General features: G+C 43.1%; 7 protein-coding genes across 14 annotated transcripts; 3 read left to right on the top strand and 4 right to left on the bottom strand.

The window, feature by feature from the left end:
- Positions 1-5385: 5385 nt before the first annotated feature.
- Positions 5386-10479, bottom strand: LOC124011703. Of its 4 annotated transcripts, XM_046325216.1 has the most exons (12): positions 10229-10479; positions 10036-10138; positions 9709-9770; positions 9563-9637; positions 9384-9422; positions 9197-9271; positions 8777-8881; positions 8553-8693; positions 6620-7120; positions 6120-6404; positions 5851-5987; positions 5386-5686 (listed from the first exon to the last, which is right to left on the bottom strand). In XM_046325216.1, exons 3-12 carry the CDS (start codon positions 9760-9762, stop codon positions 5641-5643), a joined length of 1458 nt encoding a protein of 485 aa, XP_046181172.1. In that variant the 5' UTR covers positions 9763-9770; positions 10036-10138; positions 10229-10479; the 3' UTR covers positions 5386-5640. The 4 variants fall into 4 exon arrangements, with proteins under 4 accessions (XP_046181172.1, XP_046181162.1, XP_046181152.1 ...); XM_046325206.1 differs by having other exon boundaries at positions 10036-10479; XM_046325196.1 differs by lacking the exons at positions 10036-10138; positions 10229-10479 and having other exon boundaries at positions 9709-9883.
- Positions 10480-14176: 3697 nt separating this feature from the next.
- LOC124011675 lies at positions 14177-22386 on the bottom strand. Of its 2 annotated transcripts, XM_046325158.1 has the most exons (11): positions 22260-22386; positions 18063-18124; positions 17917-17991; positions 17738-17776; positions 17551-17625; positions 17131-17235; positions 16907-17047; positions 15450-15950; positions 14951-15235; positions 14682-14818; positions 14177-14517 (listed from the first exon to the last, which is right to left on the bottom strand). In XM_046325158.1, the coding sequence occupies exons 1-11, from the start codon at positions 22276-22278 to the stop codon at positions 14472-14474; spliced, it is 1485 nt and encodes a 494-aa protein (XP_046181114.1). In that variant the 5' UTR covers positions 22279-22386; the 3' UTR covers positions 14177-14471. The 2 variants fall into 2 exon arrangements, with proteins under 2 accessions (XP_046181114.1, XP_046181122.1); XM_046325166.1 differs by lacking the exon at positions 16907-17047 and having other exon boundaries at positions 22260-22378.
- Positions 18627-21536, top strand: rhbdd2 (rhomboid domain containing 2). Of its 2 annotated transcripts, none has more exons than XM_046325185.1 (4): positions 18627-19281; positions 19498-19671; positions 20114-20261; positions 20510-21536. In XM_046325185.1, the coding sequence occupies exons 1-4, from the start codon at positions 19095-19097 to the stop codon at positions 21000-21002; spliced, it is 1002 nt and encodes a 333-aa protein (XP_046181141.1). In that variant the 5' UTR covers positions 18627-19094; the 3' UTR covers positions 21003-21536. The 2 variants fall into 2 exon arrangements, with proteins under 2 accessions (XP_046181141.1, XP_046181132.1); XM_046325176.1 differs by having other exon boundaries at positions 19498-19902.
- Positions 22387-23021: 635 nt separating the features above from the next.
- On the bottom strand, positions 23022-30188 carry LOC123990741 (NADPH--cytochrome P450 reductase-like). Its single transcript, XM_046291566.1, has 6 exons — positions 30154-30188; positions 27734-27936; positions 27279-27457; positions 24708-24852; positions 24202-24472; positions 23022-23827 (listed from the first exon to the last, which is right to left on the bottom strand). The coding sequence occupies exons 1-6, from the start codon at positions 30186-30188 to the stop codon at positions 23740-23742; spliced, it is 921 nt and encodes a 306-aa protein (XP_046147522.1). The 3' UTR covers positions 23022-23739.
- On the bottom strand, positions 27731-43647 carry tmem120aa (transmembrane protein 120Aa). 2 transcript variants are annotated; one of them, XM_046325140.1, is made up of 12 exons: positions 42965-43641; positions 40859-40977; positions 40579-40695; positions 40280-40339; positions 40037-40132; positions 39531-39620; positions 38966-39031; positions 38602-38663; positions 38273-38365; positions 36888-36952; positions 36694-36762; positions 36049-36549 (listed from the first exon to the last, which is right to left on the bottom strand). In XM_046325140.1, the coding sequence occupies exons 1-12, from the start codon at positions 43040-43042 to the stop codon at positions 36436-36438; spliced, it is 1029 nt and encodes a 342-aa protein (XP_046181096.1). In that variant the 5' UTR covers positions 43043-43641; the 3' UTR covers positions 36049-36435. The 2 variants fall into 2 exon arrangements, 1 of the variants encoding a protein (XP_046181096.1); XR_006834609.1 differs by lacking the exons at positions 36049-36549; positions 36694-36762; positions 36888-36952 and adding exons at positions 27731-27852; positions 30154-30252 and having other exon boundaries at positions 42965-43647.
- A 2559-nt stretch (positions 43648-46206) lies between these two features.
- Positions 46207-51210, top strand: prr11 (proline rich 11). Of its 2 annotated transcripts, none has more exons than XM_046297530.1 (10): positions 46207-46362; positions 47197-47315; positions 47536-47650; positions 48751-48873; positions 48956-49195; positions 49294-49392; positions 49570-49688; positions 49965-50024; positions 50142-50238; positions 50352-51210. In XM_046297530.1, the coding sequence occupies exons 1-10, from the start codon at positions 46348-46350 to the stop codon at positions 50418-50420; spliced, it is 1056 nt and encodes a 351-aa protein (XP_046153486.1). In that variant the 5' UTR covers positions 46207-46347; the 3' UTR covers positions 50421-51210. The 2 variants fall into 2 exon arrangements, with proteins under 2 accessions (XP_046153486.1, XP_046153493.1); XM_046297537.1 differs by lacking the exon at positions 46207-46362 and adding an exon at positions 46969-47116.
- Positions 51211-51422: 212 nt separating this feature from the next.
- LOC124011662 (protein SMG8-like) lies at positions 51423-60150 on the top strand. The gene is given in 5 exon segments (XM_046325128.1): positions 51423-52979; positions 53156-53301; positions 58442-59050; positions 59053-59340; positions 59650-60150. Coding segments are annotated over 5 exon segments (2778 nt in total). The 5' UTR covers positions 51423-51460; the 3' UTR covers positions 59866-60150.
- The last annotated feature ends 8960 nt before the right edge of the window (positions 60151-69110 follow it).

Genomic DNA, 69110 nt, shown 5'->3' with positions numbered 1-69110 from the left:
CAGAAACTTTCTGTCCAAAAATTATGCAGAAAAATGAATCCATGCTTTTGTCACTTCTAGATTAGACTACTGCAATGCACTACTTTCCGGCTACCCGGATAAAGCACTACATAAACTTCAGTTAGTGCTAAACACTGCTGCTAGAATCTTGACAAGAACCAAAACATTTGATCATATTACTCCAGTGCTAGCCTCTCTACACTGGCTTCCCGTTAAGGCTATGGCTGATTTCAAGGTTTGACTGCTAACCTTCAAAGCTTCACATGGGCTTGCTCCTATCTATATTTCCGATTTGGTCCTGCCTTACATACCTACACGTACGCTACGGTCACAATACGCAGGCCTCCTTATTGTCCCCAGAATTTCTAAGCAAACAGCTGGAGGCAGGGCTTTCTCCTATAGAGCTCAATTGTTATGGAATGGTCTGATTATCCATGTGAGAAGCAGACTCGGTCTCGACCTTTAAGTCTTTATTGAAGACTCATCTCTTCAGTAGATCCTATGATTGAATGTAGTCTGGCCCCGGGGTGTGATTGGCTTACTGGTGCTCTTCCATGCCGTCCCTAGGAGGGGTTGCGTCACTTGAGTGGGCCGAGTCTCTGACGTGATCTTCCTGTACGGGTTGGTGCCCCCCTCGGGGTTGTGCCGAGGGGGTGATCTTCATGGGCTATACACGGCCTTGTCCCAGGATAGTAAGTTGGTGGGGGCTGTACTTTGTCAAAGTGGGTGGGGTTATATCCTGCCTGGTTGGCCCTGTCTCAGCCTCCAGTAATTATGCTGAAATAATTTATGTGTCAGGGGGCTAGGTTCAGTCTGTTATATCTGGAGTATTTCTCCTGTCTTATCCGGTGTTCTGTGTAAATGTAAGTATGCTCCCTTTAATTCTCTCTCTCTTTCTCGTTCTCTTCTCTCAGAGGACCTGAGTCCTAGGACCAAGCCTCAGGACTACCTGGCCTGATGACTCCTTGCTGTCCCCAGTCCACCTGGTCATGCTGCTGCTCCAGTTTCAACTGGCCTGGGCCCTAGGACCAAGCCTCAGGACTACCTGGCCTGATGACTCCTTGCTGTCCCCAGTCCACCTGGTCATGCTGCTGCTCCAGTTTCAACTGGCCTGGGCCCTAGGACCAAGCCTCAGGACTACCTGGCCTGATGACTCCTTGCTGTCCCCAGTCCACCTGGTCATGCTGCTGCTCCAGTTTCAACTGTTTTGCCTGCGGCTATGGAACCCTGACCTGTTCACTGGACGTGCTACCTGTCCCAGACATGATGTGAATGTTTGAACATCTTGGCCATGTACTGTTATATCTTTACCCAGTCCAGACAAAAGAGGACTGGCCACCCCTCAGAGCCTGGTTCCACTCTAGGTTCCTTTCTATGGAGTTTTTCCTAGCAACCGCTTCCACATCTGCATTGTTTGCCGTTTGGGGTTTTAGGCTGGGTTTCTGTATAGCACTTTGTGACATCGGCTGTTGTAAAAAGGGCTTTATAAAAACATTTGATTGAAATCTCTCTAACACTTTAAATGTTAGGAGTGGACCTCATCGAACCCTTCACAAAATCCATGAGTGGCAACAGCTGGTGTCTGACGGCGACTGATCATACCCATGAAGGTCAGTAAAGGAAGTGTACGTGCTTAACTCTAAATTCCCTTCTGTAACCCATTAAAAAGGGTGGTTGGAACCAAAAATAGATGTTTGTTTTGTATGATAACCATCAAGGACGAGACTAGCGAGGCCAAGGCTAAGAACCTTGGTGTGATCCTGGACAACACCCTGTCGTTCTCAACCAACATCAAGGCGGTGGCCCGTTCCTGTAGGTTCATGCTCTACAACATCCGCAGAGTACGACCCTGCCTCACACAGGAAGCGGCGCAGGTCCTAATCCAGGCACTTGTCATCTCCCGTCTGGATTACTGCAACTCGCTGTTGGCTGGGCTCCCTGCCTGTGCCATTAAACCCCTTCAACTCATCCAGAACGTCATGTTTGCAGCCCGTCTGGTGTTCAACCTTCCCAAGTTCTCTCACGTCACCCCATCTCCTCCGTTCTCTCCACTGGCTTCCAGTTGAAGCGGTTCGCATCCATGCTACAAGACCATGGTGCTTGCCTCAGACGGAGCTGTGAGGGGAACGGCACCTCTGGGAGCTGATTGCTCGTAACAAGTTCCAGAACTTAACGAGATGATTCGGGTTTTTGGTCAGGTTTTCCGTAGGTCTCCCTTCTAGACCCTGGCTTCCTATGCCAAGGTGAACGGTCCATAACGGATTATCGCGTCTCCCGGGAGGTCAGATGTGGACTCTTTGATTGCTCCTCCAGGCTCTGATCAGGCCCTACACCCAAACAAGGGCACTGCGTTCATCCACCTCTGGCCTGCTCGCCTCCCTACCACTGAGGAAGTACAGCTCCCGCTCAGCCCAGTCAAAACTGTTGGCTTTGAGCTCTGGCCCCCCAATGGTGGAACAAACTCCCTCACGACGCCAGGACAGCCTTAGAGTCAATCACCACCTTCCGGAGACACCTGTTTAAACCCCACCTCTTTAAGGAATACCTAGGATAGGATAAGTATTCCCTCTCCCCCCCTTTAATATTTAGATGCACTATTGTAAAGTGACTGTTCCACTGGATGTCATAAGGTGAATGCACCAATTTGTAAGTCGCTCTGGATAAGAGCGTCTGCTAAATGACTTAAATGTAAATGTAAATGTAATGCAATAGTGGACATCTTCAACACCCATGGTTCTCCTGAGGTCATTTTGAATGACCGAGGTCATGAATGCTGGAACAAGGTATGTATGTTATAGGTTATATTCTGTTACCAATGGTTTGTTATATTTATTTTTTACAATTTGTTTTTGTGTTTCCATGGTACACAATCAGATATATTTCAATATCTTAAAGTACATTGTCAATAGATATTGCTTTCCTACCCCCTCCTCCAGGTTTGGTGAATGACCAACCAGACACTCAAGACTGCCATGGGCAAGTCTCTTTATTGTAAACAGGAAGGGTGGGAGAACAACCTGAAGGTAATTCTCTTTGCACACAACAGCAGCATCCAGGCTGAGTATGGACGGGAAGCATCGTTACCCATCGCTCCACAAAAGCAGTATAACTTTAGACCGTCCCCTCACCCGGGTATGGGCGAGGGGACGGTCTAAAGTTAGGTAACGATGCTTCGTGGGTGACTTGTTGATGTGTGCAGAGGGTCTGAGCAAGGGGAACTACTACTTCAAGGTCTCAGAGCAAGTGACGTCACGGATTGAAACGCTATTTAGCGCGCACCGCTAACTAAGCTAGCCGTTTCACATCCGTTACACACTACAGTATAATGAGGTGCAGTTATAATAGATGATCCTCAGCTGTAATTGGAAACTTTACAATAGGCACCTAGTGGTCCCCCATGATTAGATAGAGAATCACTGGTATAGAGAAGCTCTCTGAAATCTGTCTACGTTCTCATTGATTGCAGAATCATTCCAACACCAGGCTCCTGCCCAGATCAAGCCTACGCTCCAGTGTCCTCTACCTCCAACCTACAGGCTACCGAGACCACACCAAAGACATTTGAAGGCTGGGCCCACTCCTACTATAAACAGGGGAGCCTTGTTCAGCTCTCAGGTTATTACGGACACAACCATGGGGGGGCTTGAGGCCAAGTCACGGACATGGTCACAAGCATGGACACAGCTGCAGCCACGGTCATGGACATAGTCACAAACACAGCTTTGGCCATGGACTAGTCATGGGCATGCATCTGCCTCTCAAACCAGCAGTCACTGGGCTCCAGTGGCTCAACATCCACATTTTCAACATTCCCACCCTAGTCCACTGTCTGTCTGTCAGTGTCCCCCAGAGTTTCACAGTAAACATGCCGGATTCACTAACAGAATCTGTGACGGTTCATCCAGGAGCACCTGTGTCTTCACTGACAGATTGATGACTTCAGTAACACCAAAACTTGCTATAGCTCGATTGAAATTCAAAGGCAATGTTCTCAAAGATTGGAAATGACTTTTACATTTCAAGTGCGCTATTTTCAGCAATCACAATCCTTGTAAAAACGTCAACTTATGGTATAACTAATAAAACATTTTTTAAATGATGTCAGTGTGGTTATAAGCCGCTATAGCTCTGAACATCGGCAATACAGATTTAATCGAGCCCATAGTTTTCATTCAATGTGTTTTCTGTCTCATGTTATACATTGATATGTAATATGTTTGGACAAGTGGTTTGAGGCAGTACTTGAAGGTCCACTTTTTCTTCACATGTTTTTGGTTTGAATACACAAGCAGGCTCTGAATGTTCAAGGTCAAATCAATGCAAGAAAGCTTTGATTATCAGTTGATTGGAAGACCTCCTTTTGGCTTGTGTGTTTTGTACTTTGTGTTTTTTTTTACCCATACAGTAGACAAATCTCTTGGTACTCTTGATTTATACAACCTAGATTAAAACAAAGTTTTTCAAAACCCTTAGTAAATGGACCAACCAGAACCTCAAGACTGCCATGGGCAAGTCCCTTGATTGGTATCAGGAAGGGTGGGAGAACAACCTGAAGGTAATTCTCTTTGCACACAACAGCAGCATCCAGGCTGAGTATGGACGGGAGCCGCAGCTGTTGACTGAGGTAAACAATGCAATTGTATATACAATTATTGCATATACTGTAGTCTTTCAAAATTGGGATTGACTTAGTGTTTGTCTATTGCTATTTTTGCATAACGTACTTTCAGATCACTGAAACCACACCTGATGTGGTGGAAGTTGTCGAACCAGATCAGAACGCCTTTGAGTACTACCTCCAGGCACAGACTGAGAAGGACGTGGAGGTTTTTGACCAGGTAAAAATGATTGTCCTCTGTTAATTTATTTTCTGTCCCTCCAAGAGATATGTAAGAAATGTATTTGTAATATGAAATATAATTGCATGTATTCCTCTCATCAATCAAGGTGAGACAGAACATGGACAAGGCGCAGGAGAAACAGAAGGAGAGCTACCGGAGTGTTTACGTCTCTGTCTCCTACCCTGTTCCCTTTAACTCTGCTCCTGTTCTGCAGGAGCTAGGGGTCCTGCCCAACACCCAGACGTGGATCCACCTGATGTTCTCCATTACCAACCACCCTACAACTTTTCATTACATCATCTACAGCTACTGTTGTCATGTTATCATTATCTGCTAAGAAAGTTCTTGCTCTCTCATACTGGCCCTCTTCACTTCCCTTTGGCCAAAGAAGACCTAAGACCCCAATGCCAGACACTGCCCTGCGGCCGGTGCTGTCCTTCGGATGAGACTGTGCACACAGAAGTCCTATCTCTCTGTGGTCAATAAACATCTCATGGCACTTATGACATGAGTAAATCCAACATATCATCATACGCTACCCAAGTAGGCTGTATGGGAACCAATATAATTATTGGGTCTTTTTTTATTTAAAAAAAATGGTGCATGTCTCAAAATATAACAATGAGACCAATATCAATAGTGTGTGTGTGTGTGTGTGTGTGTGTGTGTGTGTGTGTGTGTGTGTGTGTGTGTGTGTGTGTGTGTGTGTGTGTGTGTGTGTGTGTGTGTGTGTGTGTGCGTGCGTGCGTGCGTGCGTGCGTGCGTGCGTGCGTGCGTGTGTTGTAGTAGTAGTTGGCCATTATTTTTTCGAACATCTCAGTTTGGGCAGCAGCCACTGGAGAAACCTGTCAATCAAACACAACAGGAGAATAAATAATAGTTTGCCATTAAACATCAGATAGCTGCTCTTTCTCTGCTACCTCATTCAATTTCTATATTTCTCTACCTCATTCTATTTCTATAAATCTCTAAAACGCCCTTGTTATGTTCCCCTCTTCTATTTCCTCACCTCTTCCTCAGACTCTTCTTTTCCTCTTTCTTGTCCTCCTTACGTTCTCCAACATTTTCCACCTGCTGCATCTTACTGGCCTTCTCTTTCTTCACTTGCTTTTTTCCCTTGGTCTTTTTCCTTTTGACCTTCCTTTCCTGAATATTTTGGACAAGGAGATAAAATAATATAAGCTTATGGCTATTTTCTACTCTTGAGCTATGGTATCTAGAGGTATGATATACTGTAGAAGGAAATATGGCTAATATTCCCTTCCTGTTTCCTCTCACCTGTGGCGTCACTCCTGACATTTTCTGGAGCAGCTTCCTGCCGTTCTCACTCAGGTTGGTGATTGGGGCCAGGCGAGGGCTGCGGTGGTATGGTAAGTACTCCACAGCAGGCGAAGCAACAATAACAGAGACAGGGCTTGGAGGTGTCGGAGGCTTTGGGACATCCTTTTGGGAGGGACGGGCCACAGCAGAGGGCAGGGCTTGTAGGGCTTCAGCCAGGGTCCGGGGTGCTGAGGTCACAAGAGGAGAGAGGCCAGACACAGGACCAGAGACTTTCCCTGGGCTCTGTATGACCAGAAACAACAAACAAACTGTTAGGACAGTGCTATGTTATACAAAATCTGTAGATATACTGTATGACTAATCTATAAATACATTAGATACATGACTACACTCAATAAGTAAGATTCATTTACAAAGCTCTGGACATAGTTATTTTTTTCAGGCTTGAGGAGCCTGCTCTCAGCTATTCTGGTCTGCATTTCTGCCATGCTCTCTACCATTTCGGCCATCTCTCCAGTGCATTTCTTGAAGGCCACTTTCAACCTTTCCAAGTCATTCAGCCAACTGTCCAGGTTTACTGCCTCAAGATCACTTTCACTGCAGTTTCTCTTCATCACTTGGATCAGTGCCCTCACTTCCTCGCCCATCCTCCCTTTGTCTTGCCTATTCACATCTTCATCCCTCAGTCTTTCCTCCTTCCTCCTCCCCATCCACTTCTCAATCCAGGCTCTGAAGCATCCCTCATTCTTCTGCCTCTCTTGGTTGATGTCCTGACCGTCGTTGACCTTGTTCAGGCCTTCCTCCAGGTCGAGCTCTATGGAGGCCAGTTTTTTTTTGATCCTCCTCAGGCTCTCCTCGTTGGTGTTGGTCCACTGTGTCTTCTTGTCCAGCTGCTCCCTGCAGGGCTGGACAGTAGGGACCAACTCGATCAGGTGCGATGCCTTCTTCAGGGCACTCACAGAGGCAGGGAGAAGGATGTTGGGCTTGGCCACAATATTCTGTACAGACATAGGGTCAAATCATTGAGATGTAACACACATTAGTGATGCATTGACTCATAAGCAGCAGTCCCGCGGTTATATCCACAGGGCGGCGCGTTTAGGGTCATGAAATATTATGTGGGAGGCGGTCGGGTTGAATAAAGAGAAAACAATACATGAAAAAATTCCATAAATGTATCATTCTTGTGTCATTTATATCTATAGGCTATTTAGCATTTGTACGTAAACCTAAGCTTTAGGGCCTAATTTGGCGCGTGCCAAATAGACTAGACACCAATCACCAAACACTTTTGGGAAAGGGCAGAAAAAGTTACTGTTGATCCACTGACGCAAAAAGGACAATGTCAGAGTTTAATTCAATAAGAGGAAATCTACGAAATGGAGAGTTGAAAATAAAGAAGGGATGGCCAGAAAAGGAATGTTTGGAAAAGATTTGATGAAGTATTCAAAGAGGATGATGGCAGTGTCTCTATTATGTGTGACGATTGTGAGGCACTATACAAATTCGACAGTCACAAGAGGGGGATTCAAATAGGTCTATGGCACATCAAGGGAACAAACTGTTCAGATGAGTTAAATGGAAACTGAAATCTGGACACTTCGTGTAGATCTTATTAACTGTGAGAGGTTAATTAATCTTTAATTAACCTCTTCAAAGTCTTAATATTAACTCCTGCAGAATTAAGCATTTATTGCAGTACAACAAATGTAGACTATATTTTGACTCGGGAACAGGAGTGGAGAAATATGATTTCTTTCGGCATCTTGAGAGAATGCGATTGTGCAGTTAGGGACTGCTTTATCAGCCTCCTAAAAGCTGATAGTAGTTTCCCTTTTTTATCTTGAGTTTTTGCATTTTCTTCTTGCTCCGCGAAAGAATCAAAGATGACGGAGAACTTTACCGATGTCAACTACATTGAAGCATTCATTCTACCATTTATAACATTATTCCGGTGAGCAAGGGTTTATTTAGTCTTCTATCTAATTATAGACAAGTTGACTAACAAATAGCCTGCCAAAATGTTGGAAATGATAAGCAGAAGCATATCCATATTAGCCACAACAAAATCCTGCACCCCCTGACAAAAAAATCGTTCTGCCTTCTCTGATGTTCTATATTTGTGGACTAGGGTCAGGTTTTCACTTTTTCACATATAGTCGGGCGGTTGCGGATGGGTTATTAGCAATTGCGGGTGGGCTTGGTTGAACAAACAGCTGACCTGCGCACCACTAACACACAAATGTAAGAGAATACCAGTCGAGGGTCCTTCAGTGAAGCCCCTTTTCTCTGTGGTTCCTTTGAAGACCCTGGACTGTCCTCAGCAGAGGCATCATTGCCATTATCACACTGTGTCAGAGAGCTAGTTGGTCATAGTCCATTTTCCACATTCAGTCAAAGAGTTACTCAAATACATGGTGCAGAACATACCAGAAAGTCTGAATCATCCAAGGAGTGGAGAGACAGATTGTCGTCCTCTACCATTTCCCTCACTTCAAACTTTGTCACCTTTCCATCCTCCTTATCCTTCACTATCAGCGGTGGTGTCCTCCTTTCATGATCCTCATCAGACTGTGTATCAGAGTCAATTAGTCTGAGACTATTCTCTTCACAGTCATATCACTCAACACATCTATGGTGTACAACTCTCTTACCTCAGATTCACAGTCAGTGAAGGAGTATATAGAGATGTCATCAGAGTTGGAGGATGAGATCACCCCATCATAATTTCTCTCCATCAGCCGAGTCACCCTTCCAGACTGAGGAGACAGACAAAGGCATGTACTTAGGGCAGTCATGGAATTCACTGGCATTGACTGTCAAGAAAATGTTGAATATTTAGGCAATCCAACATACTTGTACAAATAGTGAGTAATTCATGGGTAATTGAAAATGCAAGTGGATTGAAATGCAAGAAATGCAACTCCCATAACATTAGGGATGGGACTAAAGACCTTCCATACTGTAGGATTCTTTAGCATTTCCAATGAAGGATTGTCAATTCAACCAAGCCAACCAAAATTGCCATTTGAATCAACAGATTGATCTCTATGGGAACAGCAGAGATGTCTGACCTGGCTGAGAGGCTCTGAATTCATGTCCCGTCCATCCCCAGATGTCTGTTCCTGCCCACAGTTCTCAATGATTGGCTGTGAACAGTAAAACATATTTTGCTCATTTTGGCCTTGGAAATAAATGATGTAGCTATCAATAAATCATTTAAGTAGCTACTGTTATGTGGTTGATTTGAATGTGACTTACAGGCCTTTTGTGGATCTGAGGGGTCTGCGCTGAAGTAGACTGTCAAGAGAGCATTCAATTTCAAATGAGTTTAGATGGGGAGGGATATCTGCAGTTGTTTTTATTGTGATAACTGTAGTTTGTACATGGAGCATAAGTAATGTTTATGTGTAATTGTTTTCAGGTCGGATTTGACTTACAGGCCTTGGTCTTCTGTGCACCTTACCGGTTGGCCACATCACAGAATCAGGGGAGTTCACCCTCACTGGATTCAACTGTCAACACAACACTCAATTTAAAATGTGATAACAAAGACAGAGCACAAAATAAATAAATAGGTATTTACCACATAAGGGCGGCGCCTTAAAGCTCTTCTGATTCTCTCATCACTACGATCCATTTTGTTTTCTGAGGGATACATTTTCATCAATTGATTGGCACAAAACATATCCTAACACACACACACAGACAAATGGCACGCCATTCCCTATATAGCGCACCTACTTTGACTTGTGCACTTATTTTGATCTGAACCTACTGGGACACACCAAAAGTACACTACTTATTTTGATCTGACACTGGGCACAGGTCAAAAGTACTACACTACAGGGTGCCATTTGGGACCTCCGCAAAGAATGTAAGAGCCTACCAGACATTCTAAACTCCAAATCACCTTGTGCAGTGCGAACGGGTCTAACCAACCGTTTCCAATCTTAGTATTCTCTGCACAGCGTCAGCTAGGGCAGACTATGCGGCAAAAGATTAGCTGAAACAACCTGATTGAAGAAAGAGATTGTACTGTTGATATCAAAGCTGAACACAGTTCATGTAGCGAATTGATGCTTGGTTACGTCACAATAGGTCACCGTTTTATGGCCGCGCATAATACGTCACAAGAAAGGCGTGTAAGGGACCGGACTGGTGGTATCTTCCCCCTGGATGTAATTTATAACTGTCAAATCAAATCTATGTAGCTGTCTAACTCAAATGGCTGTTGAGGACTCTTTGATAATCACATTTGAGGCACATGTCAGCAGGTGGCAGTGTCTTCAAATGCAGTAGTTGATCCCCTGTGCAACAGTTGAGCAACTTTGAAGTTGTACACATTTTGGGGCTAGCAAGCTTGCCCCATATTTCTACAATTCATCTTCTTATAAACTGATTTTAAACCGAACCACTGCTGATCTAATGGCCCAACATTAGACCATTAGATCATAAAAGCATTAGACCATAACAACATTAGACCATTAGATCATTTGTTACCAAAACGCGTATTTTGGTTTCATACAACGAGTTAGAGCCAATTTGGTACTTTGTGGCTGTGTTATCTATGGGAATCTCTTGCAAGCTAGTTATCAACATCTGGCGTTCCGTAACATTGAAGAAAAAGTTGATTGATAACCAAGTACTCGTTTGAAAAATATGTACTGGGCATAAAATGATCTCCCGAATAGTTTTAAAAGGTATGGTTCAGAGGTTCAAGAGTTTTACTCCTGAGTTCAGGCTGGGATTGTTTCTGTCATTATAGAGCCAATTTGTTTAATGTCACTAACGTTACATATTTCGGTTATCAGAGGATGTCTTCAGTCTTGGAACGACTGAAGTACTAAACCACTTGAGCGTCTCTCTTGATCCTAGTCCTGGCAGAGTTTGCAGACTCATAACAACTGAGCTTTGGAGGAATACGCAGATTTAAAGAGGAGTCCGTAATTGGCTTTCTAATGATCATGATCTTTTCCTCAAAGAAGTTCATTAATTTATTACTGCTGAAGTGAAAGCCATCCTCACTTGAGGAATGCTGCTTTTTAGTTAGCTTTGCGACAGTATCAAAAATAAATTTCGGATTGTTCTTATTTTCCTCAATTTAGTTGAAAAAATAGGATGATCGAGCAGCAGTGAAGGCTGGGTCACTGTCTTCCACCACAAGACAGTGACCCAGCTACTCCTCAGTATTGGGACTCCTCAGTATCGGGGTTCTGGGAACTCTCTGGTGGCATTGAGAAGAGTGTGAGCACTGTTTGGTTTCTGCTGCTCTCTATCAGCACAGGGGTGTTGTACAGCATACTGGGTCTGCTACTGTTTGGTGGAGGGGTTCATGCCAGTATCCTTCTCCTGTATGTGTATGGCCACAGTGCACTCATCGCAGGGGAGATCTGTATCCTTATTCCAACCTCATTGCGGTTCAAAATAAATGTGATACGCTCCTCTGCAGTATGTCACAGCTTTAGAAGTGTGCTTAGTAGTGTAGTTAAGTGTTATTAGGTTATAGGTCTTGTATATGAGTCAGACGGAAAGGGCTTGCTCTGACTTCTGAACATGTTCGATGCCAGGGCACCAGTGCTGGATAAGAAGATGCCTTTCAGGCTGCTGAGGAACATTGGTGTCCTGTATGTCCCTGCATCAATAGAGACGAGAAGGAAGACGGTCCACCCACCGTGAGTACTGAGAAAGCACCAGAACCATCATTTATCAGACAAGACAAGAGGTCATTAAATAACATTTGCTGTGTGCAAGCCAGAGCACATGATGTACTTGTAACAGTATAACTTTAGACCGTCCCCTCGCCCATACCCGGGCACGAACCAAGGACCCTCTGCAGACCCTCTGCACACATCAACAAGTCACCCACGAAGCATCGTTACCCATCGCTCCACAAAAGCCGCGGTTACAGGGGAACTACTACTTCAAGGTCTCAGAGCAAGTGACGTCACCGTTTGAAACGCTATTTAGCGCGCACCGCTAACTAAGCTAGCCGTTTCACATCCGTTACACACTACAGTATAATGAGGTGCAGTTATAATAGATGATCCTCAGCTGTAATTGAATACTTTACAATAGGCACCTAGTGGTCCCCCATGATTAGATAGAGAATCACTGGTATAGAGAAGCTCTCTGAAATCTGTCTACGTTCTCATTGATTGCAGAATCATTCCAACACCAGGCTCCTGCCCAGATCAAGCCTACGCTCCAGTGTCCTCTACCTCCAACCTACAGGCTACCGAGACCACACCAAAGACATTTGAATGCTGGGCCCACTCCTACTATAAACAGGGGAGCCTTGTTCAGCTCTCAGGTTATTACGGACACAACCATGGGGGGCTTGAGGCCAAGTCACGGACATGGTCACAAGCATGGACACAGCTGCAGCCACGGTCATGGACATAGTCACAAACACAGCTTTGGCCATGGACTCAGTCATGGGCATGCATCTGCCTCTCAAACCAGCAGTCACTGGGCTCCAGTGGCTCAACATCCACATTTTCAACATTCCCACCCTAGTCCACTGTCTGTCTGTCAGTGTCCCCCAGAGTTTCACAGTAAACATGCCGGATTCACTAACAGAATCTGTGAAGGTTCATCCAGGAGCACCTGTGTCTTCACTGACAGATTGATGACTTCAGTAACACCAAAACTTGCTATAGCTCGATTGAAATTCAAAGGCAATGTTCTCAAAGATTGGAAATGACCTTTACATTTCAAGTGCGCTATTTTCAGCAATCACAATCCTTGGAAAAACGTCAACTTATGGTATAACTAATAACGTTTTTTTAAATGATGTCAGTGTGGTTATAAGCCGCTATAGCTCTGAACATCGGCGATACAGATTTAATCGAGCCCATAGTTTTCATTCAATGTGTTTTCTGTCTCATGTTATACATTGAGATGTAATATGCTTGGACAAGTGGTTTGAGGCAGTACTTGAAGGTCCACTTTTTCTTCACAGATGTTTTTGGTTTGAATACACAAGCAGGCTCTGAATGTTCAAGGTCAAATCAATGCAAGAAAGCTTTGATTATCAGTTGATTGTAAGACCTCCTTTTGGCTTGTGTGTTTTGTACTTTGTGTTTTTTTTTACCCATACAGTAGACAAATCTCTTGGTACTCTTGATTTATACAACCTAGATTAAAACAAAGTTTTTGCAAAACCCTTAGTAAATGGACCAACCAGAACCTCAAGACTGCCATGGGCAAGTCCCTTGATTGGTATCAGGAAGGGTGGGAGAACAACCTGAAGGTAATTCTCTTTGCACACAACAGCAGCATCCAGGCTGAGTATGGACGGGAGCCGCAGCTGTTGACTGAGGTAAACAATGCAATTGTATATACAATTATTGCATATACTGTAGTCTTTCAAAATTGGGATTGACTTAGTGTTTGTCTATTGCTATTTTTGCATAACGTACTTTCAGATCACTGAAACCCCACCTGATGTGGTGGAAGTTGTCGAACCAGATCAGAACGCCTTTGAGTACTACCTCCAGGCACAGACTGAGAAGGACGTGGAGGTTTTTGACCAGGTAAAAATGATTGTCCTCTGTTAATTTATTTTCTGTCCCTCCAAGAGATATGTAAGAAATGTATTTGTAATATGAAATATAATTGCATGTATTCCTCTCATCAATCAAGGTGAGACAGAACATGGACAAGGCGCAGGAGAAACAGAAGGAGAGCTACCGGAGTGTTTACGTCTCTGTCTCCTACCCTGTTCCCTTTAACTGCCCAACACCCAGACGTGGATCCACCTGATGTTCTCCATTACCAACCACCCTACAACTTTTCATTACATCATCTACAGCTACTGTTGTCATGTTATCATTATCTGCTAAGAAAGTTCTTGCTCTCTCATACTGGCCCTCTTCACTTCCCTTTGGCCAAAGAAGACCTAAGACCCCAATGCCAGACACTGCCCTGCGGCCGGTGCTGTCCTTCGGATGAGACTGTGCACACAGAAGTCCTATCTCTCTGTGGTCAATAAACATCTCATGGCACTTATGACATGAGTAAATCCAACATATCATCATACGCTACCCAAGTAGGCTGTATGGGAACCAATATAATTATTGGGTCTTTTTTTATTTAAAAAAAATGGTGCATGTCTCAAAATATAACAATGAGACCAATATCAATAGTGTGTGTGTGTGTGTGTGTGTGTGTGTGTGTGTGTGTGTGTGTGTGTGTGTGTGTGTGTGTGTGTGTGTGTGTGTGTGTGTGTGTGTGTGTGTGTGTGTGTGTGTGTGTGTGTGCGTGCGTGCGTGCGTGCGTGCGTGCGTGCGTGCGTGCGTGCGTGCGTGCGTGCGTGCGTGTGTGTGTTGTAGTAGTAGTTGGCCATTATTTTTTCGAACATCTCAGTTTGGGCAGCAGCCACTGGAGAAACCTGTCAATCAAACACAACAGGAGAATAAATAATAGTTTGCCATTAAACATCAGATAGCTGCTCTTTCTCTGCTACCTCATTCAATTTCTATATTTCTCTACCTCATTCTATTTCTATAAATCTCTAAAACGCCCTTGTTATGTTCCCCTCTTCTATTTCCTCACCTCTTCCTCAGACTTTTCTTTTCCTCTTTCTTGTCCTCCTTACGTTCTCCAACATTTTCCACCTGCTGCATCTTACTGGCCTTCTCTTTCTTCACTTGCTTTTTTCCCTTGGTCTTTTTCCTTTTGACCTTCCTTTCCTGAATATTTTGGACAAGGAGATAAAATAATATAAGCTTATGGCTATTTTCTACTCTTGAGCTATGGTATCTAGAGGTATGATATACTGTAGAAGGAAATATGGCTAATATTCCCTTCCTGTTTCCTCTCACCTGTGGCGTCACTCCTGACATTTTCTGGAGCAGCTTCCTGCCGTTCTCACTCAGGTTGGTGATTGGGGCCAGGCGAGGGCTGCGGTGGTATGGTAAGTACTCCACAGCAGGCGAAGCAACAATAACAGAGACAGGGCTTGGAGGTGTCGGAGGCTTTGGGACATCCTTTTGGGAGGGACGGGCCACAGCAGAGGGCAGGGCTTGTAGGGCTTCAGCCAGGGTCCGGGGTGCTGAGGTCACAAGAGGAGAGAGGCCAGACACAGGACCAGAGACTTTCCCTGGGCTCTGTATGACCAGAAACAACAAACAAACTGTTAGGACAGTGCTATGTTATACAAAATCTGTAGATATACTGTATGACTAATCTATAAATACATTAGATACATGACTACACTCAATAAGTAAGATTCATTTACAAAGCTCTGGACATAGTTATTTTTTCAGGCTTGAGGAGCCTGCTCTCAGCTATTCTGGTCTGCATTTCTGCCATGCTCTCTACCATTTCGGCCATCTCTCCAGTGCATTTCTTGAAGGCCACTTTCAACCTTTCCAAGTCATTCAGCCAACTGTCCAGGTTTACTGCCTCAAGATCACTTTCACTGCAGTTTCTTTTCATCACTTGGATCAGTGCCCTCACTTCCTCGCCCATCCTCCCTTTGTCTTGCCTATTCACATCTTCATCCCTCAGTCTTTCCTCCTTCCTCCTCCCCATCCACTTCTCAATCCAGGCTCTGAAGCATCCCTCATTCTTCTGCCTCTCTTGGTTGATGTCCTGACCGTCGTTGACCTTGTTCAGGACTTCCTCCAGGTCGAGCTCTATGGAGGCCAGTTTTTTTTTGATCCTCCTCAGGCTCTCCTCGTTGGTGTTGGTCCACTGTGTCTTCTTGTCCAGCTGCTCCCTGCAGGGCTGGACAGTAGGGACCAACTCGATCAGGTGCGATGCCTTCTTCAGGGCACTCACAGAGGCAGGGAGAAGGATGTTGGGCTTGGCCACAATATTCTGTACAGACATAGGGTCAAATCATTGAGATGTAACACACATTAGTGATGCATTGACTCATAAGCAGCAGTCCCGCGGTTATATCCACAGGGCGGCGCGTTTAGGGTCATGAAATATTATGTGGGAGGCGGTCGGGTTGAATAAAGAGAAAACAATACATGAAAAGATTCCATAAATGTATCATTCTTGTGTCATTTATATCTATAGGCTATTTAGCATTTGTACGTAAACCTAAGCTTTAGGGCCTAATTTGGCGCGTGCCAAATAGACTAGACACCAATCACCAAACACTTTTGGGAAAGGGCAGAAAAAGTTACTGTTGATCCACTGACGCAAAAAGGACAATGTCAGAGTTTAATTCAATAAGAGGAAATCTACGAAATGGAGAGTTGAAAATAAAGAAGGGATGGCCAGAAAAGGAATGTTTGGAAAAGATTTGATGAAGTATTCAAAGAGGATGATGGCAGTGTCTCTATTATGTGTGACGATTGTGAGGCACTATACAAATTCGACAGTCACAAGAGGGGGATTCAAATAGGTCTATGGCACATCAAGGGAACAAACTGTTCAGATGAGTTAAATGGAAACTGAAATCTGGACACTTCGTGTAGATCTTATTAACTGTGAGAGGTTAATTAATCTTTAATTAACCTCTTCAAAGTCGTAATATTAACTCCTGCAGAATTAAGCATTTATTGCAGTACAACAAATGTAGACTATATTTTGACTCGGGAACAGGAGTGGAGAAATATGATTTATTTCGGCATCTTGAGAGAATGCGATTGTGCAGTTAGGGACTGCTTTATCAGCCTCCTAAAAGCTGATAGTAGTTTCCCTTTTTTATCTTGAGTTTTTGCATTTTCTTCATTATCACACTGTGTCAGAGAGCTAGTTGGTCATAGTCCATTTTTCACATTCAGTCAAAGAGTTACTCAAATACATGGTGCAGAACATACCAGGAAGTCTGAATCATCCAAGGAGTGGAGAGACAGATTGTCGTCCTCTACCATTTCCCTCACTTCAAACTTTGTCACCTTTCCATCCTCCTTATCCTTCACTATCAGCGGTGGTGTCCTCCTTTCATGATCCTCATCAGACTGTGTATCAGAGTCAATTAGTCTGAGACTATTCTCTTCACAGTCATATCACTCAACACATCTATGGTGTACAACTCTCTTACCTCAGATTCACAGTCAGTGAAGGAGTATATAGAGATGTCATCAGAGTTGGAGGATGAGATCACCCCATCATAATTTCTCTCCATCAGCCGAGTCACCCTTCCAGACTGAGGAGACAGACAAAGGCATGTACTTAGGGCAGCCATGGAATTCACTGGCATTGACTGTCAAGAAAATGTTGAATATTTAGGCAATCCAACATACTTGTACAAATAGTGAGTAATTCATGGGTAATTGAAAATGCAAGTGGATTGAAATGCAAGAAATGCAACTCCCATAACATTAGGGATGGGACTAAAGACCTTCCATACTGTAGGATTCTTTAGCATTTCCAATGAATGATTGTCAATTCAACCAAGCCAACCAAAATTGCCATTTGAATCAACAGATTGATCTCTATGGGAACAGCAGAGATGTCTGACCTGGCTGAGAGGCTCTGAATTCATGTCCCGTCCATCCCCAGATGTCTGTTCCTGCCCACAGTTCTCAATGATTGGCTGTGAACAGTAAAACATATTTTTCTCATTTTGGCCTTGGAAATAAATGATGTAGCTATCAATAAATCATTTAAGTAGCTACTGTTATGTGGTTGATTTGAATGTGACTTACAGGCCTTTTGTGGATCTGAGGGGTCTGCGCTGAAGTAGACTGTCAAGAGAGCATTCAATTTCAAATGAGTTTAGATGGGGAGGGATATCTGCAGTTGTTTTTATTGTGATAACTGTAGTTTGTACATGGAGCATAAGTAATGTTTATGTGTAATTGTTTTCAGGTCGGATTTGACTTACAGGCCTTGGTCTTCTGTGCACCTTACCGGTTGGCCACATCACAGAATCAGGAGAGTTCACCCTCACTGGATTCAACTGTCAACACAACACTCAATTTAAAATGTGATAACAAAGACAGAACAGAAAATAAATAAATAGTTATTTACCACATAAGGGCGGCGCCTTAAAGCTCTTCTGATTCTCTCATCACTTCGATCCATCTTGTTTTCTGAGGGATACATTTTCATCAATTGATTGGCACAAAACATATCCTAACACACACACACACACACACACAGACAAATGGCACGCCATTCCCTATATAGTGCACTTACTTTGACTTGTGCACTTATTTTGATCTGAGCCCACTGGGCACAGGTCAAAAGTACTACACTACAGGGTGCCATTTGGGACCTCTGCAAAGAATGTAAGAGCCTACCAGACATTCTAAACTCCAAATCACCTTGTGCAGTGCGAACGGGTCTAACCAACCGTTTCCAATCTTAGTATTCTCTGCACAGCGTCAGCTAGGGCAGACTATGCGGCAAAAGATTAGCTGAAACAACCTGATTGAAGAAAGAGATTGTACTGTTGATATCAAAGCTGAACACAGTTCATGTAGCGAATTGATGCTTGGTTACGTCACAATAGGTCACCGTTTTATGGCCGCGCATAATACGTCACAAGAAAGGCGTGTAAGGGACCGGACTGGTGGTATCTTCCCCCTGGATGTAATTTATAACTGTCAAATCAAATCTATGTAGCTGTCTAACTCAAATGGCTGTTGAGGACTCTTTAATAATCACATTTGAGGCACATGTCAGTAGGTGGCAGTGTCTTCAAATGCAGTGGGTGATGATATGTGCAACTTTGAGGTTGTGATCATTTAAATGCGGAAGTCCAGTACATTTGTTTTGGCTGAGCAAGCCTGTTCGCATATTTCTACATTTCATCTTCTTAAAATCGGATTTTAAACTTATTCATACTGATAACCTAATGCCACAACCTTAAAATAAGACCAAAAAGCTTATTTTGTTCATTAAGTTTTTACGACATAGCCATTATTACTTTGTGGCTGTGTTATCTATTGGGAACCGCTAGCAAGCAAGCAATACTCTGGCTAAAGGGTACTGCAATTTTGTATAAAAGTGGATTGATTATACAAGTACTAGTTTGAAAAATATGCACTGGGCATCAAAATGATCTCCCGAATAGTTTTAAAAGATATGGTTCAGAGGTTAAAGAGTTTTACTCCTGAGTTCATGCTCACGAGTGGGATTGTTTCTGTCATTATAGTATCATTTGTTTTGTTTACTGTCACTACATTTTTCGGTTTGTCAGATGATGTCTTCAGTCTTGGAACGACAGTTTTTGGCAATGGTCATGGTAAGTTATCTAGGAGGGGCTGAGTGAATCAACAATCATATGCTCGGTAGCTACTTTGAATGGGAGTGTTGTAACGTTAGCGAGCGTCCTAAAACGTATAGCTAACGTAAACGACGGTGCCAGTAGACTACAGCAGCAAGCTACAACACATCACGGCATGTTTATATCTGTCAACTCTATTATGTATGTTTTAAACCTTTTCCTCTTCCTTTCCAGTGCACAAGCTCATCACATACTCCTTCCACCACAAGTCAGTGACCCAGCTACTCCTCAGTATTGGGGTTCTGGGGCCCCTTTGTGGTGGCATTGAGAAGAGTGTGGGCACTGTTCGGTTCCTCTTCATGTTTCTCCTGCTCTCTATCAGCACAGGGGTGTTGTACAGCATACTGGGTATGCTACTGTTTGGTGCATCTGCCCAGAACCAGGTGGAGGGGTTCATTCCAGTATCCCTCTCCCTTATGGGTATGGCCACAGTGCACTCCCGTATGGTTAAGGGCTTTCTTTTCGGGGTCACTGTACCCATGTTAGCCCTGCCCTGGCTGTTTCTGTTCATCATAACACTTTTGGTCCCACACACTGTCTTCCTTTGCAATGTCATCGCCATCATCGTAGGGGGGATCTGTATCCTAACTTCAACCTCATTGCGGTTCAAAATAAATGTGACACGCTCCTCTACAGTATCTCACAGCTTTATAAGTGTTCTTAGTAGTGTAGTTAAGTGATATTAGGTTATAGGTGTTGTATATGAGTCCTGCTGTTAAACATTATGGCATGTTTGTTTACAAAAAAATCTTGCTTCACACATTCTCCTTAACTTGCACTGATGAAACAGATGGAAAGGGCTGGCTCTCACTTCTGGACATGTCCGATGCCAGGGCATCAGTGCTGGACAAGAAGATGCCTTTCAGGCTGCTGAGGAACATTGGTGTCCTGTATGTCCCTGCATCAATAGAGGCGAGAAGGAAGACAGTCCACCCACCGTGAGTACTGAGAAAGCACCAGAACCATCATTTATCAGACAAGACAAGAGGTCATTAAATAACATTTGCTGTGTGCAAGCCAGAGCACATGATGTACTACAATATAATGAGGTGCAGTTATAATAGATGATCCTCAGCTGTAATTGAATACTTTTACAATAGGCACCTAGTGGTCCCCCATGATTAGATAGAGAATCACTGGTATAGAGAAGCTCTCTGAAATCTGCCTACGTTCTCATTGATTGCAGAATCATTCCAACCCCAGGCTCCTACCCAGTCCAAGCCTACGCTCCAGTGTCCTCTACATCCAACCTACAGGCTACTGAGACCACACCAAAGACATTTGAAGGCTGGGCCCACTCCTACTATACACAGGGGAGCCCTGTTCAGCTCTCAGGTTATTACGGACACAACCATGGATATGGCATCAAGGATAGCTTTGGACCAAGTCACGGACATGGTCACAAGCATGGACACAGCTGCAGCCACAGCCAAGGTCATGGACATAGTCATGAACACAGCTTTGGCCATGGACTCAGTCATGGGCATGCATCTGCCTCTCAAACCAGCAGTCACTGGGCTCCAGTGGCTCAACATCCACATTCTCAACATTCCCACCTCAGTCCAATGTCTGTGTCTGTCAGTGTCCCCCAGAGTTTCACAGCAAACATGCCGGAGTCACTAACAGAATCTGTGACGGTTCATCCAGGAGCACCTGTGTCTTCACTGACAGATTTATGACTTCAATCAGTAACACCAAAACTTGCTATAGCTCGATTGAAATTCAAAGGCAATGTTCTCAAAGATTGGAAATTACCTTTACATTTCAAGTGCGCTATTTTCAGCAATCACAATCCTTGTAAAAATGTCAACTTATGGTATAACTAATTTTTAAAAAATTAAATGATGTCTGTGTGGTTATAAGCCGCTATAGCTCTGAACTTCGGCGATACAGATTTAATCGAGCCCATAGTTTTCATTCAATGTGTTTTCTGTCTCATGTTATACATTGAGATGTAATATGCTTGGACAAGTGGTTTGAGGCAGTACTGGAAGGTCCACTTTTTCTTCACGGATGTTTTTGGTTTGAATATACAAGCAGGCTCTGAATGTTCAAGGTCAAATCAATGCAAGAAAGCTTTGATTGTCAGTTGATTGTATAAGACCTCCTTTTGGCTTGTATGTTTTGTACTATATGTTTTTTACCCATACAGTAGACAAATCTCTTGGTATTCTTGATTTATACAACCTAGATTAAAACAAACATTTTCAAAACCCTTAGTAAATAACTGTTTTTACTTCAAACGGGTAGGATATTTTAATCACCCTTAACTACACTGAACAACAATATAAACGCAACATGTAAAGTGTTGGTCCCATGTTTCATGAGCTGAAATCAATCATTTCAGAAATTTTCCAAACGTACAAAAAGCTTATTTCACAAATTTGATTAAATCCCTGTTATTGGGCATTTCTCCTTTGCCAAGATAATCCACCCACCTGACAGGTGTGGCATATCAAGAAGATGATTCAACAGGATGCTCATTACACTGGTGCACCTTGTGCTGGGGACACTAAAAGGTCACTAAAATGTGCAGTTTTGTCACACAACACAATGCTACATTTTGAGGGAGCTTGCAATTGGCATGCTGACTGCAGGAATGTCCACCAGAGCTGTTACCAAAGATTTTAAAGTAAATTTCTCTACCGTAAGCCAAATCCGACGTCGTTTTAGAGAATTTGGCAGTACGTCCAACCGGCCTCACATCCGCAGACCACGTGTAACCATGCCAGCCCAGGACCTCCACAGTTAGCTTCTTCACCTGCGGGATTGTCTGACAGCCACCTTATGAAACTGAGTTTGCACAACCAAATAATTTCTGCACAAACTGCCAGAAACCATCCCAGGGAAGGTCATCTGGTTGCTCGTCATCCTCACCAGGGTCTTGACCTGACTGCATTCAGCGTTGTAACTGACCTCAGTGGACAAATGCTCACCTTCTATGGCCACTGGCATGCTGGAGAAGTGTGCTCTTCATGGTTGAATCCCGGTTTCGGCTGTACCTGGCAGATTTATGACTGCAAAATGAATTGCCTCTGAGGACAAAGTTTAACTGTGTGGGTGAGCGGTTTGCTGATGTGAAGGTTGTGAGCAGAGTGCCTAATGGTGGCAGTGGGGTTCTGGTATGGGCAGGCATAAGCTACGGACAACGAACAACACATTTGCACAGCTGTTGAAGAGGAGTGGGACAACATTCCACAGGCCACAATCAACAGCCTGATCAACTCTATGCGAAGGAGATGCGTCGCGCTGCCTGAGGCAAATGGTGATCACACCAGATACTGACCGGTTTTCTGATCCACGCACCTACCTTTCTTTTTAGGTATCTATGACCAACAGATGCATATCTGTTTTCCCAATCATGTGAAATCCATAGATTAGGGCCAAATGAATTTATTTCAATTTACTGATTTCCTGATATGAACTGTAACTCCAGTAAAATCTTTGAAATTGTTGCATTTATACTTTTGTTCATTGTACTTAAATTAAAATAGCATCCACTCAGCACTAAATTAGATCCATTACATACAGTTTGTTTTGCAATGGATCGTTCAAAATGACTGTCGATTGAAAGGCAGGGGACAAGTGGGTGAGATGATCCAGAGAGTGGGCTACAAGGGCAGATTATGAAGTCATCTTTGAAAAATGAACTAGTTGTGCACAGGAAAGAGAAGCCATAAATGACAACCAAGACTAAATAAAGCAAATCAATGATCTCCATTTATTATTTATTTACAAATGCATTCTTTAAACTTATACTGTTCATATATAACTCAGTTGCTGGCTGTGACAGGAGAAAACTGAGGATGGATCAACAACATTTTAATTACTCCACAATACTAACCTAAATGACAGTAAAGAAGGAAGCCTGCACAGAATACAAATTTCCCAAAACACGCATTCTGTTTGCAACAAGGCACTAAAGTAAAACTGCAAAAAATGAGGAAAGGAAATGAACTGTCCTGAAAAGAAAGCGTTACATGTTATGTTGGATTTTTCCCAAACATCACTGAGTACCCCTCTTCATATCTTCAAGAATGGTGGTGGTTGCATCATGTTATGGGTATGCTTATCTTCGGCAAGGACTAGGGAATTTTGGGAGATAAAAATAAATGGAATAGAGCTATGCATAGGCAAATCCGAGAGGAAAACCTGGTTCAGTCTGCTTTTCAACAGACACTGGGAGACAAATTCACCTTTCAGTACGACATTAACCTTAAACACAAGGCCAAATATACACTGGAGTTGCTATCAACAATTGTATCTTATCTAAGTCAATGATAGATAAGAGTGTATTGAATCTTATCCCATAGTTAACGCCTCAGAGCTGACAGAGAAGTTAAGGTGTGCTGTGTTACCTTCTCCTCTTGGTCTCTGGAGAAGGCCACGATGAGCTGAGTCAGCACGCCCACCTTCTCAAACTCTTCCAGTTCCTGCTGGTACATGAAGTCCTGATATCTGTGGCGACAGCCGAAGTACAGTATCGTCCCGCCGACATCCTTCCCTGATAGAAAAACAACACTCTTTTATTTACTTATTTTATTTTACCCTTATTTTACCAGGTAAGTACACACTCTTGATGTGAAACTGTGTCACACTGGCACTCTTTTCCCTTATGCTAACATATTAAAAGATACTTGTTGAAAACAAATTCAGGTCAACCTAATTTACAGTAGAACATGGAGACTTGCTTGCTGTGGACTCCATCTATTCTATGCACAAGCCAAACACTTCTGTTTTAACAGATGTTCTTCAAAATCACAAAATACCACACAATTCCAGAAAGTCCACACACTGGACACATTTCAATTTCCCAATTCAATAAGTAGACTTAGATGCCAGTCGAGGCCCAGGCTTTCTTCCTCCCTAGCTGGTTACCTTTCTCCTTCATCCCCTCTCCTGGAGGAAGCCCATGAAGGGGGGGGATGCCTGTGCCGGGCCCAATCATCACCACCGGGTTGCTGGCCTTGAAGGGCAGCCGCAACTGGGACTTGCAGACGTACATGGGCACCGTGGCCTTGTGGCCGTTGTCCGTCACCACCAACTTGTTCTTCAGCCAGTTGGTGGCCACTCCCTTGAAGCTCCGCCCTGTGCTGGTCTGGAACTCCACCACCACCACCGCACAGATGCTCACCATGTCGGAGTACACCTGACATCAACACAATACACATTAAGTAAACATAAAGAAACGAAATAAAGAAACAAATAACTGAAAAAGTGGGAACTGAATTGGCAATAACAGGTCTGCTGTTCTCTGATGCCTGGTATCATATCCTGAACTCCTATATTGCTCTGCCATCATGGGCTCTGCTGTACAAATATATATTTCTCCCTAAAATGGACAACGTATTATTCTTTTTTTCTAATAGTGGGTCTCAACTCGCCAGAGGAGGCGATGGAGTAGTAGCGAGCCTGTAGGCGGGGCAGCGGCTCACACAGGTGGTCTATGGTAGGGTGGAGGGACGGCATGTCCTCCAACACAGCAAGGATGTTCCTCTGAGAATCCAGCACCAAACTCTGGTACAGACCCTGACAGAGAGACACAGACAGACAACAGTTACTCTCCATTGAGTATGTTTACATACACACTAATAATTTGATATTAAACTGATTATGGCAGAAGGCAGAGTACGGCATTCGTCATGTAAACACCTAACTCTGTTTATCTTAATTGGCGTAAGGTCATAATGGAAGTAAGGATACGCCGATTAAAACACCTGGTTTTCTGAGCAATCTTTTCTAAATATTAGGACATGTAAACAGCTAAGTTGGCATTCCAGTGGTGTATTTGATCTGCACATGTGCCAGCAGCAGGTAGTGTCAGCAGCGGGTAGTGCCAGCAGCGGGTAGTGCCAGCAGCGGGTAGTGTCAGCAGCGGGTAGTGCCAGCAGCGGGTAGTGTCAGCAGCGGGTAGTGCCAGCAGCGGGTAGTGTCAGCAGCAGGTAGTGCCAGCAGCGGGTAGTGCCAGCAGCAGGTAGTGTCAGCAGCGGGTAGTACCAGCAGCAGGTAGTGTCAGCAGCGGGTAGTGCCAGCAGCGGGTAGTGTCAGCAGCGGGTAGTGCCAGCAGCGGGTAGTGCCAGCAGCGGGTAGTACCAGCAGCGGGTAGTGCCAGCAGCGGGTAGTGTCAGCAGCGGGTAGTGCCAGCAGCGGGTAGTGTCAGCAGCGGGTAGTGTCAGCAGCGGGTAGTGCCAGCAGCGGGTAGTGTCAGCAGCGGGTAGTGTCAGCAGCGGGTAGTGCCAGCAGCGGGTAGTGTGCCAGTGCCAGCAGCGGGTAGTGCCAGCAGCAGTGCCAGCAGGGTAGTGTCAGCAGCGGGTAGTGTCAGCAGCGGGTAGTGCCAGCAGCGGGTAGTGTCAGCAGCGGGTAGTGTCAGCAACGGGTAGTGTCAGCAGCGGGTAGTGCCAGCAGCGGGTAGTGCCAGCAGCGGGTAGTGCCAGCAGCGGGTAGTGTCAGCAGCGGGTAGTGTCAGCAACGGGTAGTGCCAGCAGCGGGTAGTGCCAGCAGCGGGTAGTGTCAGCAACGGGTAGTGCCAGCAGCGGGTAGTGTCAGCAGCGGGTAGTGTCAGCAACGGGTAGTGTCAGCAGCGGGTAGTGTCAGCAACGGGTAGTGCCAGCAGCGGGTAGTGCCAGCAGCGGGTAGTGTCAGCAGCGGGTAGTGTCAGCAACGGGTAGTGTCAGCAGCGGGTAGTGTCAGTGCCAGCGGGTAGTGCCAGCAGCAACGGGTAGGGTAGTGTCAGCAGCGGGTAGTGTCAGCAACGGGTAGTGCCAGCAGCGAGTAGTGTCAGCAGCGGGTAGTGTCAGCAGCGGGTAGTGCCAGCAGCGGGTAGTGTCAGCAGCGGGTAGTGTCAGCAGCGGGTAGTGCCAGCAGCGGGTAGTGTCAGCAGCGGGTAGTGTCAGCAGCGGGTAGTGCCAGCAGCAGGGTAGTGCCAGCAGCGGGTAGTGTCAGCAGCGGGTAGTGCCAGCAGCGGGTAGTGCCAGCAGCGGGTAGTGTCAGCAGCGGGTAGTGCCAGCGGGTAGTGTCAGCGGGTAGTGTCAGCAGCGGGTAGTGCCAGCAGCGGGTAGTGCCAGCAGCGGGTAGTGCCAGCAGCGGGTAGTGTCAGCAGCGGGTAGTGCCAGCAGCGGGTAGTGCCAGCAGCGGGTAGTGCCAGCAGCGGGTAGTGTCAGCAGCGGGTAGTGTCAGCAACGGGTAGTGCCAGCAGCGGGTAGTGTCAGCAGCGGGTAGTGTCAGCAACGGGTAGTGTCAGCAGCGGGTAGTGTCAGCAACGGGTAGTGCCAGCAGCGGGTAGTGCCAGCAGCGGGTAGTGTCAGCAGCGGGTAGTGTCAGCAACGGGTAGTGTCAGCAGCGGGTAGTGTCAGCAGCGGGTAGTGCCAGCAGCGGGTAGTGTCAGCAGCGGGTAGTGTCAGCAACGGGTAGTGCCAGCAGCGAGTAGTGTCAGCAGCGGGTAGTGTCAGCAGCGGGTAGTGTCAGCAGCGGGTAGTGTCAGCAGCGGGTAGTGTCAGCAGCGGGTAGTGTCAGCAGCGGGTAGCGCAAGCTTCTCTCTTATGCTCGAGTGAAGTGAGTTCGAAAAAACTGAAAGTATGCATCTTATAAATAGTTTTCACATACAAACTTTATATATCTGAATCAAATAGTCTGAACAAAAATAACATGGTCACTGTAGTAGAACGTTTAATTTGATTGGTGATTTTCAGCATTCATCAAAAGTCCCATCAGGTAGACTGATGTCAGATGTGTCCATACAAAAAGGATTATTAGGGAAATCGTTCTTCTTGCAAAGCATGTATACGTTTTAAACAAACTATTATATTAACCTGACTATCCACAATAATCACATTATTGTATGGATGTAACCATGCTCATTGATACAGAGCATTTACAGTTATTCAAACCTATTGACAGCATGCATTTCTGGGTGGGCAGTGGAGTGTCAGTCAGTCAGAGGTTTGAGGGGTGCCAACCTTGCCCTCGGGGGAGGCGGAGGCCATCTTATGCAGGATGTCCTGGTCCTTGGGGTCGGTGGCATACTGGGCCAGCTCAAACAGGACGTTGGTGCGAGGGGGGTTGGCGATGTCCAAATAGTGGATCAGAGCCGTGCTGTACATTGTCGGACACGGGAATGGGTGCTTCTTATTGGACTCTGAAACACACACAGATGAAGAATCTTATCAGCATCATTGTTTAAGATTCAAGTTCTCTTTATTTTGAGGCCGCTGCATCCATTTTGGTTGTTAATGGTGGACCACATGGTTTAGTTGACAACGTGTGCAACAGTATCTTTTCAACCTCTAGATCATGTGCATTATATTGCAACCAAATATTATGGAAAATGCCAATGGAAAAAATAACTACTCCAATGCAAATACAGATGCAAAGTAGCTCACATCATGTCCCTGAGCCATGATTTAGAACTGACTTTCAAGGTTGTTGAGAGAGATAACAGTGTCCAGGTCGGCATCCAGGATCTGGCCTATTCTGTTCACTATTGACACGTCATTAATGGGGTAAACAGCAACGTGGTCCCCAGAGTCATATCTACAGGGAAGGAGAAAGACAGGGGGAGATGGATGAACAAGACTTCCCACTTTATCTAACAAGCAAATGTCATTACATATACAAGATATTTACATGCTTTTTGCCAGTGTGTGAAAAATAAAATAAAATAGATTAACCAACTTGACACTTGTTAGCAGACAGAAGTACTGCAGTAGGCATAGGAAGGCAGAAATGCATTATATTTAAAGGCCACTGCAGACAAAAATGTGATTTTCCTATGTTTTATTTATATTTCCACACTTTGACGTTGGAATAATACTGTGAAATTGTGAAAATGATAATGCCCTTTTAGTGTAAGAGCTGTTTGCAAAGACTGCCTGAAATGTGGGACGGAGCTTTGGCCTGCCATCACCAGGTTGTAAATTGGTTAATAGCCCGATAAGAGAGTTCCATACCTAACAATATTTTCTGTTTTCCAGACCAGACAGTCTTAGCAAAATTCTTGCTTGGGAAATGTTTATTAAAAAAAAATGAAAACAATCACAGTAAGGTACTTAATTGTTACCCAGAAATGATTTGATATTGAGATAAAAACAACTGCATTGGACCTTTAATGGCATAGGACTTTTCATATAAAATATTAATAAAAGAGCAGATAACTGATTTGGGAGCCTGAGATGTCCAGCTCTAGATGCATCAGATGTCGGTCGCCGGCTTGGTTCAGGTGGCGGTTAACCACTACCGTGGCCAAGTAGGGGTTCTTAGCATCAAAAGGCCTCCAATGACAAATAATACTGGAGTTATCACAAAGCCATTTCAGACAAATGTCTCCTCACCACGCGCTCTCACCACTGGTGTCCCCCAGGGCTCTGTTCTAGGCCCTCTCCTATTCTCGCTATACACCAAGTCACTTGGCTCTGTCATAACCTCACATGGTCTCTCCTATCATTGCTATGCAGACGACACACAACTAATCTTCTCCTTTCCCCCTTCCGATGACCAGGTGGCGAATCGCATCTCTGCATGTCTGGCAGACATATCAGTGTGGATGACGGATCACCACCTCAAGCTGAACCTCGGCAAGACGGAGCTGCTCTTCCTCCCGGGGAAGGACTGCCCGTTCCATGATCTCGCCATCACGGTTGACAACTCCATTGTGTCCTCCTCCCAGAGCGCTAAGAACCTTGGCGTGATCCTGGACAACACCCTGTCGTTCTCAACTAACATCAAGGCGGTGGCCCGTTCCTGTAGGTTCATGCTCTACAACATCTGCAGAGTACGACCCTGCCTCACACAGGAAGCGGCGCAGGTCCTAATCCAGGCACTTGTCATCTCCCGTCTGGATTACTGCAACTCGCTGTTGGCTGGGCTCCCTGCCTGTGCCATTAAACCCCTACAACTCATCCAGAACGCTGCAGCCCGTCTGGTGTTCAACCTTCCCAAGTTCTCTCACGTCACCCCGCTCCTCCACTCTCTCCACTGGCTTCCAGTTGAAGCTCGCATCCGCTACAAGACCATGGTGCTTGCCTACGGAGCTGTGAGGGGAACGGCACCTCAGTACCTCCAGGCTCTGATCAGGCCCTACACCCAAACAAGGGCACTGCGTTCATCCACCTCTGGCCTGCTCGCCTCCCTACCACTGAGGAAGTACAGTTCCCGCTCAGCCCAGTCAAAACTGTTCGCTGCTCTGGCCCCCCAATGGTGGAACAAACTCCCTCACGACGCCAGGACAGCGGAGTCAATCACCACCTTCCGGAGACACCTGAAACCCCACCTCTTTAAGGAATACCTAGGATAGGACAAAGTAATCCTTCTCACCCCCCCCCTTTAAAAGATTTAGATGCATTATTGTAAAGTGGCTGTTCCACTGGATGTCATAAGGTGAATGCACCAATTTGTAAGTCGCTCTGGATAAGAGCGTCTGCTAAATGACTTAAATGTAAATGAAATGTAAATGTAAATGGAGAAAAGTGTGACTGTTGTAAAAACGGTTCAATAAATAACTAACATTTGAGAGGAGATTTCTAATATTAATGATCTGAGAAGACAGGTGAAGGCACTTTGGCCAAGGTCTATAGAGGGATTTAGTTTACACCTGTCTAGTTCTCTCAGATCAGTGCAGATGAAGGAAAATATCATTTAGACTAGACTATTGAGATCCACCCTAAAAGCACACCGTCTTTTCTTTTGGCATTGGGGAGATGGTGAGAATCATGTCAGCGTCATGACAACAGTCATCCCTTTATTGCCCTGAACAACAATCATAATCTATTAATGAATTCCGTTCCATGACAACACAGCTCTGTAATTACGCCTGTGTGAGTGAAGTTGTCAACTCACGGTTTCTGGGTCTCAAAGCTCTTGAGGCGACCCATCTCCCCAGTATACCCCTTTTTCATGTTGATGTCAGTTGGAAACACCAACTCGTACTGCTGGTTGCTAAAGGAGAGGAAGAAACGGACAGGTGGTTACTTCCTGCTCTGCATCTCCACCACTCATGATCACACACCTTTGAAGTCTAAAAATAACCCATCAGTGGACCGATATCAAATCAAACTTTATTTGTCACATGCGCCGAATACAAGTGTAGATCTTACCGTGAAATGCTTACTTACAAGCAGTGCAGATCAAGAAATGTTAAGAAAATATTTACCAAATACACTAAAGTAAAAAATACTAAAAAGTAACACAATAGCATAACAATAACGAGGCTATATACAGGGGGTACCGTTACCGAGTCAGTGTGCAGAGGTACAGGTTAGTTGAGGTAATATGTGCATGTAGGTAGGGGTGAAGTGGCTATGCATAGATAATAACAGCAAGTATCAACAAATGGAAGGGGGTCAATGTAAATACATGGTGGCCATTTGAGATGAATTGTTCAGCAGTCTTATGGCTTGGGGGTAGAAGCTGTTAACGAGCCTTTTGGTCCTAGATGTGGCGCTCCAGTACTGTTTGCCGTGAGGTAGCAGAGAAAACAGTCTATGACTTGGGTGACTGGAGTCTCTGACAATTTTATGGGCTTTCCTCTGACACCGCCTATTGTAGAGGTCCTGGATTGCAGGAAGCTTGGCTCCAGTTATGCACTGGCCCGTACACACTACCCTCTGTAGCACCTTACGGTCAGATGCCGAGCAGTTGCCATACCAGGCGGTGATTCAACCGGTCAGGATGCTCTCGATGGTGCAGCTGTAGAACTTTTTGAGGATCTGGGCACCCAGACCAAATATTTTCAGTCTCCAGAGGAGAAAAGGTTTTGTCGTGCCCTCTTTATGACTGTCTTGGTGTGTTTGGACCATGATAGATCGTTGGTGATGTGGACACCAAAGAACTTGAAACTCACAGCATGTTGACAGGATACAGGAAGAGAACCCTCATTGAAAGATTCACACCGCACTTCATAAAAAAATCCCCAATAGACCCCCAAAAGTTGTTATACAACTCAGATGGTAAACCATCAACGCCAGGGGCTCGGCCTGATGAGAGCTGCATAACTGAAATGGAAAGCTCCTGAAGAGTAATATCAGAGTCCAAAGCAGCTCTCTGCTCAGGGCCCAATTGAGGAAGTCCATGTAACAACCATCCTCCGCCTTATAGAGGGACAGAATAGAAATCCACAGCATGTTGGCACATCTTACCGCCATCCGTGGTTGTCTTCCTTTTTAGTCGCTCTGGATAAGAGCGTCTGCTAAATGACTTAAATGTAAATGTACTCCATACATTTTCCCTGACACCCAAAAGTACTGTAACGAGCCTGGGTTTATAAGCGCGGAAATTGACCCTGCCGCACGAGCATGCTTTTGCGGCACAGTTGATAGCACACCGGACCTCGGGCTAGAAGGTTGAGGGTTCGAGACCTGCTCCCTGCTGTTTCATTATAGTACTTGTTACATTTTGGAATGCTTAGCAGGACAGGAAAATGGTCCAATTCACGCACTTATCAAGATAACATCCCGGGTCATCCCAACTACCTGATCTGATGGATTCACTAAACACAAATGCTTTGTTTGTAAATTATGTCTGAGTGTTTGGGTGTGCCCCTGGCTATCCGTAAAATAGAAAAAATAAAAATCATGCCATCTGGTTTGCTTAATATAAGGAATTTGAAATGATTTATACTTTTACTTTTGATACTTAAGTACATTTTATCAATTACATTTACTTTCGATACTTAAGTATATTTAAAACCAAATACTTTTAGACTTTTACTCAAGTAGTATTTTACTGGGTGATGTTCACTTTTCCTTGAGTCATTTTCTATTAATGTATCTTAACTTTTACTCAAGTATGACAATTGGGTATTTTTTCCACCACTGGCTGGGCTGACTGTCAGGGGATACGATTAGGTTAAGGTTAGTGTTAGGAGTTAGATTAAAGGGTTAGAGTTAGGGGAAGGGTTAGCTAACATGCTAAGAAGTTGCAAAGTAGATAAAAAGTAGTAAGTACACTGAACAAAAATATAAACGCAACATGCAACAATTTCAAATATTTTACTGAGTTTGTATTTGTATTTATTATGGATCCCCATGATCTTCTCTTAGCTGATGCCTATCAGCTATTTCCTACTCTACTCTACTACCACAAGACACATGATAACTTATGCCCTATACACACGTACACATGTGTTTGTATGCATGTATCTGTGCCTATGTTTGTGTTGCTTCACAGTCCCTGTTGTTCCATTAGGTGTATTTTTATTATTTTTTTCAAATCAAATTTTACTGCTGCATGAGTTACTTGATGTGGAATTAGAGTAACATGTAGCCATGACTCTATGTAGTACTGTGCGCCTCCCATAGTCTGTATTGGACTTGGGGACAGTGAAGAGACTTCTGGTGGCATGTCTTGTGGGGTATACATAGTGTCCTAGCAGTGTGCCAGTAGTTCAAACAGACAGCTCAGTGCATTCAACATGTCAATACCTCTCACAAATACAAGTAGTGATGAAGTCAATCTCTCCTCCACTTTGAGCCAGGAGAGATTGACGTGCATATTATTAATGTTAGCTCGCTGCATACAGCCAAGGGCCAGCTGTGCTTCCCTGTTCTGAGCCAATTGCAATTTTCCTAAGTCCCTCTTTGTGGCACCTGACCACATGAATGAACAGTAGTCCAGGTGCGACAAAACTAGGGCCTGTAGGACCTGCCTTGTTGATAGTGCTGTTAAGAATGCAGAGCAACGCTTTATTATGGACAGATTTCTCCCCATCCTAGCTAATGTTGTATCAATATGTTTTGACCATGACAATTTACAATCCAGGGTTACTCCAAGCAGTTAAGTCTCCTCAACTTGCTCAATTTCCACATTATTCATTACAAGATTTAGTTGAGGTTTAGGGTTTAGTGATTTGTCCCAAATACAATGCTTTTAGTTTTTGAAAAGATTAAGGGGCCTAGACAGCTACCTTTGGGAATTCCTGATTCTACCTGGATTTTGTTGGAGAGGGTTCCATTAAATTACACCCTCTGTGTTCTTTTAGGTAACTCTTTATCCACAATATAGCAGGGGGTGTAAAGCCATAACACATACGTTTTTCCAGCAACAGACTATGATTGATGATGTTAAAATCCGCACTGAAGTCTAACAAAACAGTTAATATAGCCCTAATCTATGGATTTCACGACTGGGAATACAGATATGCATCTGTTGGTCACAGATAAAAAAATTTTTTTAAAGTAGGGTCGTGGATCAGAAAACCAGTCAGCACCACACATCTCCTTTGCATAGAGTTGATCCGGGTGTTGATTGTAGCCTGTGGAATGTTGTCCCACTCCTCTTCAATGGCTGCGTGAAGTTCCTGGATATTGGCGGGAACTGGAACACACTGTTGTACACATCGATCCAAAGCATCCCAAACATGCTCAATGGGTGTCTTGTCTGGTGAGTATGCAGGCAATGGAAGAACTGGGACATGTTCAGCTTTCAGCTTCCAGGGTTGTGCAAACCCACAGTTTCATCAGCTGTCCGGGTGGCTGGTCTCAGACGATCCCACAGGTGAAGATGCCGGATGCGGAGGTCCTGGACTGGCGTAGTTACACGTGGTCTGTGGTTGTGAGGCCGGTTGGACGTACTGCCAAATTTTCTAAAACTATGTTGGTAGAAAAATGTACTTTCAATTCTCTAGCAACAGCTCTGGTGGACATTCCTGCAGTCAGTATGCCAATTGCATGCTCCCTCAACTTGAAACATCTGTGGCATTGTGTTGTGTGACAAAACTGCACATTTTAGAGTGGCCTTTTATTTTCCTCAGCGCAAGGTGCACCTGTGATAATGCTGTTTAATCAGCTTCTTGATATGCCTGTCAGGTGGGTGGATTATCTTGGCAAAGGAGAAATGCTCACTAACAGGGATGTAAACAAATGTGTGCACAAAATGTGAGACAAATACTCTTTTTGTGCGTATGGAACATATCTGGAATATTTTATTTCAGCTCATGAAACATAGGACTAACACTTTAGAAGTTAAGTTTATATTTTTGTTCAGTGTAGTTGCAAAGTTGCGAATTAGCTCAAATGCTAAAGTTGTTCATGATGAGATTAGAACACACAACCTTTGTTGCTAGACATTCATTTTTGCTTTACCAAACTTAATATATCATACTAATTTGAATGTCCTGGGTTTACGTTTACTATGTTACGTCTAATCAATGTAATGTAAGATAAAGTAATATATCATACTAAATGAAGTGGCAAGGATTTTTGTTTAAGGTGCACTATGCAGAAATCGCTTCGTTATTTCCTGGTTGCAAAAATTCACATAGTTTGCCTAACCTCTATGGTCAGTGTGACAATAACTGCATTATGCTGCAAACACTGTCCAAAATATTTTTTTTTACTGTAGTAATTTTGCAGTATAACTGCAGTTCAACTGCAGTACAATGCAGTTATTCTGCAATAACTGCGTCTAAAATACCATTGTCGACTGCAGTTACAAAACGGCAATCTTTTTTGTAAGGGATGAAACACTATTTTCCATCACCATGTGGCTAATGCTTGTCCTGGATGTTATGTAATGTGTTCAGCCAATAAGGTTGCAGTAGTTGTTTTTTTCACTGTCAGTGCTATCTGGGATCATTGGGACTTCTCTACCCATACCTTAATCATGTTTTATTTAAACTTTAATGGGGTAGGGACGTCGCAAAGACCCTGGCTGTGCCTGTGTCCAATCCACCTGGTCCTGCTACCTATCCTGTGCTGCTGACTACCTGGCGTGCCCTAGAATGATGTCCGACTGCCATGCCCCTTACCATAATAGCCACATACATTGAATTCCTAAAACATGCACACTATTCATTATGTGTTTTAGGCTGAACATCTGTAAAACACTTGTTGATGTCGAAAGGGCTTTAGAAAATAAATGTGTTTGAAGTGTGCTGCCTTCCATTGTTACACATTATCAGATAAAATTCCCTTATAAGATCCAATTTGTTTTATTGATATTATTTGACTATTAATTACATTTAAGATTGCACAAATTTATGAACATATAATTTAATAAACCTCTAAACAAAACTTTCACTTACATTAATTGCATGTTGCATCTGGGGTGAAAAATACATGTATTTTACTCTTAATCTAATTTTTACTTCATAACTTCACTGCATAAATGTTTAATCTTTCTTATTAAAACGATGAATAGTGTTCTGTAAATGAGTTAATGGCAACAAATATAATACATGTAATTTTGAAACTATCGGACCAAATATGAAAAAATGTACTGATACAACCTGCTTGGTTGAACGCGTTACGCAAGATCCGGGACTAGCATTAGCCACTCTAGCATGGTGGTGAAAACGGCTTCATAAAGAAAGTATGCATATTTTCAGTTTTTTCCACCTTCTCGCCATTAAATCGATTTAAAGTTGAAAAACAGACTCATTCACAGCCTGAATGAAGAATATTTGATGTATGAACCAGTCAACAGGGGATACGAATGTATAGCCGGCTGCACACATTCCCTTTGGATGGTAAGATGAAACGACTATCGCAATCTGCTGGCCTTTGGGCTATAGTGAAATGTGATAACGCCATGTTCCTGAAAGGTTCGATAATTGAATTAAATGGAACTCACTTTGATATCAACCATCCTATCAAACCATCGAGAAGAAGACTATCCATCTTCAAAATAGTATCAGCCAAGAAGAAGAAAGTAAAATTGTCAACATATCCCTAAAATATCAGTGGTAATACTCATGGCATAGTCTCCTGATGAGACATTTAATGAACAAAGCACAGACTCAGTCAGTGGCTTATTATTGCAGTGAGCTCTCTTTTGACACAGCTGAACATGTAGACAGTTTAGTGACAGTCAGTGCAAGGCATGTAATTCTCTTCCACTATAATATCTCCAACCTGTTCAGGTAATCTCACACACAATTAAATCATACAATGCTGAAAGTGACAAGTTGCATTTCTCAGAAAAACAGAACAATGTGGTTCAACATTTTTACTCAAAATGAAACACATTAGATAAAATGGTACAACAGAAAAAAGTAAATGTTTACAAGACAAACGCATAAAATAGACAGAAAAAAACATATTAGTATAAAACACCTTTTGCACATATTCTTTTGAATAAATCGTTGGGTTCATAACAATGTCTAGTTATCTTTCTCTTCAAGTCTTATAGGCTCTTGGACTTGTCTTGGTTGTGGATGTACTTATGGTAGACTACTCCAAGTGTGGTGGAGAAGTTCCCCATGAACAACACAAGGTAGGAGCAGCCACACATGAAGACCTGTAGGGTGGGGAGGGAGGACAGGTTAGGAATACTGTTGCAAATGTTCATTTTAAATTTGACAGTCAACAAAATAAACAACAAAACACTAAAGGAGCTTTCCATAAAATAAGTTTCATTAATTTATCTGTGAAATGCACTGACTTGCCACTCTTTACACTCTGGGAGCTGGGCCATCCTGAACAGTGTTAGGCCATTGTAAAGCTGCCAGAACTACAAACACACAGAACATAGTGGTGTCACTCTTTCTCTAAAAACAATACATACAACTGCAGAAACAACAATATCCAGAAATAACTTTGGTACTTTCAATAACCCCCCCCCCTGCTGATACTCACATGACCAAAGAACAGGAAGGGCAGAAGGAAGGTCAGGCCTCGCCACATCCACGACTGGAAACCCTCTGAGGTGGTGGAATGTTTGTTTATGTCACTAAATACACTACATGACCAAAGTATGTAGACACCTGCTCGTTGAACATTTCATTCCCAAATCATGGGCATTAATATGGAGGTGGTCCCCCTTTGCTGCTATAACAGCCTCCACTCTTCTTGGAAGGCTTTCCACTAGATGTTGAAACATTGCTTCCAATCATACATAAGAGGATTAGTGAGGTAGGGCAATGATGATGGCCGATTAGGCCTGGCTCGCAGTCATTGTTTCAATTCATTCCAAAGGTCTTAGATAGGGTTGAGGTCAGGGCTCTGTGCAGGCCAGTCAAGTTCTTCTACACTGATCTCGACAAGCCATTTCTGTATGGACCTCGCTTTGTCCACGGGGGCATTGTCATGCTGAAACAGGAAAGGGCCTTCACCAAACTGTTGCCAAAGTTGGAAGCCCAGAATCAGCTAGATTGTCATTGTATGCAGTCGTCTTAAGATTTCCCCTCACTGAAACTAATAGCCATGGACCATTATTCCTCCTCCACCAAACTTTACAGTTGGCACTATGCATTGGGTTCCCACGGATCCAGTGTCCAATGGCGGTGAGCTTTACACCACTCTAACTGACTCTTGGCATTGTGCATGGTGATCTTAGGCTTGTGTGCGGCTGCTTGGCCATGGAAACCCATTTCAAGAAGCTCCAGACGAACAGTTCTTGTGCTGATATTGCTTCCAGAGGCAATTTGGAAGTAGCGTTGTAACCGAGAACAGACGTTTTTTTACGCGCTACGCGCTTCACCACTCGCGTCCCGTTCTGTGAGCTTGTGTGGCCTACCACTTCACGGCTGACCTGTTGTTGCTCCTAAACGTTTCCACATCACAATAACAGCACTTACAGTTGACCGGAGCAGCTCTACCAGGACAGAAATTTGACGAACTGACTTGTTGGAAAGGTGGTATTCTACGACGGTGCCACGTTGAAACTCACTAAGCTCTTCATTAATGCCATTCTACTGCCAATGTTAGCTATGGAGATTGCATGGCTGTGTGCTCGATTTCATACACTTGTCAGCAACGGGTGTCAAACTAATTTGAAGGGGTGTCCACATACTTTTGTATATATAGTGTATATGGAATGCACATATAATAACCATGTACTATACAATACCAGTAAACATGTACGATACAGCTGCAAACTACACTATGTGTTGATGATGCTATCAGGTTAATGAGGAGTGATGGAGGAGGATGCGTTTTTGTAATTTTGGTCATGTTACTCTTAAACACGTGATCAGTGAGTAGTCATGATGACACACAACAATATGTGACTTCTCACTCACCAACTGTCAAGTCCATGTTGTGACTCTCTCCCAGGGCTCGAAGTCTGTACAGACAGCCACTCTGGTAGTAGTACTGGAGAAACTGGACAAAACCTATTTTGCACAGACAACACAACAGAAGTGTACTGTATTAATATTGACACTGTTCTATTTCGTCCCAGGTTTCAGGTCAATCCCATTTCAAAGGTGAATTAATTGAAATGCCTATTCAAAAGTTGAATGGTGCCATTTGTTTTCAATAATGATAGCTTCATATTAAAAACAACTGTATGTGATTTACTCCATAGTCATTCTATCTCGCACTTAAAAATATTACAGTTGTTTCTTACTTTGGTACAAGCAGTAGGTGAGAAACTGATTCCTGAACATCTGGTAGAGTATGCCTTCCGGCCTGTAGGACGGACAGGGCAGTTAGATAAGTACTATGGTGCAAATTCCATTCTAGCCAATCAGAGGTTAAAAAAATAAAATAAAATGCATTTGGGTTAAAGGTCAACAAGCTACCTAATCTGTTCTTCTTGTCTTGTGCACTCATAAATATGGTAATAAAAATGGTAACATGGTAACTTACTAAAACTCCAGGCCTCTGGGGCTGCAGTGTTCAGTGTTTCCCTCGTGCTTAATTTGATCACACGCCCAGCCATAGTTAGAGTGATATCATATTGCAGATGTAGAACATTGGGGAACACTTACCAAGTCAGCATCACTCCAGACAGGAAGCAGAACACATAGTGATGAAACACCCACCAACCCTTGATCCTGAAAGAACAAAGAAACAAGTCACACCAAGATCTATGTACAGGCCACAGCGAATAAATAGCTAGAATGGACAGTACATATGAGATATAAATCTAAGTGTATTATACATGCAGGATTGTACATCAAAGTACAGTAGTTAGTACCAATTCAGGACTGCAGTGTGTGATGTAAAAAGCCTCACAGCATAAAAATCCTAATAAAATTGAATTGTGAGGATTTTTACATCACACACTGTGCAGGTAGGTATACGGAAGACGACAAAGAATAATAGTATCGTATAGAAGTCAATCTATAGTGCAGGCAAAGTATCCTTATGTTTCACACAAGAGATGGCATTTGCTGAGGGGACAAAGCAGCATCAACATGCCTCCATGTAATGAGGCTGACACAAACAGGGTGCTGTTTCATTGGACCACTGTTGTAGCGCAAACACACAGTGGTGCAGTGTCTTCAGCTGAATGCAAACACACACCAGCAGTATGAAGTGCTGACTACTGACCTGGAGCCATTGCTAATGAGGATACTCTCCCGAATGGTCAGTGTGCAGTAGTACCACACCAGCAGGAAGTTGAAGAGAGCGTCTAAGGCTCTGCCAAACAAAGACAGACACAACCACAAACACTAGTTCACCAAGTTCACAGTTAAGTTCACAGAGTTCAGAGTCAAAGACAAACAGGAGCAAATGTAATTTATAGGTATTACTGCATAACAATATATTACAGCTAATAATACATACAATAGTGGAATGTTTTTAATGAGTTGCTAATTTTATTGTAGCCTAGTGGTTAGAGCGTTGGACTGAAAGGTTGCAAGATCGAATCCCCGAGCTGACAAGGTACAAATCTGTCGTTCTTCCCCTGAACAAGGCAGTTAACCCCCTGTTCCTAGGCCGTCATTGAAAATAAGAATTTGTTCTTAACTGACTTGCCTATTTAAATAAAGGTCAAATAAAAATTCTAAATAAATATGGATTGTCAATAAAATGGTATATGAGTGGTTACTCACCTGTAACTAAATACAAAGCGACATGTGAATGAGAAGACGAGGAGTAGGACGGTGAGGACCAATTTGAATTTCTCATATTCATCTTTGTAGGCAAATCTTGTTGCGAGAGAACAGAGAAAAAACATGTTATGTTCACCAAGAGGCAAACAGTTTGAGTTCAGTTTGAGTATGAGTTCTCATTGTCATGTTATGACTTCATTATTACATTGCAATACATTTGTTAAATTACTGAAAAGCTCTTACTTGGAGTGTTTGTTGAGCAATGTTACATTCACATTCCCAAGAACGAGACTGAGGTATAACCTGTACAGCAAAGGGGAGAGAATTGTATCAAGAAAATAATTGTCTACAAATCTTCTCTAATAGAGAGCCAAATTCACGTTGTCTAGTAGAGAGCCAACCCGTATCAAGCTAAACTGTTTTACACTGACAGTTTGGACTACACACTATGTGCTTAAGGCGTGTTGTAGTAGATAGCTTAAACCGAGACGGTAGCCTGCGAGAAGCTACTGCTATGCAAAAGACGCCTATATTTGTTTTACCCATTCTTCTTTGGCAGGAAAGACTCCATCTCAAAGAAAACATTTGGTCTGTCCTTGATAGATTCCTGGATCCCATTTATTGCATTAATTTCCTCTGGACTCGGTGTTTCTTTGCATCTAAAGAGGAAAAGGACAACATGATTTAGTAATAAGTACAAAGCGGACCAATAGAATAATGATAATTATGACTACAGTGAGGTCTATTACACTGTAATTACTAGATAATTGAAAAATGTGAGGTTCCATGTGTCCTATTACATCAACTGTGCTTGATACTCACTCTTCCAGCGACACTGTGAGCTCTTTTAATTTCTTCCTCTGTCGTGCTATGGCATTGGAACAGCTGTCTTGTAGCTTGGAGACCTCCTCAAGCTTCTGTTTATACAGACGGTGAGTCTCCTAGAGGAAAATAGAGATGGTAAGAACAATGTTGCATCTCTGTGGTGCATATGCAGCACACTATATCATCTCAGTCACTCAGCAATGAGGTTGCACTAGATATGATGGGATATTTCACTGACACTTATTGTCATTGCACGTAACTTAAGAATGACCATAAGAGCTGTATTAAAGCTTGCTTGTGCTGAGCCAATTCATTTTGTTTAGGCTAAGTGTTACAATCTACCTTGACATTTGTACAGACTTAACCGGATGTGGCCTAGGTCTCACATTTTGGAAATTATGGAAATCAATTTCAAAATGTTGGTCTAGTTGTACTGCTTGCTTGTGAGGCTTCCAATGCAGCTGTTTTTATCTCAATATAAACAACTTTCGGGATAACAATTAAGTACCTTACTGTGATTGTTTTTAATTAAAATGGTCAAAAATATAAAAAAAAGTAGCTTCTTAGCAAAGAGCAATTTCTCTAGCAAGAATTTTGCTTGGACTGTCTGGGAGTCATCTGAGTATGGAGGAGAAAACAGAAAACTTTTATTGACAAAGAGGTTTGGAACTCTTGGTCTATAACTAATTTACCGCCTGGTGATGTCACCTGGCAGGCCAAAACTTCCTCCCACCACAACAGGCTAACATTTTAAGCGGTCTTTTCAAACAGCTCTTACACTAAAAGAGCATTGTTGTAATTTCACAGTATTATTCCAACCTCATAGTGGAAATATATAAAACAGAGGAAAATCACATTGACCGCACTGGGCCTTGAAAAATGAATAAGAAAAGTGATAGCTACTGATCTGTATGTCCTCCAATGTTATAACTTCTCAAGAGTTTATGTCAATTTACAGTAATAAGTTATATTAGAAATTTTAATTAGTTCCAAATATATTTCATAGCGATAGCTTTTGTAGGTAGAAATCAGTTACTCTGGAAGCAGCCTAATATCACCAGGTTGTATACAGAACGTGTTTGATATCATAGTGGAATTTAATATGATATATTTAAGCAAGAAGGCCCAAGGAAGTGTGGTATATGGCCAATATACCACAGCTAAAGGTTGATCTTAAGCATGACACAACGCGGAGTGCCTGGACACAGCCCTTAGCCGTAGTATATTGGCCATATACCACAAACCCCTGAGGTGCCTTACAGCTATTATAATCTGGTTACCAAGGTAATTAAAGCGGTAAAAAGAAATGTTTTGTCATACCCGTGGTATACGGTCTGATATACCAAAGCTGTCCGCCAATCAGCATTCAGGCCTCGAACCACACAGAGTATAAAGTATGATATATTACATGTATTCAATTTAGTATTGTACTGTGGTATGATTGTTGAATGTATTTTGGGAAATTAATAATTATATGTCAAGGTACAATTTTAAAAAAAACTGTTTACGACATTGTTATGCCTGTCCAACTACTGCTGTAATCCTGTGATAAGAAACTGTGTGCCAGTTTTTATTTAATAAAAGAAAATACATATCCTAAAACATGAAATCAGATGATCAAAACAGCTTTCAAACAGATTTCTGCTGCAGTGGCTTTCAACAAGTTTTTGGTCTGGAGTGGTCCATACAATTATCCGACTGAAGAACCTTCATTCTTGCATTCTTTCTTGGGTGTGCTAGCTAGCCAGCTAGGTTGACGGTTTGCCAGAGCAGTGGCAAACTGAGTGTGGACAGCTTGTTTATGAATACCCAATGCCATTAATAATTCCCATGACATTTCGTTTGATTACTATTTCAAGTAACTCGCTAACGTTAGTCAGTTCAGGATTGTAAAATGTGCAATCACAGCTAGCTAGCCTACAAGTACATGTTTCTGGATTGGCGAGCATTTGCTGCCAACGTTACCTACCTAGCTAGCTGTCGTAAACACACATTGTGCGGATTAGCTCGTTTATGGGCGACTGGCTGTAGCGAATTGGCGAACCGATAACTTGAAGTCAGCAAGTTTGTAGGAAATATACTTTTCTAAAACATGCCCCTTACCTGGACCCGTTGAAAGTCCTTTTCCAGACCCTCCCACTCCTGTAAGCAATCAGCCAAACTAGTTTGGTTGAATAACATTTATTCCTATGTGGGCAAAGGCAAGAACACAAGAAATGTCAGCTGTGCAACAGTTGTAAGACCTATCAATTCGAGGACACCTCATCCAACTGTTTATCCAATGAGGTGTCCCGATTCATTTCTTGAAGTTTTCAACGCCCACGCCTGAGCCAATGAACGCCTTCGAACAATAGAACAGCTGATTGGGTGACTGTTATGACCGTATTTTCTGCGCAAGATGATGGTGTCCTCAGTGGCGGAATAAGTACCCAATTGTCAAATTTGTAAAAGTAAGACACATTAATATAAAAGGACTCAAGTAAAAGTGAAATTCACCCAGTAAAATACTACTTGAGTAAAATTCAAAGTATTTGGTTTTAATTATACGAAAGTAAATGTAATTGCTAAAATATACTTAAGTATCTAAAGTAAATGTATACATAATTTCAAATTCCTTATATTAAGCAAACCACCCGACACGATTGTCTCGTTTTTTAAATGAATGGATTGCCAGAGGCACACCAACATAATTTTCAAAAGAATAATTTGTGTTTAGTGAGTCTGCCAGATCAGAGGCAGTAGGGATGACCAGGAATGTTATCTTGATAAGGGCGTGAATTGGACAATTTTCCTGTCCTGCTAAGCATTCAAAATGTAAGGAGTACTTTTGGGTGTCAAGGAAAATGTATGGAGTAAAAAGTACATTATTTAATTTAGGAATGTAGTAAAGCAAAAGTTGTCAAAAATATAAATAGTAACGTAAAGATATCCCCCAAAACAACTTTAGTAGTACTTTAAAGTATTTTTACTTAAGTACTTTACACCACTGGGTGTGCCACTGGACCTTATCATTACATTGATTACATAATCCTGACAATTTGCCATTCAGCATTCCTATGAAATTCTTAGGACCTATGATTCCAGAATATCAGCAGGACAAATGTATTACTATGATTCCAGAATATCAGCAGGACAAATGTATCAATGTGCATAAGTTGTTTTAGCTGCACCAATGCCTGGGTCTTCAGAAATAATAATATTGCATTACATATGGAAAGTTAATATCTTACAATGAACTGATGATCAGCAAGCCTATTTTTTTTATTTTACCTTTATTTAACCAGGCAAGTCAGTTAAGAATAATAATAATAATATATGCCATTTAGCAGACGCTTTTATCCAAAGCGACTTACAGTCATGTGTGCATACATTCTACGTATGGGTGGTCCCGGGGATCGAACCCACTACCCTGGCGTTACAAGCGCCATGCTCTACCAACTGAGCTACAGAAGGACCACATTCTTATTTTCAATGACGGCCTGGGAACAGTGGGTTAACTGCCTGTTCAGGGGCAGAACGACAGATTTGTAACTTGTCAGCTCGGGGGTTTGAACTCACAACCTTCCGGTTACTAGTCTAACGCTCTAACCACTAGGCTATGCGGCCTGACAAGCAATACTTGTAAGCTGGTTCTCACATACTAATGTGTCTGTGTATGTGTACTATGACCATACTTTAAATATTTGTGAGAAATTGGAGCTCATTGCATACAAATGTCATCAACCACCCAAGAAGGTCAATATAAAGGAGGAAGGGAACTTCATGACAATATCCATGTACTTTTTAAAATTTTCATTGGGTAAATAGTGTTCCAGTGAATTACAGGGCTCTGGTGCCATTAAGGTCTGGACTAATTAAAATGAGCTACTGTCCATCTTCATAGCAGGGCTACTGTCCATCTTCATAGCAGCAATATCAGTCATTCGTCTACCCAGTGTGTGCAGCTCCCAGTCGGACAGCTGTTGTACAAACCCTCAGTTTGGCATCATGTTGGTTTTACATTGCAGGACAAGCTCCCAGGCCTCCTGCAGTGAGAAAATTGCCATCAATATCATAATGGTGTGGCAAGAATAACAGAAAAATGTGTCACTTACTAAATGCAGCAGCTTACGAGTTAGTTGAGGTAATATGTACATGTAGGTTGGGGTAAAGTGATTATGCATAGATAATAAACAGAGAGTAGCAGTATGTGTGAAAGCATGTGAATGTGTGTGTGTCATCAAAATTAAATCAAATTTCAAATCAAATGTTATTTGTCACATACACATGGTTAGCAGATGTTGATGCGAGTGTAGCGAAATGCTTGTGCTTCTAGTTCCGACAATGCAGTAATAACCAACGAGTAATCTAGCTAACAATTCCAAAACTACTACCTTATACACACAAGTGTAGGGGGATAAAGAATATGTACATAAAGATATATGAATGAGTGATGGTACAGAGCGGCATAGGCAACATGCAGCACACATTTGTCCACTTTTTATAAAAGGAAACTTTGATTGTATTGTTAGACTGAATCATAGAAATAAGTTATGTTTATCAACACAATGGATTTGTTTAAATCGTGTTGAACCAATATGACAGTCAGCCCCCACTGGCCTCTTACCAATCAAACAGAGGTAGTTTAACTTTGGTAGTCTGGACAGGCGAGTGTACTGATTAAGAATGTTGTAAAGCTCAGACAGATCGCACAAGGTTGTTCCAGCCATTATAGGAAGCCTGAAAACCTGAAAATAAAAAGTAAGTGTTTTCAAAACCCCGCATTGGACTACTACCCTAGCTAGTTAGCTAACGTTAGCTTGCTAACATCATGCTTGAAATACTAGCTAACTTGTTTCAGGAACAATATTTGTTCTCAGTATATCAACATCTTTCTGTAGATAACTCGACTAGCTAACTTTATCAAACAAACATCAGATATGGTAGAGCACCCTAGATAGCTAGCTTACCTAATTAACCTAATGTCAGTCTCTGCCATTGACTGTGACGTTAGGTCTCTGCTAACAACACACATACTTGGCTCTCATTCACTGATAATGCTAGTAAAGAAAATGCAGGCAGTTAACGTTACAGGTTAGGGCAGAAACTTACCTGGTTAGGGTGAAAATGACAAAACGACTTTTCCCGCTCAAGTTAACGAACCAAGGGCACTTAGCTAGTTAGCTACAACATTTCTAATACATTTCTGAACTAACCACACAAAATGTAGAGAAAATTACACAGGTTTGTTTAGGTTTTGTTGCTAGGTAACACAATAACGTGCATTGCGTTTGGCTGGATAGTAGTCATTTGTGATTGGTCATTCTATCTACTTCTGTATTCAGTAGCCTATCCACGTAAGTCTTCATCCAGCTGTGTGCAATACGTTTCTTGATTTGTTGAAGCGACTAGTTGTACATTTTGAAAATCCTTGTTGAGCAAAGCAAACATTGTACAAATATCCGTTTAAAAAAAAATCCTCTAGCTAGTTTGAATACTTTTTTCTTATGGCTGGATCATGGGTATGTAACGTCAGTTATAAGTTTCACTAACTTGCATGAATAGGTTAAAAAACAGAGAAAGCTGAACAAAACTAGCGCCACGAATACAGATGTGTGTTAACGTCTATGGTCGGCCGGTGTTAGGTAGCTAGCATGCTGTGTTGCAAAAGCGTTGCTGGCAGGCAAAACCTATCTTGTTCGTGTATTCGCTTGGCTATTGAAGCAGTAACGTTTTGCGTTGGCAATTTATATACATTCTTTAAAACAGTTTGTAGACCGTAGCTAGCTAGGTATGAAAAGCAGGAAGTCCAGCCTGTTTGTTGTTACGTTAATTGTCATTTAGCTAGCTACAATGACAATGGTAATCAAGATATTAAATGATTGGACCTAGGCCAGGGGTGTTAAATTAATTTTGCCCGGGGGCCGCATTCGGTTTTCAACGAAAATTGGTCCTTTTTCCTCACCCCCAACATTTGCAACAAAAAAAATGTCGTCTTCCGATGCTCCCTGACTGTCTAGCTTTCATTTTGGTGATTTTGTAATTTTATAGTCTACACAGTTGCGATTTGGTTTTAGTCATTTGAAGGTATATTCACCACCCCCCTTTAGTTATTATTATAACCCCCACCCCCTTTCATTTTTATTTTTTTATTTTAATTATTTATGTTTTACTCAACCCAACTCAGCCCATACCACTGACCTATGCTATGGGCTGCCAATAGAAAACATGGCTGGCTAATTTGTCAAATTGGACATTGCCCAATTACCATTACTGGTGTGTAAATAACTAACTTGTCTATTAACCCATACATATTTTGAAATGTAACTGAATCTGACTCTTCACTGTGCATTTAGGGACCTAGCAAAGCCTTCCTGCAACGCAGGAAGAAGAGGGCCAGCAGCAGACGCTGGGCTGTTATGAGTAAAAGGCTTCAAGAAACACCTAAGCCCATCGTCACACCTGTAATCACACAGTGAGTCAATCTATGGCCGTCATCACTGCAACATTTTAGTTCATACAGTAGAGTTGTTGTTGACTTGCAACCCTTATTAGTCTAGACTACTGACAGTTGTCCTTCTATTGTTGCCTACAATGTCAACATGAATCCATGGATGGCTGAATGATCGTGCACAGGAGGAGGACAACGCTTTCCTCAACTCTCTTAACACTTATCATTCTGTGTGTATTTTTAGACTTGGAAATTGTGACCCAATCACCCAAACCAGTCCAGTTCCTTTGCTAGGTGTCAGAGGGTTGCTGCTGGCTTTTGGCAGGCTATGCCAAATCTGGAGGAACTGCCTGAGCCAGGTAGGTTTCTACAGCATGGCTGTTTGTAACAGGGCTGTTTTGGTAGAGGGAAATGTTATGTTAGATTTCATTCCCAAGCACTTACCTATATGATTCACTCTATATGTCAGTGACACTAACCACATTTCCATCCACAGTTTTAATGCGAGTAAAGTCATACTGTGTAAAAAAAATAAACAACAACAGCTGTGATGGAAACAGGAAATTGTGGTAAAATTGTATATATCCCGCTCAATAATTTGTTCGTTCGACATGGTGGGATCTTCAGTGTTTGTAAAATTAATTATGTGAGAAATTGCGGCGGAAGAGTTTTTTTATGCACATCATATCACGACTCCAAGTTAGTCAACTTTGAGTCACGTGATGATATGGTATGTGATCCTCCCACTATGACTTGGGGAAACTATGCAGTTTATTAGGCTATAGATTAGATAATTTATGATGAACTTCACAGGGTGGTGAAAGTGCACAGTGATCTTGATTCTCCTTTCCAATAAATATCGAGGATATTATTATTATTATATTATCTTTTTCTGGTGACATGATGATCGATGCTTGACTGCTGTTTGACAAATAAAAATATATTCTTACTCTTATCCATAATAATCTCATCATACCCGCACAGCCTAACTGCACTGTATCTGTGAGCTGTTGGCTAGAGCGCACATGCCAAGACCAGAGTAAGCACATTTGCTATTTAACACAACTATCTGTAGAGTTGAAAATGCAAAGGAAACGCATTGAACTTTCGATTTCTATTCGGTACATGAAATCGTAAGTGAAACAGTTATTTTTGTGGGCATTGTGTCATCACTCACTGATTTTTATCCACAAAGTCAGTTTGGTGGAGAAACTACACTGCTGGGAAAATGCACATATTTTCTTTATGCAGATTTTAGAATATTTGCATGAAAATCTGTTACCAATAAAAATGGAGGAATTCAGATATTACGTCATTGTAACGGAGAGAAATGTACGGCGAACTTAGCAAACAAGTCATTTATGTTGAGTACATGGGGGCTGCCCTCTTTATGCACCTTCGCCATTGGATGGAAACCTTGCTACAGAACCAATTTCTACTTCCATCTATCTATTTGCAGTCATTTTCTGGATTCTTGAAAACATTTTTCTTCTGGCGGGGGTATGCCAAACAATTAGAGACCCTACAGAATCAAATGGCTGAGCTGCAGAGGGAGATGGATGCCTTGCATTCTGCTCTTCAGGTGAGACACCAACAATTACACTCAACTGAATGTACCTTATGATGTGACAAACAGCCACATGTCACTAAAGCCTGTCTTTCAGAAGGGGAGTAGCACTGCATGCCACTGCCATGGGACTGTGGCTGGTGGTTTAGTCCGTCCAATGTTCCCTACTCCTCCCCCTCTTCCGTTGGGCTGTGGGTCCAGTGTAGACCCTCTCCCTGCTCTCACACCACCAGTCCCAGCTCCACCACCACCTCCACCACCACCTCCTCCTCCCCCATCTACCACTTTTCTGCAACCCTACGTCCCTAAAAAAAGAGTGGCCTCCAATGCTCAACAGGTAAGAACTTAACTCACCGTTCATTATTTTTAATTTGGTGGTCGTAGATCGATTTCAGTCTCATATCTCCTATGATGTGACCTCTGTCTGTCATGTAGAGCTCCAAGGAGAAGCAGGACATACTGGTGGCTGTGACCCTCAGGGATTTACAGACTGTTAAACTGAGAAAGGTCATTGTCAGCAGTGTAAAATCAAAGGTAAGCAAGGCATATCCTTAGCCTACTCAAAGTAATGAGCGCTTCCACCTGTCCAAAATGTAAGAGCCACAGGACACTCTCACATAGCATGCAGTATTGTGCCTGCTTCTCTTGCATTTCCAGCATAAACGTGTGCAACAAGGCCAATGTATTACAATGGGTCTGTCTCTATTTCAGAGGACTCCAGAGAAAATACGTGCCCCTCTGGTCACTGTGGCAGACCTGCAGAATGTCCGTCTGAAACGATCCCACTGCCAACTGCTCCCTAAGCTTTCCAAATGCCTTAGCGCTGGCAGGTAAACCTATCCCCTATTTCTTCATCTGCTGCCATTGTTTTGTGACCAGAAGATTATCAGTGTTCTCCATCATGGTCCTGGGGATCCACCACATGTTGTGCAGGCTTTTGTTCAAGGCCAATACTGATAATAATTTGAATCATGTTTATCAGGCCTGGAACAAATGCCTGCCCACCTGGATGAAAATTAAAATAATCGCTTTTGAAATAATTGTTTTCTTTCTTGGATTTGTGTTGTCCTACTGTGGAAATGATCAAATGTTATTTCCCACTCTAGAACACCTTCTAAAAACCCCATGGGTCTGCGTACACAGCTGAAGAGAGTTCAAATCAATAGGTAATGTTTTTCAACACTCAAGTGCTTTATTCTGGGGTTCTTGTGTTACCCGAAAACAGGAAGTCAAAGGACTAATCAAGTGAGAGCTCAGTCTGACTTTTTCTCTCTATTCTTTAGGAGTCCTGGTGGTACTCCTCTGTTTGACAAGGAGAATATGGAGGCAGGCACTGGCCTCACCCCCATCATGACTCAGGCTCTGCAACGCAAGTTCCAGGTAGGTCACTCACTCTACTCGGAGCACCACAACTTTAGAGCCCATGTGCATGAATGTATGGTTATAAAGGTGTATCCCCTTTTTCACTACTTTTGTTTTATTTATTCCCTCAGAGTGCCTTACCACGAGGACCGTCTCCAAAGGCAAATCATTGCAATGGAAGCTTTGATAATCAAAACTGAGACATTTGTTGATAAATACACAATGTCGATCCAGACGAGTTGAAATGTAACAGTGAAAAGCAGCTGCTCTGTTGTATGCGGATGGTATGCAAGCTATGGATGTAACTATTGGCGCAATGCACATTTACGAGCGCATTCTGCTTTCCACTGCTGAATGGGTTACTCCTTTCCTTTGTTGGATGGGTTACATAATGCTTTCCATTGCTGAATGGTTTATTAAGTGCTAGGGAGATTGAGGATGAGAAGAGGAAACACTGTTTTGTCTTGAACCACTTTTAAAATGAACATAAATTCTGAAAGCAAGCATTTTCTGTGAAAGCTGCTTTTACAGAACAGTCCTGTTAATTCATTGAATGACAGATGAGGACTTGCCTTGACTGCCCCTCTGTATCAGGCATAGGATTGGTTAATCCCAACACTGCCTTAAAGCCTCATGCTTCTTGGAACAGTGATATTAAGTGAGCCATACTGAGATTTAAAAGGCAGTAGTTGAGATACTCTGTACATGTTGAGGAAACACAATCTGTGACGAGTTACTTGAACTGAGTGAGATGCATCACATGTTTTTAATGTGGGTTCAGTTAGTAGTCATTTTTATGAGGAAGTAAATGTATCTGAGGGACTTTGTTTGGAAATTGCACATTGACTAGGGACCCAATATGTTTGTGAGCTATGAGCTATTGTGTTTTGATCTTTGTTTATATAGCTTTTTTCTAAAATCTTATATTGCATGTTATTTTTAATTTGCTACTGTAACCAAATAAAATCTGTTACATTTTTAAAGTTTTTATTTAAGAATGTATTTTTACCAATATTGTGCTTATAAGAATACAATTACATTTGTGAATTCCTAGACATGTTTTAAGTGTTATTATAAAACAATTTTTTACACAATTTCGGTATCCATAAAAGACCATACCTGTTTTGGTTGCGGGAACACAACTGTCCCTTGTTTCTACACGGAACATTTTACTTGTGTCCACGGAAAGTGGCATTGTGCGCATATATATATCTTCCCCACATTGATTTGGCCGGAAGAAATGGCGTTGCCCATGAGTTTGGGAGTGCTTCTAGAATCAGAAGTAATAGAGGATCCATTGTACAAAGATGACGGTCTCTGTGTACTTGGTTTATTCGGTAAGACTGCGATGCAACCCGGATCGCCAAAAGAGTTTCTAATCAACACGCTCGCGGACAAGCACATCTATGATCTCTTCCGACTGGATGAGACCGACAATCAGAACAGTGGAGGCTTGATTCAGGCATACTACAGCCAAGAAAACCGCGTATTGTATCTGGTGCTTACTTCAGTTTGTGACAACCGACAGCTTTTGCGGGCGTGTGAATCTTTGAGTGCGGGCATCGGACACTCCGATGCGCATGAATCGTGGAAAGGGGCGGATAAACAGCATTGTTTAGCATTGCTCTATCTCTTCTCCTTGTGCCATGTCCTGCTACTGGTCCATCCTACATGCTGCTTTGATGTCACCTATGACAGATTGTTCCGTGCTGTGGATGCACTTCGTCAGAAAACTCTGCCACTACTACGTGCTGCCATTAAGGATTCCAACATATCCAAAGAATGGAAGGTGAACTGCCGCCCCTGTCCCCCACGCCTCCTATTTGTATTCCAGATGAATGGATCCCTGAAAAGCTGTGGTGGAAATGGTTCAGATCCTTCTGTGGGAAATGCTGACAAGCCCAAGAAACACTCTCCACGAAGACGTCTACAGCATGCATTGGAGGACCAGATATATCGCATTTTCCGGAAAAGTCGGGTCCTCACCAACCAGAGCAGTAATTGCTTGTTCACTGTCCCTGCGAACCAGGCGTTTGTGTATGTGGTGCCAGGGCCAGAGGAGGACCCAGTGGCAGCCGTGCTGGGGCAGCTGCGCTTCAACTGCGCCCTGCGAGAAAATGACACCAACACCTCAGTATCTGGACCCAGGCGCTATCAACAAATGCGTCACTCTGCTAGACATCCATCCTTCAATGTAGAAAGCAGCAGCCTCTCAGGGGGGCAACTAGTGGACTGTAGTCTGAAGGAGTTCCTTTGGCAGCATGTTGAGCTGGTGTTGACCAAGAAAGGCTTTGACGACAGCGTCGGTCGCAATCCACAGCCTTCCCATTTTGAGCTTCCAACTTACTCCAAGTGGGCCCAAGTTGCCTACAGGCTGCATCAGGTTATGATAGCAAACACCGATGAGGAAAGTGCTGAGCTATCCGTAAAAGTGCAGAGTCAGCTTAAAGTGTTGGAGGGTTTCCTGGACACGGATGCCAAGTTCTCTGAGAACCGCTGTCAGAAAGCCCTGCCGCTGGCACATAGCACCTACCAGTCCAACCTTCCCCATAACTATACCACCACGGTGCACAAAAACCAACTGACACAAGCACTTCGGGTCTATAGTCAGCATGCACGTGGCGTAGCTTTTCAGCGCTATGCCTTGCAGTTGCATGAGGACTGCTACAAGTTCTGGAGTAATGGGCATCAGCTATGTGAAGAGCGCAGTCTGACGGACCAACACTGTGTGCACAAGTTTCACCTGCTGCCTCGGCCAGGTAAAGCCTCAATCACTACCATACAGAAAATGAGAAATTATAGTAATTTCCATATTTAAAACACATGGGTATCATAACAGGTATCAACATAGTTGGTAATCGGTGTATCTCAGAATATCAATTTTGAACTATATTGTTATGGCTAACAACTGTCTTCTATGTTACTGTATCTGCAGGCGAGAAGCCAGAGATGGACCACAACCCGCCCATCCTCAACCACAACAGCAGGGGGCGTTCCACTGGCTCGTGTAACTGTGGCCGGAAGCAAGCCCCTCGTGAGGACCCCTTTGCCATCCAAGCTGCCAACTATGACTTCTACCAAGTTAGTATCCATCATTGTTTATGCAGAACTTTGTTCTAAAGCAGTATCCACACCCATTGGATTTGGTGAACATAATAAAGTGGCCATATACAGAAAAGCCAAAGGCTGGGCCTAAAATGGTGTCAGATCATATAACACATTTAGTAGTGATTCATATGTTTAAAAAAAGTTGGTCTGATGTGTGTAACGTGGAGCATCCAGACACTGCACTTGATGCATTTATGACATTGTTTCTTCCAGTTATTGATAAGCCTGGCCCTATTAAGAAACTGACTGTTAGAATTGATGAGGAATTGGAAAACTATGTTTGAGAGCGATTAAGCAAAAGGAGTGGCTAAGTCTAGCTGCACATCTGATTGGCAAACTTACTGTAAATTGAGAAATTGTGACTGAACAAAAAGAACTACAAAACGAAGACAAATAATATAAAGTATGATGGAAAAAAGCTTTTGGAGTACATTAAATTAAATTACGGACAGAAAGACATTCAACTCCACATTTTATTGAAACAGAAGGCTCAGTCATCACAAAACCTTTTGATATTGGCAATTATTTTAATGACTCATTGCCAAAGTGGGCAAACTCGGGCATGAAATGCCAACAACAAACTGTGAGACATCATATTCATGCATAAAATACCTAATATTTAAAGGAAAGCATTGTAATTTTGAATTCTGTAAATATAGTGTGGGAGAGGTGGGGAAAGTATTGTTGTCCATCAGTAATGAGAAACCACTTGGTATTGACATTTTAGATGGAAAGCTACTGACAATGTTGGGACTATATTGTCACTCCTGTTTAACTTGAATCTGAGCCCCTGAAAGGAGCTTTGTCCTTGGTCCTGGATGGAAGAAAAAGTCTGGACATTGGACATACAGTGCATTAGGAAAGTATTCAGACCCCTTCCCGTTTTCCACGGTTTGTTATGTTACAGCCCTATTCTAAAATGGATCAATTATTTTTTTCCTCTCAACAATCTACACACAAATACCCCATGATGACAAAGTGAAAACAGGTTTTTAGAAATTTCGGCAAATGTATAAAAAACCACCACAAGTATTCAGACCCTTTGCTATGAGACTCGAAATTGAGCTCGGGTGCATCCTATTTCCATTGATCATCCTTGATGTTTTTACAACATGATTGCAGTCCATCTGTGGTAAATTACATTTATTGGACATTATTTGGAAAGGCTGTCTATATAAGGTCTCACAGTTGGCAGTGCATATCAGAGCAAAAACCAAGCCATGAGGTCGAAGGAATTGTCCGTAGACCTGCAAGACAGGTTTGTCAAGGCACATATCTTGGGAAGGGTATCAAAACATTTCTGCAGCATTGAAGGTCCCCAAGAACACAGTGGCCTTTATCATTCTTAAATGGAAGAAGTTTGGAACCACCAAGATTCTTCCTAGAGCAGGCCGCCCGGCCAAACTGAGCAATCTGAGGACATTGGTCAGGGAGGTGACCAAGAACCCGATGGTCACTCTGACAGAGCTCCAGAGTTCCTCTGTGGAGATGGGAGAACCTTCCAGAAGGACAACCATCTTTGCAGCACTACACCAATTAGGCCTTTATGGTAGCGTGGCCAGACGGAAACCACTCCTCAGTAAAAGGCACATGACAGCCCACTTTGAGTTTGCCAAAGGGCAGCAAAAGGAATCAGACCATGAGAAAGAAGATTCTCTGGTCTGATGAAACCAAGATTCTTGGTCACCTTCTTCCCCGATTGCTCAGTTTGGCCGGACAGCCAGCTCTAGGAAGAGTTTGGGTGGTTCCAAACTTCTTGGACCTTCAATGCTGCAGAATTTGTTGGTACCCTTCCCCAGATCTGTGCCTGGACACAATCCTGTCTCGGAGCTCTACGGACAATTCGTTAAACCTCATGGCTTGGTTTTTGCCTTGACATGCACTGTCACCTGGAGACAGGTGAGTGCCTTTCCAAATCATGTCCAATCAATTGAATTTACCACCGGTGGACTCCAAGTTGTAGAAACATCTCAAGGATGATCAATGGACACATGATTCAGCTCAATTTCGAGTCTCATAACAAAGGGTCTGAATACTTATGTAAATAAGGTATTTCTGTTTTTTATATTTAATATATTTGCAACAAAAAAAATAAGTTTGCTTTGTCATTATGGGGTGTTGTGTGTAGATTGAGGGTGGCAGAAATATATATGATCATATATAACGTAACAAAATGTGGAAAAGGTGAAGGGGTCTGAATACTTTCTGAATGCACCGTATGTGTATGTACTGTTGTGTCAGCAATGTGTGTAACTGTTTTATTATTTTAAATGTGTGTAGTTCAGTCCTTGAGCTGTTCTTGTCTATTGCTGTTCTGTATTATGTCGTGTTTTGTGCTTCAGAATACTAAAGTACTATATCCACCAACAGATCTCTGCAGACAGCCCGGTCTCATAGACTAGACGTAACATACTAAATATAAGACCGGGACTCTCAAATTAGTATGATATGTTACATTTGATATGGTTACATGAGCCAGATGGTTTTTGTTGTTTTTTTTCTCCCCAATTTTGTGGTATCCAATTGGTAGACGTCTTGTATCATCGCTGCAACTCCCATATGGGCTCGCGCGAGGTGAAGGTCGAGAGCCATGCGTCCTCCGAAACACAACCCAACCAAGCCGCACCAATGTGTCGGAGGAAACACCGTACACCTAGCGACTTGGTCAGCGTACACAGCGCCCAGCCCACCACAGGAGTCACTACTGTGCGATGAGACTAGGATATCCCTCCTGGCTAACCTGGACGACGCTGGGCTAATTGTGCGCCTCCCGGTCGCGACAGAGCCTGGGCTCGAACCCAGAATCTCTGGTGGCACAGTGCCTTAGACCATTGCGCCACCCAGAGGCTGGTTACTTAAGGCAAAAATGAAAGTAAGGTGGTTGGTAATGGGTGTACTTTTAACGCGAATGTCTAGCAAACCAAAGGTTGTGAGTTCGAATCTCATTATACTACGCTATTATTTTAGCTAATTACCAACTTTTCAACTACTTGACACCTACTTAGCGTGTTAGCTAACCCTTAACCCTAGCCTAGCTAATGTTAGCCAGCTAGCTAACGTTAGCCACCTAGCTAGAATTCCTAACATGTTTTTCAAATTTGTAACATATTGTACATTTTGCAATTTTTTTACATATAATATTAATTGTTATTTGTATCATAAGAAATGAGCGCTGGACATCCACAAATTAGTACATACTAGAGGTTGACCGATTATGATTTTTCAACACCGATTATCGGAGGACCAAAAACTGCCAATTAATCAGCCGATTTAAAAAAAAATCATAAAGATAATAATAATAATAATAATAAATATATATATATTTTTTTTTATAATGACAATTACAACAATACTGAATGAACACTTATTTTAACTTAATATAATACATTAATAAAATCACTTTAGCCTCAAATAAATAATGAAACCTGTTCAATTTGGTTTAAATAATGCAAAAACAAAGTGTTGGAGAAGAAAGTAAAAGTGCAATATGTGCCATGTAAGAAAGCTAATGTTTAAGTTCCTTGCTCAGAACATGAGAACATATGAAAGCTGGTGGTTCCTTTTAACATGAGTCTTCAATATTCCCAGGTAACAAGTTTTAGGTTGTAGTTATTATAGGAATTATAGGACTATTTCTCTTTATATGATTTGTATTTCATATACCTTTGACTATTGGATGTTCTTATAGGCACTTCAGTATTGCCAGTGTAACAGTATAGCTTCCGTCCCTCTCCTTGCCCCTACCTGGGCTCGAACCAGGAACACATCGACAACAGCCACCCTCGAAGCAGCGTTACCCATGCAGTGCAAGGGGAACAACTACTCCAAGTCTCAGAGCGAGTGACATTTGAAACGCTATTAGCACACACCCCGCTAACTAGCTAGGCATTTCACATCACTTATACCAGCCTAATCTCGGGAGTTGATAGGCTTGAAGTCATAAACGGCTCAATGCTTGAAGCACAACGAAGAGCTGCTGTCAAAACGCACGAAAGTGCTGTTTGAATGAATGCTTACAAGCCTTCTGGTGCCTACCATTGCTCAGTCAGACTGCTCTATCAAATCATATACTTAATTATAACTTAATAACACACAGAAATACGAGCCTTAGGTCATTAATATGGTCGAATCCGGAAACTATCATCTCGAAAACAAGACGTTTATTCTTTCAGTGAAATACGGAACCGTTCAGTATTTTATCTAGCGGGTGGCATCCAGAAGTATAAATATTTCTGTCACATTACACAACCTTCAATGGTATGTCATAATTACGTAAAATTCTGGCAAATTAGTTCGCAATGAGTCCAGGCGGCCCAAACTGTTGCATATACCCTGACTTTGCGTGCAATGAACGCAGAGAAGTGACACAATTTCACCTGGCTAATATTGCCTGCTAACCTGGATTTCTTTTAGCTAAATATGCAGGTTTAGAAATATATACTAATGTGGCTTGATTTTAAGAAAGGCATTAACGTTTATGGTTAGGTACACGTTGGAGCGACGACAGTTCTTTTTCACGAATGCTCACCGCATCGATTATATGCAACGCAGGACACCCTAGATAAACTAGTAATATCATCAACCATGTGTAGTTAACTAGTGATTGTGGTTGATTTTTTTTTACAAGATAAGTTTAATTCTAGCTTGCAACTTACCTTGGCTTCTTACTGCATTCGCGTAACAGGCAGGCTCCTTGTGGAGTGCAATGAGGGGCAGGTAGTTAGAGCATTGGACTAGTTAACTGTAAGGTTGCAAGATTGAATCTCAGAGCTGACAAGATAAAAAGCTGTCGTTCTGCCCCTGAACAAGGCAGTTAACCCACTGTACCTAGGCCGTCATTGAAAATAAGAATGTGTTCTTAACTAACTTGCCTAGTTAAAGGTGTAAAAAAAAATGTTTGCCTAAATCGGCGTCCAAAAATACCATTCCGATTAATCGGTTGACCTCTAGTACATACCATACGAAACGTAACAATTCATACTAAATAGAGTGTCGCTGATTTACGTACAGAATAATACAAAATGTTCTGAGACCAGGTTGTTGAAGAGGACACCAGAATAACCCCCAACTGTACATCAGTCTTTTCACTTTATCTCACCCTGTTGCCCTGTAGATGCTTGAAGAGAAATGCTGCGGGATGCTGGAGAGGATCGACTTTCCTGTTTTCCAGCCGAGCACCCCAGATCCAGCCCCAGCCTGCGAAGAAGCACCCAGGTCCCCTGAGGTGGCAGCCCCAGTCCTGTCGTCAGGGTCAGAGCCATCAGAGGTGGAGAAGCTGAAGGAGAGTATACCAGCATCCCACACTCCTGGGGAGAGCACCAGCCTCAGCCTGGCCCTCAGCCTGGGTCAGTCCACTGACAGCCTGGGGCCCTATGGAGACGGAGTGGGAGGCGAGGGCCAGGAGAAGAGGCCCGGCCTGGTAAACCGCCAGGCCTCCACCGTGGAGTACCTCCCAGGCATGCTCCACTCAGGCTGCCCCAAAGGCCTGCTGCCCAAGTTCTCTAGCTGGTCGCTGGTCAAGCTGGGCCCCGCCAAGGCCTACAACCCCCACACTGGCCTGGAGCAGCCAGGCTTTCTGCCTGGCTCCTCCTTTCTCTTGCCCTGGGACGTAGTGATTCGCTCCCGCTCTGAAGATGAAGTGGGCCTAACTGAGCCCCTGGATGGGGGACCCTCTTCCTGGCCGGCCCCCAACAAAGCCCTAGTGGGAAAGCGGGGAGCACTGGGGGCCTTGGTAGGGGACGCAGGCGAGATGACGTGGCCCGGGCCTTCGTGGGCTTTGAGTACGAGGACAGTAGGGGTCGGCGTTTCCTTAGCTCAGGGCCTGATAAAGTGGTGAAGGTGCTGGGTCCTGGAGGGGCAAAAGAGCCGGCCACCAGGGCCCTGAACACAGACATGCCCCTGTACATCCCTTCTCCAGCCCAGGGGCGCGGCCTGAAACCCAACTATGCCCAGCTGGCGCGTCTCTACATTGTTGTACCTGACGCCCACCTGGAGATAACACTTAACCCACAGGTACACTTGCCTGGCCTTCATTTACCTGTCAACTGGTGTTTGTCACAAGTTAATTATTCTCATGTTTTCTTCATCTATAAGTAAATTCCTCACTTCTCGTGTTTTCCTGGTGACAAACACCAGTTATGCTAAACTCTCAATGCATTTAGAACTGGACTCATTTTGAGTTGTTAGTGTAGTAACAGGCTGTGTCGACTGGAGATTATTATTATTATTATTATTATTATTATTTTTTGCAAATAGTCCCTTTGTTGATTGAGATGTAATGCTTTAATGTTGACTGTAAAACACTGCCCCTTTTCTTCTTAGGTCCAACTGGGCTCTCCACCCTGTTCAGTGTTCCATCCAGAGCAGACTGAGTTGGTGCTGCCCCCTGATGGCCTGTGGGTCCTACGTTTCCCTTACTCCTACGTCACAGACCGTGGCCCATGTTACCCACCTAAAGACAATCAGCCCCTGGCCAACTACAAGGTCCTCAGAGGCATCTTGCGTGCCAACACTGTCAGCCCCCTTCCACCACAGTAACCCCCACTCATAACATTGCACCGCAAAGTGGCTCTCACTTACTTGCAAGGTTATTGTAAAAATGGCTGTTGGTTGGACCGTGACCTCTTGCCTGGTGTTGTTTTATCCCCTAACAAATTATTTTGAGTTAAATGGAATTGGGCTGGATTAGTTTATTATGAATGGCAATCTCATAAAATAAAAGTGTTGGTCTGCGCACAACTGCATTTCCACTTGGATATATTCAAATTGAAGATATTGATCTCATATCTATTGAGAAGAGAATAAATGGTATCTTATGGATGATCCTTGTCTGTTGGCTTTATTCACTGTTATTGTGCACACTCAATCCATCCAGAGGCTTATTTTGAATTTGACTCTAGTATGATCATTATTCAGACAACCATTGCTCGGCTCAGGTAGAGTAGATCATGATAAGCTATAGACCACACTATCTACCTAGAGAGTTTCTGTATTTTTCGTAGCTGTTTACATACCACGAGACTGAGGCTGGCACTAAGACAGCATTTAAAAGAGCTTTAACCAAGAAAACGCTCACCCAGAGGTGGCGCTCCTAGTATCCGGGGACTTTAATGAAGGGAAACTTAAATCCGGTTCACCAAATTTCTATCCGCATGTTAAACGTGCAACCAGAGAGAGAGAGAAATTCTAGACCACCTTTACTCCACTCTACTCTACAAAGCTCGCCCTCCATTTGGAAAATCTGACCATAACTCTATCCTCCTGATTCCTGCTTACAAGCTAAAAATTAAAGCAGGAAGCACCATTGACTCAGTCTATAAAAAAGTGGTCAGATGAAGCACATGCTAAACTACAGGACTGTTTTGCTAGCACAAACTGGAATATGTTCTGGGATTCCTCCGATGGCATTGAAGAGTACACCACATCAGTCATTGGCTTCATCAATAAGTGCACCAATGACGTCGTCCCCAAAGTGACCGTACATACATACTAGAGGCTGAAAAATCTTAAATCGGTCAACGCCGATACCAATTATTGGAAGATCAAAAAAAGCAGATACCGATTTAATCGGCTGATTATTATACATATTTGTAATAAATTGCAACAATACTGAATGAACAATGAACACTTATTTTAACTTAATAAAATAAATATAGTCTCAAATAAATAATGAAACATGTTCAATTTGGTTTAAATAATGCGAAAACAGTGTTGGAGAAGAAAGTAAAAGTGCAATATGTGCCATGTAAAAAAGTTACTGTTTAAGTTCCTGAGAACATATGAAAGCTGGTGGTTCCTTTTAACATGAGTCTTCAATATTCCCAGTTAAGAAGTTTTAGGTTGTAGTTATTATAGGACTATTTCTCGCTATACCATTTGTATTTTATATACCTTTGACTATTGGATGTTTTTAGAGGCACTTTAGTATTGCTAGCCTAATCTCGGGAGTTGATAGGCTTGAAGTCATAAACAGCATTGCTAAGAGCTGCTGTTTGAATGAATGCTTACGAGCCTCTGCTGCCTACCACCGCTCAGTCAGACTGCTCTATCAAATATCAAATCATATACTTAATTATAATAAAAACACAGAAATACGAGCCTTTGGTCATTAATATGGTCAAATCCATGAACTATAATTTCGAAAACAAAGCGTTTATTCTTTCAGTTATTTGTTCCGTATTTTATCGAAGTGGTGGCAAGTCTAAGTATGACTGTTACATTGCACAACCGTCAATGTTATGTCATAATTATATACAATTCTGGCAACTAAATTACTGTCTTTGTTAGGAATAAATGGCCTTTCAACAGTTTGCAACGAGCCAGGCGGCCCAAACTGCTGCATACAGTGGGGCAAAAAAGTATTTAGTCAGCCACCAATTGTTCAAGTTCTCCCACTTAAAAAGATGAGAGGCCTCCAGAAAATCACATTGTAGGATTTTTAACTAATTTATTTGCAAATTATGGTGGAAAATAAGTATTTGGTCACATACAAACAAGCAAGATTTCTGGCTCTCACAGACCTGTAACTTCTTCTTTAAGAGGCTCCTCTGTCCTCCACTCGTTACCTGTATTAATGGCACCTGTTTGAACTTGTTATCGGTATAAAAGACACCTGTCCACAACCTCAAACAGTCACACTCCAAACTCCACTATGGCCAAGACCAAAGAGCTGTCAAAGGACACCAGAAACAAAATTGTAGACCTGCACCAGGCTGGGAAGACTGAATCTGCAATAGGTAAGCAGCTTGTTTGAAGAAATCAACTGTGGGAGCAATTATTAGGAAATGGAAGACATACAAGACCACTGATAATCTCCCTCGATCTGGGGCTCCACGCAAGATCTCACCCCGTGGGGTCAAAATGATCACAAGAACGGTGAGCAAAAATCCCAGAACCACACGAGGGGACCTAGTGAATGACCTGCAGAGAGCTGGGACCAAAGTAACAAAGCCTACCATCAGTAACACACTACGCCGCCAGGGACTCAAATCCTGCAGTGCCAGACGTGTCCCCCTGCTTAAGCCAGTACATGTCCAGGCCCGTCTGAAATTTGCTAGAGAGCATTTGGATGATCCAGAAGAAGATTGGGAGAATGTCATATGGTCAGATGAAAACAAAATATAACTTTTTGGTAAAAACTCAACTCGTCGTGTTTGGAGGACAAAGAATGCTGAGTTGCATCCAAAGAACACCCTCATACTACTCCTTCTCTGCTCCGCGGGTGATGTGGAGGTAAACCCAGGCCCTGCATGTCCCCAGGCACCCTCATTTGTTGACTTCTGTGATCGAAAAAGCCTTGGTTTCATGCATGTCAACATCAGAAGCCTCCTCCCTAAGTTTGTTTTACTCACTGCTCTAGCACACTCTGCTAACCCTGATGTCCTTGCCGTGTCTGAATCCTGGCTCAGGAAGGCCACCAAAAATTCAGAGCTTTACATTCCCAACTAGAACATCTTCCATCATGATAGAACTGCCAAAGGGGGAGGAGTTAGCCTGCAAAGTAATGTCATACTTTCCAGGTCCATACCCAAACAGTTCGAACTACTAATTTTGAAAATTACTCTCTCCAGAAATAAGTCTCTCACTGTTGCCGCCTGCTACCGACCCCTCTCAGCTCCCAGCTGTGCCCTGGACACCATTTGTGAATTGATCGCCCCCCATCTAGCTTCACAGTTTGTTCTGTTAGGCGACCTAAACTGGGATATGCTTAACACCCCGGCAGTCCTACAATCTAAGCTAGATGCCCTCAATCTCACACAAATCATCAAGGAACGCACCAGGTATAACCCTAACTCAGTAAACAAGGGTACCCTCATAGACGTCATCCTGACCAACTGGCCCTCCAAATACACCTCCGCTGTCTTCAACCAGGATCTCAGCGATCACTGCCTCATTGCCTGTATCCGCCATGGAGCCGCAGTCAAACGACCACCCCTCATCACTGTCAAACGCTCCCTAAAAGACTTCTGTGAGCAGGCCTTTCTAATCGACCTGGCCCGGGTATCCTGGAAGGACATTGACCTCATCCCGTCAGTTGAGGATGCCTGGTCATTCTTTAAAAGTAACTTCCTCACCATTTTAGATAAGCATGCTCAGTTCAAAAATGCAGAACCAAGAACAGATACAGCCCTTGGTTCACTCCAGACCTGACTGCCCTCGACCAGCACAAAAACATCCTGTGGCGGACTGCAATAGCATCAAACAGTCCCCGCGATATGCAACTGTTCAGGGAAGTCAGGAACCAATACACGCAGTCAACCAGGAAAGCTAAGGCCAGCTACTTCAGGCAGAAGTTTGCATCCTGTAGCTCCAACTCCAAAAAGTTCTGGGACACTGTGAAGTCCATGGAGAACAAGAGCACCTCCTCCCAGCTGCCCACTGCACTGAGGCTAGGTAACACGGTCACCACCGATAAATCCATGATTATCGAAAACTTCAATAAGCATTTCTCAACGGCTGGCCATGCCTTCCGCCTGGCTACTCCAACCTCGGCCAACAGCTCCGCCCCCCCCCCCCCGCAGCTCCTAGCCCAAGCCTCTCCAGGTTCTCCTTTACCCAAATCCAGATAGCAGATGTTCTGAAAGAGCTGCAAAACCTGGACCCGTACAAATCAGCTGGGCTTGACAATCTGGACCCTCGATTTCTGAAACTATCCGCCGCCATTGTCGCAACCCCTATTACCAGCCTGTTCAACCTCTCTTTCATATCGTCTGGGATCCCCAAGGATTGGAAAGCTGCTGCAGTCATCCCCCTCTTCAAAGGGGGAGACACCCTGGACCCAAACTGTTACAGACCTATATCCATCCTGCCCTGCCTATCTAAGGTCTTCGAAAGCCAAGTCAACAAACAGGTCACTGACCATCTCGAATCCCACCGTACCTTCTCCGCTGTGCAATCTGGTTTCCGAGCCGGTCACGGGTGCACCTCAGCCACACTCAAGGTATTAAACGATATCATAACCTCCATCGATAAAAGACAGTACTGTGCAGCCGTCTTCATCGACCTTGCCAAGGCCTTCGACTCTGTCAATCACCATATTCTTATCGGCAGACTCAGTAGCCTCGGTTTTTCGGATGACTGCCTTGCCTGGTTCACCAATTACTTTGCAGACAGAGTTCAGTGTGTCAAATCGGAGGGCATGCTGTCCGGTCCTCTGGCAGTCTCTATGGGGGTGCCACAGGGTTCAATTCTCGGGCCGACTCTTTTCTCTGTATATATCAATGATGTTGCTCTTGCTGCGGGCGATTCCCTGATCCACCTCTACGCAGACGACACCATTCTATATACTTTCGGCCCGTCATTGGACACTGTGCTATCTAACCTCCAAACGAGCTTCAATGCCATACAACACTCCTTCTGTGGCCTCCAACTGCTCTTAAACGCTAGTAAAACCAAATGCATGCTTTTCAACCGATCGCTGCCTGCACCCGCATGCCCGACTAGCATCACCACCCTGGATGGTTCCGACCTTGAATATGTGGACATCTATAAGTACCTTGGTGTCTGGCTCGACTGCAAACTCTCCTTCCAGACTCATATCAAACATCTCCAATCGAAAATCAAATCAAGAATCGGCTTTCTATTCCGTAACAAAGCCTCCTTCACTCACGCCGCCAAGCTTACCCTAGTAAAACTGACTATCCTACCGAACCTCGACTTCGGCGATGTCATCTACAAAATGGCTTCCAACACGCTACTCGGCAAACTGGATGCAGTCTATCACAGTGCCATCCGTTTTGTCACTAAAGCACCTTATACCACCCACCACTGCGACTTGTATGCTCTAGTCGGCTGGCCCTCGCTACATATTTGTCGCCAGACCCACTGGCTCCAGGTCATCTACAAGTCCATGCTAGGTAAAGCTCCGCCTTATCTCAGTTCACTGGTCACGATGGCAACACCCACCCGTAACACGCGCTCCAGCAGGTGTATCTCACTGATCATCCCTAAAGCAAACACCTCATTTGGCCGCCTTTCGTTCCAGTACTCTGCTGCCTATGACTGGAACGAATTGCAAAAATCGCTGAAGTTGGAGACTTTTATCTCCCTCACCAACTTCAAACATCAGCTATCTGAGCAGCTAACCGATCGCTGCTGCTGTACATAGTCTATTGGTAAATAGCCCATCCATTTTCACCTACCTCATTCCCATACTGTTTTTATACTGTTTTTATTTATTTACTTTTCTGCTCTTTTGCACACCAATATCTCTACCTGTACATGAACATCTGATCATTTATCACTCCAGTGCTAATCTGCAAAATTGTAATTATTCGCCTACCTCATACCTTTTGCACACATTGTATATAGACTCCACTTTTTTTCTACTGTGTTATTGACTTGTTAATTGTTTACTCCATGTGTAACTCTGTGTTGTCTGTTCACACTGCTATGCTTTATCTTGGCTAGGTCTCAGTTGCAAATGAGAACTTGTTCTCAACTAGCCTACCTGGTTAAATAAAGGTGAAATAAAAAAAAAAAAAATAAAAAAAATACCTACTGTGAAGCATGGGGGTGGAAACATCATGCTTTGGGGCTGTTTTTCTGCAAAGGGACCAGGACGACTGATCCGAGTAAAGGAAAGAATGAATGGGGCCATGTATCGTGAGATTTTGAGTGAAAACCTCCTTCCATCAATCAGCAAGGGCATTGAAAATGAAACGTGGCTGGGTCTTTCAGCGTGACAATGATCCCAAACACACCACCCGGGCAACGAAGGAGTGGCTTCGTAAGAAGCATTTCAAGGTCCTGGAGTGGCCTAGCCAGTCTCCAGATCTCAACCCCATAGAAAATCTTTGGAGGGAGTTGAAAGTCCGTGTTGCCCAGCAACAGCCCCAAAACATCACTGCTCTAGAGGAAATCTGCATGGAGGAATGGGCCAAAATATCAGCAACAGTGTGTGAAAACCTTGTGAAGACTTACAGAAAACGTTTGACCTCTGTCATTGCCAACAAAGGGTATATAACAAAGTATTGAGATAAACTTTTGTTATTGACCAAATACTTATTTTCCACCATAATTTGCAAATAAATTAATTAAAAATCCTACAATGTGATTTTCTGGATTTTTTTTCTAATTTTTTCTAATGAATATTACAGGCCTCTCTCATCTTTTTAAGTGGGAGAACTTGCACAATTGGTGGCTGACTAAGTACTTTTTTGCCCAACTGTATAAGTTGGCTTATTTGTATATTTTGAAGTGAAGCATTTAAACTTTGTTTTAATTGTTAATGAACTAGTGTCAATGTTGATTAATCACATATCACAATCCTGCAATAAAGAGATGAATGTGTTCTGTCTGTAATGTTTCTGTGTTGTGTCCTGAAAGGAGCATTTCCTTTTTGTCTAGTTGTAAGTTCTCTACTCTGTTTTATTTGATTGTCACTCTCAGTACATCAGCTATGTTAATTCATTTCGCAGCCATAGGCCTACAGCATGATGGCATGACTGGCTTTGTGGGCATCTGTCATCTGAAGCAGAGAATAGCTGAAGGAATACCTTGTTTACATGTTCAGCTATATGTTCTCAAACCAGATCCAGGCTGTATCATGTCCGGCAGCCATTGTAAATAAGAATTTGTTCTTAACTGACTTGCCTAGTTAAATTAAAGTGCTGACGTAAATTGTGTAATGCAAATCCAACCCTTGTAATTTAGGTACAGTATGAAAATAAGGCGATGACAATTAGGCTACAGGAGATGAGCTTTCCCACCCAACCCAACATGCATACATTCATTTTTTTCTCCAACTGAGATACGTTCCGAATGGACCAGAGGACAGTCAGATCTGTTCCAAAAAGGCCAATGAAAAAACATACCCGTGCTGGTTTAGACCCGTTCAGATCCAAGAATAGAAAGAAATCTCCAACTGGGCGCTGCCAGCGCCATCAATAAATGAGCGATGTTGGCCAAATGATCCACAGTTAGGCCCTACGTGTCCTTACCTGCCTATAAAAAATTACAAAAACACTATTCGATGTGTATCATATTCACAACTTTATAGCTTATTTTATTGTTTTTACTGTCTTCAAACTATAATTGCCCACCTCACCGTTCAGCTGTCGGGTATTTGAGCGCTAAATACATCAGGGCATTGTATACATGTGTCCACTGTATGATATTTAAAAATATGTTCCCAAGACTGACATGCATTTCTTTAGACTTGTCTAAATACCGAGCACAAAATTAAAAACACAGTTCAAACTTAATTTAGCCAACAAAAAACGAACATATGTTTGCATATTTAAAGAACTGGTTTAGATTATTTTAAGCCTACAATAATAATTACATACAATAATGATAAAACAAATGATAATGAATACGAAAATAAATAAATTGCTAAAATTGCATCAAACCTGAATAGCGAGTTGCACACAGTCCTTTTTGCCGCGCCAACTTTCTTGTCTTTGTCCAGTACAATATTAAAACTTGTCCACGAGGACATTCCCCTTGTCGCCATTTCACTATACTCCTTCTCTTCCAACTTTCGCTTTACTTTAATTAAAAAGGCCTCCATCTTCACAATTAACAATAGCCTAGGCCAAGGCTCCTTTCACTCGCTCTCTTCTCAGCAGCAGAGGTGAGCTACAAGCTTGCTCAGTTCTCATCACCTCACAGACATTAAATTAACAGAGGATGGGTCCAGTCAGTAAATACATTTTAATTGCACATACCGTGGCAATTATATCAGACCCACCCAGATCCTAGACAAAAAGTTAGAATTATCCCAGGTCGGATCTCGGAATTTCGGGTTCTGTTGGACCCGTGAAGGCCTATAAGCTATAAAGTTTAGAATATGATACACATCGAATAGTGTTTTTGTAATTTGATATATGCAGGTAAGGACATGTAGGGCCTAACTGGGGATCATTAGGCCAACGTCACTGATTTATTGATGACGCTGTCAGCGCCCAGTTGGAGATTTCGTTCTCTTTCTACTCTCGGATCTGTTTTCCCACAGGCCATTTTGTAACAGATCTGACTCGAAACAGAATTCTGTTTAAAATAATAATAATGTATGTATGAGAAAGTCACGGATCCATTTCGGAACAGGTCCAAAGGACCCGTGAAGACCTCTATCATAGAGCAACCATATACTGTTCATCTATGGGAGCAACTGGAACAAAATTGCTAAAATTAATGAAATTAAATTAACCTCATAAAATGTTACCTGTAATGCACATCTCCTGTAGCCTAATTGTCATCTCCTTATTTTCATAATGAACCTAAATTCCAAAGGTTGGGCTCCCAAGTGGCGCAGCAGTCTAAGGCACTGCATCTCAGTGCAAGAGATGTCACTACAGTCCCTGGTTCAAATACAGGCTGTATCACATCCGGCCGTGATTGGGAGCCCCATAGGGCAGCGCACAATTGGCCCAGCGTCGTCTGGTCAGGGTAGGCCATCATTGTAAAGAATAATTTGTTCTTAACTGACTTGCCTTTTACATGAAAAAAAAAATATATACTCTGCATCACTGACCCTGGATAAACTGGCGACTTGTTTAACATGGCCAATCGGTGCTTTTAGGTGCTTTAACTAGCTAGTTGGTTATACATAGGTAGTTTACGAGGTTAGCTGGTTTAAAAAAACTAACCTCATTGTACCTGTCCTCTGCTCTCATCCTTCTAGACCTATCGGCTGCCTTCGATACAGTGAACCATCAGATCCTCCTCTCCACCCTCTGGGCATCTCCGGCGCGGCCCACGCATTGCGTCCTACCTCAGGTGGCGTGGCGAGAATCTGTCTCCTCACCACGCGCTCTCACCACTGGTGTCCCCCAGGGCTC

The sequence above is a fragment of the Oncorhynchus gorbuscha genome, linkage group LG02, assembly GCF_021184085.1.
Source record: "Oncorhynchus gorbuscha isolate QuinsamMale2020 ecotype Even-year linkage group LG02, OgorEven_v1.0, whole genome shotgun sequence".
Lineage (NCBI taxonomy): Eukaryota > Metazoa > Chordata > Actinopteri > Salmoniformes > Salmonidae > Oncorhynchus > Oncorhynchus gorbuscha.
This window is presented reverse-complemented; position numbering and strand designations above follow the sequence as displayed.

Bases quoted from the DNA above. Each gene is read 5' to 3' on its own strand.
- LOC124011703 (XM_046325196.1), bottom strand. From the start codon at position 9,810: ATGTTTTGTGCCAATCAATTGATGAAAATGTATCCCTCAGAAAACAAA. The intron at 8,694-8,776 runs GTAAGAGAGTTG...TCTGATACACAG, and splicing joins TCACTGACTGTGAATCTGAG to TCTGATGAGGATCATGAAAG. The intron at 5,687-5,850 runs GTGAGGAAATAG...TTTGATTGACAG, and splicing joins AAGAAGAGTCTGAGGAAGAG to GTTTCTCCAGTGGCTGCTGC.
- rhbdd2 (XM_046325176.1), top strand. From the start codon at position 19,095: ATGATCTCCCGAATAGTTTTAAAAGATATGGTTCAGAGGTTAAAGAGT. The intron at 19,282-19,497 runs GTAAGTTATCTA...CTTCCTTTCCAG, and splicing joins AGTTTTTGGCAATGGTCATG to TGCACAAGCTCATCACATAC. The intron at 19,903-20,113 runs GTATCCTAACTT...CTGATGAAACAG, and splicing joins CATCATCGTAGGGGGGATCT to ATGGAAAGGGCTGGCTCTCA.
- LOC124011675 (XM_046325158.1), bottom strand. The intron at 17,626-17,737 runs GTAAGTCACATT...TACTGTTCACAG, and splicing joins CTCAGATCCACAAAAGGCCT to CCAATCATTGAGAACTGTGG. The intron at 14,518-14,681 runs GTGAGGAAATAG...TTTGATTGACAG, and splicing joins AAGAAAAGTCTGAGGAAGAG to GTTTCTCCAGTGGCTGCTGC.
- LOC123990741 (XM_046291566.1), bottom strand. From the start codon at position 30,188: ATGGGTCGCCTCAAGAGCTTTGAGACCCAGAAACC. The intron at 27,937-30,153 runs GTGAGTTGACAA...CATGTAAATATC, and splicing joins AGCTTTGAGACCCAGAAACC to TTGTATATGTAATGACATTT. The intron at 24,473-24,707 runs GCGAGTTGAGAC...TGTTGATGTCAG, and splicing joins CTACTCCATCGCCTCCTCTG to GTGTACTCCGACATGGTGAG.
- tmem120aa (XM_046325140.1), bottom strand. From the start codon at position 43,042: ATGTTATTCAACCAAACTAGTTTGGCTGATTGCTTACAGGAGTGGGAG. The intron at 39,032-39,530 runs GTCAGTAGTCAG...TTGTTCTTTCAG, and splicing joins CTCATTAGCAATGGCTCCAG to GATCAAGGGTTGGTGGGTGT. The intron at 36,550-36,693 runs GTCAGTGCATTT...CCCACCCTACAG, and splicing joins CAGAGTGTAAAGAGTGGCAA to GTCTTCATGTGTGGCTGCTC.
- prr11 (XM_046297530.1), top strand. The intron at 49,393-49,569 runs GTAAGCAAGGCA...TCTCTATTTCAG, and splicing joins TCAGCAGTGTAAAATCAAAG to AGGACTCCAGAGAAAATACG. The intron at 50,239-50,351 runs GTAGGTCACTCA...TTATTCCCTCAG, and splicing joins CTCTGCAACGCAAGTTCCAG to AGTGCCTTACCACGAGGACC.